Below are 72,089 nucleotides of genomic sequence, written 5' to 3'. Positions count from 1 at the left end.
TTGTAACACAGTTCAGAGGCATGTAGCCTCCACATCTCTTCTCAAAGATAAACTACCATTTCCCGAGTTAGTTTATTTCCATTCTGTATGTAAGCATATTTCATTTCTTTGATATTAATGAAATGAAGTTTTATTTATGTTGCATATTATTGTTTATGTTTATATCTGTATTTTGTTGTGTTCTTGTATAACTTTGGATCAATGGTATCAGAGTGGTTTTCTCTTTCTCTATTTTTCTTTGCATGTCCCCAACGAGGTCAGGGTATAAGGAGTTAGGGCTTGAACTAGTTGAACCTTTGCAAGACCAGCCTCGCAAACCCTAATGACCTCCCATGGCGGAAGAAAAGAAAGACGAGGGAGCATGATATCCTTTCAAAATATTGCTCGAGGAATCCCTCGAGCAAAAGAGGAACACAATGATGGATAACTTTGCCTGGATCCTTCAGCGACTACCCACAGGCGACGTATCTTCATCCAACAGCCACTCCCTTCAAGGTACAATTCAACTTTGACATTCCCATATTTTAAGGCTAGATAGATGTAGACGTCGTAGATAGATGGTTGAATCTGTTGGAATGATATTTTTTAGTTCATGACATTTCCAATCGGGAAAATATTACTTTTGCACTCCTCAAAGCCGCCCCCCATGTCAAGGACTAGTGGGAAACCTATTGTGAACAAAAGGAGGAGAGTGAACCCTCACTATTTTCAGTCGCGCCCACTTGAAATTCTTTTTAAGATTCCATCTAGGAACAATATTATCCTGGCAGGAGATATGAAGATAAATACATAAAATGGACCATGCTGCAACAGGGAAGGGACTAAGACGTGTCAGAGTTCACAAATATTTTTCATACCCTTCGCACGAAGTTGGGTATAAAGTATTCTTAGCGACATTTGGCACTCAAGTACCGCAACTGTCTACACAAGTACATCTAGGACGAGATGGAGTTCATGGACATCTCCTTGCTTGGCACCCTCTGATGTTATGTTGTCAAGATCGTGCAAAAATTTAAACAGAAGAAGCGAGACTTCAGATTTGCAAATCTGAAGTAAGGGAAAGGCACCCCAAAACCACAGAACAAAGGGCAAAGCCAAGGCGGAGCTACCTAGGACAACCCGCCGAAGCTGCAAGCAAAGAACAACACCAAGAAGAAAAAGAAGGACACATGAAAATGGTGTGAGTTCCATAAGATCCCCACTAACAACATAAGTGAGTGTCGAGCTAAGTAGACACTGGTGGCCGAGCTGAAAGCTTCTAAATCAGATGCATGTTCCAAATCTGAGTCAAAACCTAACAAGGGGAACAACAAAGGGAAGCAAATTATTGATGCAGAGCCCAGTGCCATCGTTTCCACCACCAAGATCTAGAATATTGGGCGTGAAGATCCAGAGGAGGGAGAACAACTCTTCCACGCACATATGTGGTTGAAGGGTTCTCTGTTGCAGTTCATTTTTGACAGCAGAATCCAAAAGAACCTCATTTCAACAAAGTTTCTGAATCGTTTGGGCCTACCGACAACACCAGACTCGTAGTTGTACACCATCGAGTGGCTTCACCAAGGACAAGATCTCTGCGTCAACCAATGATTTTGCCTTCCCTATAGCATCAAGTCCTTCACATATGAGGTACTATGTGATGTTTCTCCTCTTGAAGTGTGTGATGTATTATTAGTCCAATCGTACTTGTGGAAGCGTCATGTTGTGTATGAGTCTAAGCCTCACACTGCTATTATTTCTCTGGGCAATAATTTATACAGGATACTAGTGGTAGCATTGTCTATCGCCATCTCTTCGATCTCTGCAAAACTATGCAGTAAGATCATTTCCCATACCATGAAATTTATCTTCCTTATGATTCACCCTCAGGTAAAGTAGAATATTGTGGCCACATCGATGACCTCTAGACAAGGCCCCTTCGCATGACAACAACAGATGGACAAGGTTGTGGAGGAGTACAGGAACATCTTCACCTCAACCACAAGGGTACCCCTACACTGTAAGGTCAAGCACTCCATCGATCTCACCCCCGGCGCGCTGCTACCCAACGAGCTGATCTATCAATGCTCTATTCTAGAGAATGATGAAATCAAGAAGCAGATTCGGGAGCTATTGCAAAAAGCCACATCATGCAAAGTTCATCACCCTGTGGGAGCCCGATCGTGTTGGTACATAAGAAAGACGAGACTTGGAGACTCTGTATTGACTATCGTGCGCTGAATAAGATCATTTTCTGGAATAGGTATCCAATACCACAAATTGATGACCTTCTAGACCAGCTCAAGGGGACCAAATATTTCAATAAGATTGACTTGAAGTTCGGTTATCACCAGGTACCAATTGAACCCTCTGATGTGTGGAAGTTTGCCTTCAAATCCAAGGAGGGCCTTTTTGAATGGTTGGTCATGCCTTTCGGGTTAACAAATTCCCCCACAACCTTCATGAGGCTGATGGACGACATCTTGCGGCCCTTCACCAACTCACTCGTGGTAGTGTAGTTGGACGATATCGTGATCTTCAACCAGAGTTGGGAAGAGCACCTCCACCATATTCGATGGGTCCTTCAAACCCTGTGACAACACAAATTGTGTGCCAATTTGGAGAAGTGCACTTTGTTATGACTCGGGTTCAATATATGGGGTACATCATTGATGAGCAGGGTGTGCATGTGGACCCATCCAAGATACAAGTTTTTCAGGATTGGCCAGCCTCAACCACTCTAATAGAGCTCTGCATCTTTCAGGGTCTTTCCAATTTCTACCACGGGTTCGTGTTAGGGTTCTCTTATATCACTTGGCCTTTGAGTAAAGCCACGAAGGGTTGAGTGCAAGAAAATTTTCTTTTCGTCTGAATCCCAACATAAGGCATTTGTCGAGTTGAAGCATCAGCTTTTCTCTGCACCAATGCTCACATTACTAGACCTTCAATAACCATTTGAGATTGAGACAGATGCCTCCGACTATGCTATTGGTGCAGGTCTTACTCAGCAAGGGCATCCAATAGCACATCACAGTGAGACACTTTTAGACACAGTCTGAAAATATCCCACCTATGACAAAGAGATGTATTCCATTCTGCAGGACTTATAAAACGGAAGCATTAAATTATGGGGAAGGAAACGGTCATCCACATAGACAACTAAACCCTGCAGTTTGTACAGACACAAGGAAAGTTGCAGAATGGTCGCCATAAAAAATGGACCACATACCTGCAACAGTTCCATTTAAAAATTAAGTACAAGAAGGGCGACACCAATAATATTGTTGATTGCCTCAACCGACCGTCGGTCTTGGCGCTGACCATTGTGCTCGACTTTTGAGGACACGAGACTTCGGGATGGCTACATATTTATAAAAGTGATCCGAAATTAGGTAACACATACCAATTGCTCCTCGAAGGCAAGTAAGTTCTTGGTTTTCACCTCCAGGGTGCATTGTTATGCCACATGGGACGCCTTTATGTTCCTGCAAGTGAGTGTGCCAATATGATTTAGGAGACGCACTATAGTCGAGCCATTAGACATTTAGGAGTAGAGAAAATAGTGGTAGTGGTGCAGAAGTATTTTTGTTGGTTGAACCTTCACTAGGATGTTGGGAAGTACATTAGATCCTACACTACCTGCGTCATTGCCAAACCAACCATCAAGAAACAACGCCTATATACTCCTAGTCAACCTTGGAAATCCATCTCCATGGATTACATGTTGGGTCTTCCTTTTATTAAGCATGGAAATCTTGTCTTTGAGGTTTTTGCGAGTTTCATTATTGCTTAGATTATCTTTCGGATCCATCGCATAAGGATTCTTTTTCATCGACGTTTCGAGCCAGCAACGGTGGTTCATCTTCAGGATGTGAAAATATTGAAAGATTATTCTTATTTTTCTAATTATATATAGAGATGCTTAACCGACAGATATCATAAATTTAATTATTCTTTTTTACTTTTAGGTTTTATGATTATATTAATTATATTTGTTTTAATTTTCTAATTATATAATTAATTTAATTTAATTTAATTTTAATTAATTATTTCTATTTTAGTTATTTTAATTTAATTTTTTAATTAAAATAAGGAATAATTAAAAGATTAAATTAAAATAACTAAAATAAAAATAATTAATTAAAATTAAATTAAATTAAATTAATTATATAATTAGAAAATTAAAACAAATATAATTAATATAATCATAAAACCTAAAAGTAAAAAAGAATAATTAAATTTATGATATCTGTCGGCTAAGCATCTCTATATATAATTAGAAAAATAAGAACAGTCTTTCAATATTTTCACATCCTAAAGATGAACCACCGTTGCTGGTTCGAAACGTCGATGAAAAAGAATCCTTATGCGATGGATCCGGAAGATAATCTAAGCAGCAAGCATGGAAATGACTGCATTTTCGTGGTCATCGACATATTCTCTAAGATGGCCATTATGGTGGCCTGCAAGAAGAGTATCACAACATAAGGCAATGCTAAGCTCTTATTTGAGTGAGTGTGGGTACACTTTGGTGTCCCACGGTCCATTATCTCAGATCGCAACAACAAGTTCCTGAGTACATTTTAGTCAAGCCTTTGGTCGATGATGGATACCAAGCTCACTAAGTCTGTTTTCACTCACTACATTGTGGGTTTCAATTGGCTAAGGTTGCCCAAGAGCAGTGAACTTTGGAGCCTCTTTCCGAAGCCACATAAGCTATCAGAGCCAAATCATACCCTCTCCATTGCGTAGTGCTGGGAAATAGGTTTCCAACGGTATATGGAGGTCTAAAAATGGACTCTTGGAGCAGAAGTTAAGGCATTTTGAATTCCACCTTAGAAAAGCCAAGCAAACCCAAAAAATGACTAAGTGTGGAGGCAAATCGCATTCGGAGGTCCAAAGGGATGATCGCAATCGCATATTGGCGTCAGTGGGCCTAGGAAGGTTAGGAGAATTGTTGTTGGAAGGAACAATGATCCGCCAATTGTCGATATCGCATATCGGCAGTCAGCGAGTCCGGGCACAACTTTTATCGCATAATTGGCGTATCGCATTCCCAACAGTCCATTAGTTACGACATACTCCAAAACACGCGGGGGGGACGATACTGCGATATTAGGTTGCACTGCCACGGAGGGGCTGGAAAGTGTTAACACAAAAAATGGAAAAACCAAGGGTCGTGCCTTCCCTTTTTCTCTCCTCCATCGACGATTGGAAATTCGGTGGGTGTCGACTCAAAAAGACCTGCCAAAACCTTCAATTTGCAAAACCTGTGTTAAAAGTCCCGGGGAGACATGATTTTCAAATACAAAGGAATGCCCTACAAAACAAAGGCCCAATTGGCCTTTTTCTCTCTCCTCCAGGGGGCCACTTGGCAGCCTCTTATTAGTCCACCGAGCTGACATGGCAAATGATGTCACCAGTGATGTGGCGCGTACGGAGGATGACGTGGCAGGTGGACACGTGTCACTAGTTTTTGGCATTTTTAGGGGTCCTATGGGGTTATTTCTGGATGCCACGTGTCACCACTCATAGGGTGACACATGCCAATGATGACATCAGTAGGTTCATCGCAGTGACGATCAACGATCACGCAATGTAAAGCTTCTCTTCCATTGTGTTTCCTCCCTGGTTGTGATTGCGATAAGGAAAGGGACCCCCCAGATGCAATAGAATATGTGTTTTTTTTTATAGGGATTTCGCGTCCGAGATATGGGCCAGTGTGGTGCAAAGGGCAAACAATGGCATTTAAGGTTATAAAGGAAAAGGCTCCCCCACACAACAGTTGAGAGCCTTAGCGCTTGTCGGACTAAGCGCTTGGTCCATACCCTCGATTATATAAAGAAAGCCATATAAAAGGGACTGTGATGAAGAGGGCTAAGGGGAAATTGAAAAAAGCCTACTTTCACATGTTTCAAAGAAAAAAAACCCGCGCTTGTGTCATTTCATGAAATGCTTCTCACCTACCACATCAATGCACTGATAAGCCCAGTACAAAGTTTTAATGGGCAAATGAGTCGACAACTAGGGACCTTAATGGAGCATGGCGAAGCAAGGAGAGGTACCAGGGACTCATAAAGGTTAAAGGCTCATTAGGGAGCCTCGTCCCTCTACACTGCACGGGACTGCAACACCAAGCACTCATATATGACCCAACCCCCATTTCAACATATCAAGGCACCTCACTAGTAAAGGCAGAAGCGACGAGGTCAGTCGAGCAGCACAAAGGGCCATACCATGAACAAACTATAGGCTGAGGTCGATGCGATCACAAGATGGTGCAAAAAGACTTACATTTACTTGTCTCTCTGGTTATTGACTAAGTTCTATTATTATAACACGCCTTCCCTTCAAGGGGGCAATTATTTTTGTTGTAATATCTTTTTTGGGCCACAGAGCCATTCAGGACTAATATAGCTAGTTGATTTGAAAACTGAGTTTAGAGATAGATAGTTTTGTTATAATGTAGCTCCTTGCTCCCCTCTGATAAATAGGGGAAAGCAAGACTTAATTCAGGTTCAAAAGTTCTAGAGAAAACACTACATGTTATAATTTCAGACTGTATTTCCTTTGTAATACATACCTTTTCAGAATATCAAGGAAACAATGGTGATTCCCTCTTAAAAGGATTACAGTATGTGTTCCCATTTGTTGATTCCCTCTTCAAAGGATTACAGTATGTGTTCCCATTTGTCTAACTCATTTTATGCTCATGCTTCTTCCCTGAATTCATGTAATTATTGTTGCTAGATGCGTTTCAAGCTCCCTCATAGATTCATCAGTATCTATTTGTTAATGCAAATGCCTGTAGTTGTTTCACATATTCATTTGTCTGAACATTGTTTATGTATATGCCTATGAGGACTATTCAGATTAGACCTTTAAATCTGCAGCACATGAATCATAGCTTTCAGTTCTTCCTTCATTCATTATTTCTGCTTGTAACCCAAATAAGTATAGAAATCCTTACTGCCCCAAGCTCTGTGTGTTGAATATAGAAGTCTTGAAGCCTTATGCTCTATGTGATGAGTTACTCTTCTCCCTATCCTCTCTCGCCCACTTTTCAAAATATTATTAAGTTGTAAGACCTTGAAGCTTTTGGCCTCCACTATTTTTATGCTTATTTCTGAGATCTGAACTTGTGAAGAAATTTCAAAAATCTATGTTTCATTTCCTTGGATTAATGAACCAACCTATTTCCTATGTACATATGTATCTATAGATCATAAGTGTTGTCTCCATTTTCCTGTAAATCATTTGAGACACACCAATTTAGATGTGCCCAGGGACTGGTCTTGAAGCAATCCAAGGTTGTCTCTTGGAGATACAACAAAGTCTGTGACCTTCCACCCCTAAACTGATGGCCAAATAGAGGTCGTCAACAGGATGATCATGCACATTTTGCGCATGTACAAATCGAAGCATCCATGCACATGGGATGAAAGCCTCCCCTATGTCCAACACAATTACAACAAATCTCTCCATAACTCAACTGCTCACAGCTCCTTTCATATGGGATTAGGATTCTAGCCACTATGTCCCATTGACGTGGTCATACCATTTGCAGCTACTCAGGCAGATTCATCTCATGTCCAGGCCAAAGCTGACCGCTAATAACTTCATTGAGTGCATTCAACACATTCACTAACAGGTCCATGACATATTGGACAGAGCCAATGCTAAGAACAAGGAGTGTCATTATCAGCATCGGGTGACACACAAGTTCCAGGTGGGCGACAAAGTTTGGTTACATATAAAGAAAGAGAGCCTCACTGGGCCTCACCGCAAACTTTGCCCGCCTTGATATGGTTCATACACCATCACAAGGTTGTAGGGGACAATTGCTTCGAGCTCAACATTCGATCGTTGCGACCATACTTTCCCCCATTGTTGAACACATTCGATGTTGTTGAGCAACTGACACCGATAGATCTCAACCCCAGCTTCATCAAACATGCCACCACTAACAAGATCATGGACACATAGATCAATAACACTCACCAGTAAAGGATCCAACTCTATCGAGTCGTCAAACTAGGCCAACTCCTTCACTAAGGCAATTGGTTCACCAGGGACTAGGTTCAACAGAAATTTCCTCACCTCATGGAGGCTCTACACGCAATGGGGACCATTGCTTCCTAAGGGGGGAGGACTGATCCAGATGGATATCGGTGACCACCTACCTATTCAACCTAGACCTGCATTCGGTTTCATATTTTTCCTTGATTATAACAACATTTACTATTTTTAGAATTTTTTTGGGTCGTGGACTTCCAGAGTTGTTTTGATCCCCTAAACGACGTTTTTTGAGGTCCCCAAAAGGTCCTCAACCATATGTATATGACAAATCCTATAGTACTTAGAGAGATCTTTCTAACGAGGTATCATACATGCCAAACTAAGATCATATAACCAAGTTAAGACCCCGGGAATTTGGTTGCCCAATTAACCCCAATGGGGCCCACAAACACTTGGCGTTCCATCTCCTGGGGTTAGGGTTTTGGTTGTTTAGGGTTTTCCCTTATCATTCAATAATAAAAAGGCCCTTAAGCCTCTTTGTAACACAAATCATAGGCATGTAGTCGCCGCATCTCTTCTCAAAGATAAGCTACCATCACTTGAGCTAGTTTATTTCCATTCTGCATGTAAGCATATTTTAGTTATTTGATATTAATGAAATGAAGTTTCATTTTTGTTGCATCTCGGTGTTTATGTTTGTATCTGTATTCTGTTGCGTTCCTGTATAAGTCTAGATAAGTAGATTGGCTTCTGTGTTGGGTCAACAAGTTGTCAATAAAAGATAAAACCTTTTCATCCATTGTAAAATGCTCTTTAGCGTTGGATTTCTCACAAATTTCTAAAGTGAACCACATGCTATTTAATGTTGGGTTTTTTGAAGTGAATCATAGGCATATGTGGAACCAATCTAATATTAAGCCCTATATTAGTCCCATGCTAACCCTAAAACCCCGTATTAAGTTCTAGATATTGAGTGATTACATTTCTATTATTTTATTATTTTGTAGGCTAGAACCATTTATGATCCTATTTTGTTATAATTGTGCCCTTTATCTCCCATACATACATACATATATATATATATATATATATATATATATATATATATATATATATGAGGAGACTTGATCTTAGGATCATCAAATATTGTTTTATACATTGTATTTATTGTAAAAAGAGGTTCCCCCCTCGAAGAGGACTATAATTATTAGTTTCTTATCATTTTTAAGGTGCAAGGTTTATAACATTTGGTATCAAAGCATACGAACCTAGGGTTTTGTTGCTTCAAACAAGTCATCTTGGCATTTTCACTTTAACTTTTTTTGGGAGGTTTTAGATGGTGAAATTTGGATCATATTGAGGTGATATAATAGGGAACATCTAGTTCAAATTATGTAGTTTTATGCACTATACTTTCATAAAGATACTCTATGGAGGTTAGGGTTTGTGAAGGATCCCGAAATCAATTTCAAATTTGCTTGGTAATTTTTTCATAACTTCTTTTCTGGGAGTTTTTAGACTATGGAATATTCAAAGATATCACGAGACATATAAAGTACCTCTGATTAAAAAAAAAAAAAAATTGGAATTATATGTGAAGAATTGGACATGTGACACACTATAGAAGTTTGTTTGTGGGAAGAGGCCAAAAATCAACAAGTTTTGAGAAAGTTACCATAAATTTCACTTGGCACATCAAATTCTTGTCAAACCTATGGAATTGGAATTGTAGAGAAGACATATGAAAGTATTACAAACCAAAGTTCCAAATTTATAAGGGCTCAAGTCTTAGAGATATATCAAGAAAAAGGGAAACCATTAAGATATTTGTAGAAATCCCCACTGTAGATCACCTGATAATGCAATATACTAAAGAAAAATACTTGATCTACTTCTACAAACAAACTTGCGGAAGCTTTATCGATTTTGAGCAAGATCAAATGGAACACATATAACATAGAATGAGAAATCAATAACACATGAACACAGAAGAATACTCTGGGGAAAGCCTCAGCTAAAAACCCCGATCTCTGTATTATCATACAAGTGGAAATATGTCCGGATTACACAAAGCTTTAGCTCACAAGCTATCCAACTCTCAGTACAATCCCTCTGCTGCTCATAGACAGTCAAAGGCTTCTCACAAACCTTCTCCTCTGCCCTCCAAGCCTCCTATTTCCTTGCGCAGTTTCTCCTGGCGTCCAATGCTGCCACCTGTGTGAATTCACCACTCATACAACTCAGCAAACTCATAAGTAACTGCGCAATCCTGAAGGAGATAATTCCTTCTGCATGGATGAGTTTCCTATATAGGAGAAATCCTCCAACTGATAGTACATTGTCCCTTCCTCTGATCTCAACTGGGTCTCTGACTGAACTGACATGCATGAGTTATTTATGAGAGAATATTCAGTTATTTGAAGTGCAGTAATTACATGCATGCATGCATTAACTAACTGAACTCACAATCAGTTCCTCAAACTGTTGGAACTAATCTAACTGGACTTAACTCAATTAAGTCAGCTAACTAATTACAACTCAAAGTACAACTCATCCTGATCTCCTTAATCAAGGGATAACTTCCTCAATCAAAAGGGAAACTGTTGCATGTCTTCACATAGACTTCATGTTTGATTTTCTACAACTAATTAACTCAAGATGAATTAATTAATTATTTTACAAGCAGCTGCTAAGACCAAATTCAAATTTTAATTCTCAATTTTAGTTCAGGGACTAACTAAAATTGGAATCTATCCCGAAACGCTATTTTTTGCATTTCTATTTTATCATTCCTTGTTGCTATCTCCAACACTGGTACCTGAAATGTTATTTATAGCAATGCTATTTATAACATTTTTTGTTGCTATTTTCAACAATATTCTGCAAATTAAAGTTTTAAAGGTACATAACTTTTGATCAGAAGGTCCATTTTTTTTTGGTGACTGGAAATTGTGATAAAGAGGGGTACTATTATTATTTTGTCACATATCTCCAAAGAAAGATCCAAAAGATACTGCACTAATTAAACCTCATGAAGGCTTCTGTAGGACTTAAAAATAAAGCAAAGACTTGGAATTTAGGTTCTCCCAATTAGAGAAGAAAGTTAATGATGGATAGTTGTATGTTGAAAAATATGGATTTATTAGGTTCTTGAGAAAGATGGATGAAATGGAAAAGAAGATAGATGAAAACAAGGAAGATATATAAAAATCTACCGGGGACGAAATAAAAGGATTACAAACCATTTTATTAAAATATCTCCCTAAATGGGATGTGGAGATCCAAGGAAATCATGAACACAAGGAGAAGCATGGTGTTGAGAGTCAATCCCATATGATGAGTATTTTATCACAATTGGAGAGCAAAAATAGTGAACTATAGAACCATATTCATGATTTTCCAATCTAATATCCATATCATCAGGGCTTCAGGTTAGCACCAAGGAATACTACATTCCAGAGATCGATATGAGAAAGTTTGATGGTAATGATCCTATAACATGGATATTCTAGATGGACACCACTTTGATCTATACCAAGTGTCATCCTTACAAAGGTAAATGCGGCATCCAAGTTTTTATAATAAGACCAACATGTATGGTATGAATGGCTTTATGTTAGGTCCCTATAATATTAGTGATCCCCCCATTACTATTGTCGTTGTATCCCTTATTGTTATTATTGTGCCCCTATTGTCCCCATATTGTTATTATTGTGCCCCATAGAATCCCTCTATTGTTATTTTGTGCCTTCATATTATTATTGTTAGGTCGGCTTGGTTATATTGTGACCCTGTAGACTCCTATATATAGAAAGGAGGTTTTGTCATTTGAATCATCTAAGAATTGTTCATTTGTGTAATGTAAAGGAGGTTTCCCCCTCGAAGAGGCTTATTTCTAAGGCGTTGATCTATCTTTTCTATCTTTTTGTGAGCTGGTTTCATAACATTTGGTATCAGAGCTTTGGATTCTAGGGTTTCGCTGCTCTAAACAAGTCATCGTGCTATTTTCGCTATAACTTTTTTTTTCTGCGACATTTCAGAAGCTAAAAAAAAACCATTTGGACCGAAATAGTTCTAAACTTTGGGTCCAAATTTCAGAGCTTTTCTCGCTATATTTACGGAGATATGATCTAAGGAAGTTGGCGTTTTTGCAGACTCCCGAATTACGTTCCAAACAGGTGACCTGGGGAAAATCATCATAACTTTTGTTTTGAGCATCATATTGAAATCTTGTAAGAAGTTTCAGAAAGAGGATGGCCTCTAGTTTTTTGTGTATCAGTTTCAGGTACTAAGGTCGAAACAGTGACACATGGCACGTCGTACAAGTTCACTCTACTGAACTAGTCTATAATCAGGTCACCGTGGGAGATTTGGCATAACTCTTCCTTGGAGAATCCAATTTTGATCAGACTGGTGGCATTGGAAAGAGGACGCAGAGGGCTATTGCAGGTTATGATTTCAGAACTGGGAGATCCAAAATTACAGAGGTACATCAGATTCAATATCGAGCTCCTACAAGTGAAAAAATGTGTGTAATTTTTAAATTTTCGCATAAGCTTGGTTTGAAAAATTAGTTTGAAGGAATTCAAAGGGCATAGTGAAGCATTATTATCTGTAATTGATGCCCCGAAGAAAGAAAACGGAAACACCTAGTAAGCAACCTGAAAGCTCTAGCATGACTCATGAAGAAGAGGAAGAAATGCAACATGATATATCAATATTATGAAACCAAGTGCAACAAATTTCACTCGCACAAAAGGTAACAGAAAATAAGATGGATGGTTTAAAGGAAGACGTAGAAGCTAAGATAGATAGTTTAGAGAAAGGCGTAGAAGCTAAGATGAATGACTTGGAAGCTAAGATGGCCAGTGTGGAAACTAAGATGGACGGCATGGAAGCTAAGATGAATGGCATGGATGCTAAGATGAATGGCATGGACGATAAGATGGAAGAATTGAAGATAAATTTGAATAAGTTGGTACAAGAAATGGTCACTAATGGTGAAAGGGTAGTAAAGGAAACTCATGACGAGAACAAAATAAATGTTAATCATGATTTCATAGACTCTAATGTTGGATTGAAGACCCACCATGTTCCAAAAATCAATATGAGGAAGTTTGATGGCAAGGATCCCGGAACATGGATACTACAGATGGAGCAATTTTTCGATCTCCATAATGTGCAAAACACACAAAAGGTACGTATTGCAACTTTATATTTGGAACCAAATCAATTTATGGTATCAATGGCTTTGCTCTCGTAAACAAATTGTCACTTGGGCAATTTTTACCGAAGAAATGATAGCACATTATGAGGATACAAAAAGCAACACCTTTTTTAGCCAATTGATAAATCTCAAACAAAAGGGTTCAATGATGGAGCACATTGAGGACTTCCAAAAATTGAACATAAGGGTAAAAGATATTCCAAAGGAGCATAAGATTGATGTGTTCATAGGGACTTTAAAGGATAATATCCAACATGAGGTTCGCCTTTGGGAACCTGATTCATTGGAGAAGGAATTCAGGTTAGCAAGAAAAAATGGAAAGCAAAATGATGGCAACCAGGAAGCCTACCACTCACAACTATAAAGATGGAAGTGTTGCTGCCCCTAGCCTTCCACAACCTACAAGGTTGACACCACAACAATTGGAATAAAAAAGAGAAAAAGGGCTTTATTACAGTTGTGATAGCAAATACACTAAAGGTCATAAGTGTGCTGAGAAGAAATTATTCTACATAGATTGTGAAGAGGAGGAATAAAAGGGACAAGAAATGTCAAAAGAAGAGGATATACTCCAGGAACAAACCCTAGATAAAGAAGAAATGAATCCAACCATATCTTGTAATGCATTGGCTAGAATTACCACTCCTCAAACTATCAAGATAGAAGGACATATCAAGAAGAAAAAGGTAATAGTGTTGATTGATTCAGGAGTTACCCATAATTTTATTAATTGTAAGATAGCAAAGGAATTGAATTGATTCCTATATCCAGCACCAGAGTGTCAAGTGATGGTTGCTAGTGGAGGAACCATAAATTACTCTAGAAAGTGCCATAATATCAAGTTATCCATGGTAGAATATGTATTGAATAGCCCAATGCTTTCCATTCCAATGGGTGGTGTTGATGTTGTACTAGGAGTCCAATGGCTACAATCCTTGGGTACAATAGCTTTTAATTTTCAAGAACTTTTCATGAAATTTTCTGTGAAAGGAAAGGAAGTTGAATTAAGGGGTATTGCAGGGAAACCAAGAAAGATAATAAGCTCTAATGGTATGACAAAGCTTTGTAATTGCACAATTATGTTCACTAGAGGTTCCCACATCGAAATCATCTATTTCTCTAGATCTCCAAAAAGTCTTGGACAATCATTCCAAGGTATTTGAGACTCCCAAAGGTCTCCCACCTATTCGTGATTTGATCATGCTATTCATTTGATTCCAGGAAGTGTTCCTCCAAACATCAGGCCGTACAGATATCCTTATGCCCAAAAGAGTGAAATTGAATGTATGGTTGCAGAAATGCTAGAGGCTGGTATAATTCAACCTAGTCAAAGTTCTTTCTCTGCTCCAGTAGTATTAGTTCACAAGAAGGATGGATCATGGCGCATGTGTCTAGATTATAGGGAGCTCAACAAGCTCACTATTAAAGATAAATTTCCCATTCCTGTCACTGATGAATTATTGGATGAATTGCATGGATCAATTTACTTCACCAAGTTGGACCTTCGTTCAGGATATCATCAAATCAAAATGAAGACCGAAGACATTCCAAAAACAACATTTAGAGCTCATGAGGGTCATTATGAATTTTTGGTCATGCCTTTTGCCCTTACTAATGCACCTTCTACATTTCAAGGTTTGATGAATTCCATTTTCAAACCCTTCCTTAGAAAATTTGTGTTAGTATTTTTTGATGATATACTAATCTACAACAAGTCTTGGAAGGATCACGTCCAATATGTTGACATGGTGCTCAAACTATTGGAGGAGAAACAATTATATGCAAAAATCTCCAAATGTTTCTTTGGAGTACAAGAGGTGGAATATCTGGGTCATATTGTATCTCATGAAGGTGTTAAGGCAGACCCTAGCAAAATTAAAACCATGAAGGAATGGAAAATTCCCACATCCATAAAGGATCTACGAGGATTTCTCGGGTTGACAGGGTATTATCGCAAGTTTGTTAAGAATTATGGGAGAATCGCAGCACCTCTAACAACATTATTGAAGAAAGATGCATTTTCATGGAGTCTAGAAGCAACAAAGGCCTTTGAACATCTTAAAGAGACAATGTGCCAAGCACCAGTCTTAACTACACCGGACTTCACAAAAACCTTTATTGTGGAATGTGATGCCTTAGGAAATGGAATCAGTGTTGTTTTAATGCAAGAAGAAAGACCCATTGCTTTCGAAAGTTGTCCAATCAAAGGAAAGTATTTACACAAAGCTATTTATGAGAAGGAAATGTTGGCAATACTACATGCACTTAAGAAATGGCGACCCTACCCAATGGGAAGACACTTCAAGGTAAAAACAGATCTGATAGTCTTAAATACTTTTTAGAACAAAGATTATCTTCAGAAGAGCAGCAAAAATGGGTCAAAAGATGTTGGGTTATGACTTTGAAATCATCTATAAAAAAGGGAAGCAAAATGTTGTGGCAGATGCACTCTCAAGAAAGGATGAGGATGTGGAAGCATTTCTTTGTGCCATTTCTATTATCCAACCAAATTGGATAAACAAAACAAGGGATGAATGGAAGAATGATGAGGAAATGTGGGCACTCATTCAAAAGATACAACAAGATCCCAGTACATTTGATACATTTATCTGGAAAAATGATTTGTTATGGTACAAGGATCGGGTATACCTATGTAAGAATTCCCAACTCAAACAAAAAATTCTTAGGGAATTGCACACCTCTCCTTTGGGAGGGCACTCAGGATTTCTAAAAACCTACCACAGGGTTAAGAAGGATTTTTTTTAGGATGGCCTTAAATCGGATATTCAAAAGTTTGTGGCAGAATGTTTGGTTTGCCAACAAAATAAAGTTGAAACAATTAAGACTCCAGGACTATTACAACCTATATACATTCCAAGCCAACGTTGGGACGAGGTTTCAATGGATTTTATCACAGGTTTACCCAAGTTCGAAGGAAAGAGTGTTATCACGGTGGTAGTGGACAAACTTACCAAGTATGCACACTTTTGTGCATTATCTCATCCATTTAAAGCGAGTACAGTTTCTACTGCATTTATAGAAACAATTCAAAAGCTACATGGAAACCAAAAGATTATTGTAAGTGACAGAGATCCCATTTTCACTGGAAATTTTTGGACATAATTATTTTCTTGTCTTGGTACTTAGTTAGCTCATAGCTCATCTTATCATCCTCAATCTGATGGGAAAACTGAGATAGTAAACAAATGTTTGGAAGGATATCTTCGTTGCTTTATATCTGATAAATAGACACAATGGGTCAAATGGTTGTCTCTAGCTAAATGGTAGTATAACACTTCCTTCCATACTGCAACAAAAATGACCCCATTTATGGCACTTTATGGATATCATCCACCATCTATCACATCATATTTAAGAGAAAATTCTAAGGTTCAAGCAATGGAAGATCACATCGAGCATCATCAACAAGTTCTCCAACTCTTAAAGGATAACCTCACCTTGGCATATAATAGAATGAAACAACAGGAAAATCAACATCGCAATGAAAGAAGTTTTGGTGTAGGTGATTGGGTATTCCTACGACTACAATCATATAAACAAATGTCCCTCAAGCAAGCTAAAAAGGATAACAAATTATCACCAAAGTATTATGGTCTGTACAAGGTGTTGCAAAAGATAGGTACTATGGCATACAAATTGGAGCTTGCTGCAGCTTGTCGAGTGCACCCAGTTTTCCATGTTTCATGCTTAAAGAAGGTTATAGGTGACAAGCTTCCAGTTCAGACAATATTGCCAGAACTTGATGAGGAAGGAAAAATCATATTGGAACCTGAAGCAGTCAAAGAAACAAGAACTCAACAACTACGAAATAGATCAATTTCAGAGTATCTCATCAAGTGGAAGAACTTACCCATTGAAGATTCCACATGGGAGGATGATAATTTTATACAAAAGCATCCAGAACTACTCAAGCGTTGAGGACAACACTTTTTTGAAGGAGAGGGGCATGTTAGGTCCCTATAATATTAGTGATCCCCCCATTACTATTGTCGTTGTATCCATTATTGTTATTATTGTGCCCCTATTGTCCCCATATTGTTATTATTGTGCCCCATAGAATCCCTCTATTCTTATTTTTGTGCCTTCATATTATTATTGTTAGGTCATCTTGGTTATATTGTGACCCCGTAGACTCCTATATATAGAAGGGAGGTTTTGTCATTTGAATCAACTAAGAATTGTTCATTTGTGTAATGTAAAGGAGGTTGTCCCCTCGACAAGGCTTATTTCTAAGGCGTTGATCTATCTTTTCTATCTTTTAGTGAGCTGGTTTCATAACACTTTATGAAAGGAAAAACAATTTTCTTATATCTTGGTCCATTTTTAGAGAGGATTTGATATGACATTATGGGGATATTAATAGAAATACATTCTTTAGTCAATTGGAAAATAGGTCCAATTACAAAGCACATTCAACAATTTCAAAAGTTGAGTTATAGGGTAAAGAACATTTCATAAAATAATTTGTTAGACCTATCTATGGAAACTTGAAAGGAAAGCTTCTAATATGAGGTGCATATCTTTGAACCTAAATGATCTGAAATGGGGACCTAAAGGCTTCTTGTCAAGCTTACAAGAACCTCTCCCACTCCAAAGCTTATATATTTCCAAGACCTTATGATTAACTAATTGTGGAATTAAAAAGTGCTTGAAAATAGGTGTATGCTTGTGTTTGTTTTTAAACTGTGTATGTGCTTTAAGTTGATTTGCTTAAACTGATATAAAAACATATAAAAGTGAAACAGTGCAGCAAATAAGCATCACACATAACAACAATATAATATGGAGTTCACCCAAACCTCTTGGGCTACGTCTCCTTGAGCTCTAGTCAACTCAACCAGGCTCTCTGGGATTATGGCATAAATTCTTTTACAAGCTCCACGCTCAACTCCATTGGTTTACAACTGAACCTATGGGTTTAGAATACCATCTTATCTCGCTGGCTATCCTTACTTTGCAGACAGATCTAGGCTTCTTTGGACTAGACTCCTTCAATCAACGCTCTAAGCTATCTTGCTCTAGCTTTCACCAACTCCCTAAGAGTTCTTTCACTATCTCTGGAACTCCTTCTTCTATCTTCAACACGCTCTAGGCACCAGCGACAGCTAGATCATTTGATCTCTTTATTGTTCTCTCGGCTCCGGCTCTGGCTCTGGCTCTTGGCTCTTACGAGCTTCTGGTTTCGCTAGACCTCCAAGCGATTCCAAACTTCCTGTTTTCATCTCCCTCTGTCAATTGTGCTCTCTGGCTCTTTGAAAGGCATCCTTTGACTCTGCGGCTTCCATAGTCGTTCCTCTGTCCCTTTGACAATGAGGAATCATTCTTTTTCCCGTCTCTGCCTCTTCATGCTTCAAAACGCATCCCTGTTACAGAAATGCCCACCTGTAGCATGGCACAAGGAATGATGGTTGTTTCTAATAGAAAATGAACCGGCGGCCTCTTTCCGAACGAAATAACGCATTTCTGGCTCGTAACGGAAATACATAGGAAAAACACTATCAGGTGTAAAAACCGGACTTCAAATAGAATGCAACCGCATCTATAAACCTATCAGGTCCACCATTCCATAGCAAATCACAATCGCATGGCGTATTGGCCAAAAAAACCCAATACAGGGGAAATACACAGAAATCCTGTAATTCCGAATTTCAAAACTTATGAAATCGCGCTTATAAACTCCATCGGGTCCGCCCCTTTATCGCTTATTGCAGTCGCAGTGGCCCTCGGGGTCTTCCCTTCGACTATGCCGACTTTTGATCCACTGATCGCCGATATCACACATTGCATATCACATTCGCGAGGGTCTATGTCCCTGCGCCTCCGATCATCGATTGCCACGATCGTTCCGATCGTCGATTCAATCGCAACCGTACATTCCTGCCCAGATCCAACGACTGTCAATGAAGCGCTCATCGCACAGCCACATAATCACATTTGTAACGGCCCGGGGGTTCTTTCCATATACCATGGACTGTGCCAAACCAATCCGCCGATCTGATCCCGCTTTATCGCAATCGACCCTGCCTGGGTCCTGATATCACATGAAGCCTACCTCTGATGCGATAAGTCGGAGATCGCTGATCAGGGGTTCTTAAGACCTTTGGTCTAAGTCCGCCCTTTGAACCTTCTGATGCAATTTTTCCTTAAAGAACCTTTTAGGCCACTTTTATAGGAAATTGCCTCCTTTTCAAAGGACAATGGGCAATCTTCTTTCTGCGATAACTTCTGCATCCGAAGTCCATTTTAGCCCATTCAAATTGCATTAGATTCAGATTGAAAAGTTCTATGCAATGGGACTATTTTTAAAAGCATCCTTTGACTTTCATTTTTGAGTGAAAAGTCATTTAGGATCATTTTCTGATCACTAAATCCCTAAATCATGCTTTCAATATAGCGAGGAAAGTTGAAAGAAAAAATATGGTCACCAACAACTATAAATAACATTCTCCCTTTACTAACCTCGCACAACCAACAAGGTTGAGGTCTTGGAAGATGGATGAACTAAGAGTGAAAGGACTATGCTTTAATTATGACAAAAAATATAGTAAGAGGCATAAATGTGATGAGAATAAATTATTCTACATAGACATTGAAGAGGAAGAAGATCAAGAATTGGAACCATCACAAGAGCTAGAGCTAAAATAGACTACTCCAATAATATCTTGTCATGCATTAGCCAACAACAATACTTCACAAACCCTCACGATAAAAGGATATATCAAAAATAAAAAGGTAACAATGTTGATGGATTCTAGTTGTGTCCATCACTTCATATATTACAAATTAGCAAAAATTTTCTATTGTTTCATATATTTAGCACTAGAGTTCCAAGTAATTATTGTAGATGGATGTGCCATAAAATGTTCAGGGAAGTGCCATAGTATTAATTTCAATATAGGGGAGTATTTATTGGATGGACCCATGATTGCAATACGAATGGGTGGTTTTGATGTTGTACTAGGGGTCCAATGATTACAATCATTAGGCATAGTGACCTTTAATTTTTAAGATCTCTTCATAATATTTGCCTTAGAATTAAGGAAATTGAGCTTAGAGGTATCCAAGGGAAACCCTCTAAAGTGATAAGCTCTAATGGAATGATAAAACTACTCAAAAATGGGCACTAGGGTGTAATCACACAATTGTGTTTACTAAATATTCAAACATCAATATCATCTATGTTAGGGGATCTCCATAAAGTTGTCAACAACCATTCAAAGGTATTTGGATTAATGCCTAAGGGTATTCCACCTACTCAATATCATGACTATGCCATTTATTTGAAGTGTACCAAAGATAATGAAGAAGGGAAAATCATACTAGAAGCATAAATAATCCTTGAAACAAGGATGAAGCAACTAAGTAATCCAACAATTGTAGAGTACCTCATTAAACAAAAGAACCTATCAATGGAAGAGATGACATGGGAAGATGATTTATTCATGCAAAATAACTGAGAGTTAGTCAAGTGTTGAGGACAACACTTTTTTGAAGCATAGGGGTATTTTAAGTCATATATAAGCCCCATGTTAACCCTAAAACCCCTCTCTAACCATTCGCATCTAACCATGTCTAACCATTCACATAAAGATCCATTAAAGGTTATAATCACATGCTAAAGTTTACATTCAACACAACATGTAAGACAAGGAAGCTAACTATGCTCATACATTTCATTAACTCCTTCCAACAATAGGATCTTTACATGATAGACATACCTATTAGGCATTCCACCAAACACAAAGGCTCAAATTGGACTCAAAAGACTAACATACACCACAAGGCTTAAAATGCTCCCAAAAACTCATCCCAACTCTCTTCATAACATCCCTTTTATAGGGTGTGTATTGTAGGACCACTTTACCCCCCAATTGATTGGTTACCAAAATAATTACAATAATCTACAATTACAATAGTCCTCAAAATATTCCTTATACCTCTAGCATAATGTCTCTAGATCTTGTGTGTGGTGTTCATGCACAATGTCAACCCTTTGCACGCAACCCTATTCTTCCACTCTTATCACTTACGTATATCTTCAACACTTATTAAAACTTAGCCCTACCCTGGTGCCAACAATTTTCCCTGTGATACCATCCTTAAAATGAGAGGAAGTGTTTGGCAGGTTTCCATAAGGATATATTACTCGGGGGAAAAAAAGAGAAGGTTGGGAGTAGATTTCCACTCCTACTAGATACTTATCGGCTTTAGGTTGTTAAATTGTTTCAAAGTATATATAGGAAGGTTTCTCTCAAAACATATTACATATGGAAAAAAGAGAGTTTGAGATAGACTTCCATTACTACCAAAGGTTTTTTAATTTTTTGTTGTTGTTAACTTATTTAAGATCATATGTCATGAATATTCCCTTAAAACATATTTAATGGAAAAAGAAAAAAAATAGGGAAAAAAAATTACACTCATACAAAATGACTATAAATATTTAATTACACCAAAGGTGTTTCCTCTACTGGGTTGGGATGGGAAAACACAGTTCATCCCAACCAATCCTGGAGCTCTATTTTCCTCATCCTCTATCCAATCATTTTTTACCATGCGATTGGTGTCATCAAACTAGGTTCACCTCAGGTTCCAGTCTTCGCTTGTGATAATACTTTGCCAGTTCATCTCCCTTCACATTTTGGACCTCACATCCCTCTATTTGGAAGGTCGATACCTGCGGGCTTGGGAAGATCTGAACAACTTGGAAGAGCTACGCCTCAGCTTCAACTGGTTTGTTTGCACCGTTCTGGTGGAGCTTAGGTATCTAGTGAAGCTCAAGGTCTTGGATTTATCACAAAACTTTTGCCTTGACCTGACCCCAATCCCTGTCGAGCTAGGGAATCTTGACAACTTATAGAAGCTCTATCTCTACTCATCATACTTCACGGGTCAAATCACAGGCTCACTAGGAAACACACAGGTGCTAATGCTTTTGGACATGTCTTAAAATAACTTAACAAGTTCCATCCCGCCAAAGCTCATGAGGCTCCACCGACTAGTTTCCCTGCATTTATATGACAATAATTATCCAGCAAAATCCTTTCCACTGTCTAGAACCTGACGACGCTAGAGAAATTGGATTCAAGCATGAATGGTCTCACAGGCTTCATCCCCTATGGGATACTAGAGCTCTTGAATCTACAAGTTATTTTGTTCTACTGGAATAAATTAACAGGACCAGTGCCACCAGACATGCCTCTTGCATGGCATATTTCATGCCAGATCGTGATTTCTCACCCAGTCATGAACACCACATGCCTCATGCATGCCATATGTCACACCTGAATATACTCCAACTACCAAAATTGCAATGCAACAAACAAAATATTTATAAAGAACTGATTCATATAAAAATCTCTTTCACATAACATAGAGCAATAGCATAAATAACTTCATAAAAAAGATCACTTTCAAAGTTGAAGAGAAGGAAAACTTTGGACAACTTTCGACAAAAATAAAAAATTGGAGCTCATTCGGATAGATGGAAATTTCAAAACCCACTTTTCCCAAATATTAAATTCATTGTAGAGCAAAACAAGAATCAAAAATCCTTTATCGCAATTAATCTAACATGTTAACAAAGAAGAAAGCCCAACAGAAAACATGAACTCCATTATGAAAACAACTAATACCCCTTGCAGATGACCAAAGTCATGCCTACCCTTCAATAACCCGTAAATAAATATATTCACATGTTAAGGGGTAATTGCAACTAGCGTCACACCCGTTGTCGATGGTCTCTCATACAAAATGTGTAGTACCTCCAAAAAAGCACAATATCTAATATAAATAGACGAACAATCTCACATGAAATTTAAACTAGCCATTTTCATATTGCAGTGATCACCAAAAAATCACTGGAACTACAAACTAGCAAACTACATCCAAAATGTTTCACACAACATAACTGACCCCACAACAAATATTGCTTGCCCATGTGTTGAACCTAAAAATCTCAAAAATCAAACTTGTTTGACATTTTGTTGGAAAGAACATACACAAAAATGCATAAACTACGAGAATAAAATTAAAGCTCATACCATGTTCTCAAACAAAGCCTTGTTGGCTTCTTCAGCAAAATCCAATTTCCTCTTATCAATAACACAACAATATACATAAACTCACATAAAAAAGTTGAAGTGCATCTCTTCCTCACCTTGAAAAACCAATTTGTGGCATCTTGGGAGGCAACATTCAGAGCACTAATCTGGCCCAAAAGACATGCACTCAAAAGCAACACGTTAATCATATACACAAACATCAAAAAGGGAGAAAAAATGCAAAAGAGACATGAATTCAAGCATGTACTTACCCTGCCCACTTTGATAAAACCATCAACCACCCGGTTGAGAAGAGGATGGCCCAAGTCCACCAGAACATCCACGTTTGGACCATTAAACTTGACACTACCTCTTCGCTTCTCCATCGCTATAACCTTTTTCTTCAAGTCGGTGGATTATTCTAATAACCTGCAATGCATAACACAATTACTCAAATGATAATTTTTGGATACCACAATACAAACAACTCACTGCATCAACATAAAACCCTAAAGGAATTCATGGTAATCATACCTTTGATCTGTTAAAATTCACAAGGAAGGATGAATATCAAGTAGCACAATGTGTATGTGTGAGGTAGATTGTAACCGAAGCTTTCCAAGAGTGAACATGAGATGAGAGGTGACGCAGTGCAGGGATAAAACGACACGTATTAGTAACATGGAAATCAATTTGAACCACATTGCACACGTGCAATGAGTGACAAAGTAGTCACTGATAGGAAGAAAAAATAATAAGATTATAAAGATATAATATGGTTTTTATTATAATTAAAAAATGTAAGTTGTGTAACTTTCGTTAACATTAGTTTTTTACAAATGCTTTAATCTCTTTAGTCTCTTTGATTTGTGTTATGTTTTTATTTGTTATCTTTAATTATTCTATTTGTTTGGTGATGAGGAAAAGGGGGAATTCACAATGCTTTAAAATCTCTCTGATTTGGGCTGTAATTTGTTGTGTTTTGTTTTGATGGTTTCTATAGAGAGATTTGTGTTGTGTTTTGATTAGTTTCAACTCTAAAATTAAGATGACCAAGTAAACTTAAAATGAATTTTGTTAAACATAGTCATGGCAGACGGGAAATATGAAATATAATACTTAAATGCATTATTATTCATAATGATACATATTTATAATACATTGGATTGACCCTTGGTTTCATATTCCAAGTGGTCTCTTGCACTCCCTTTGACTATTCAGCTTCCACACTAACCCTTAGAGGATTAGGTGTCCAACATTCCCCCCCTTAATCCGAAGGGGTGTGTATGAGTCCAAGAAGAGAGCTGAAATACAAAATGTGCAAAATTGCATGGCAACACTAGGCTAAATATGCTCTCTAAAATGTTGACATAAGGGGGTGGTTTAAGGATGACCACCAACATTGGAACGCTTAGTGTAGTTCCCAGAACTCATCCAAATCTAGAAATAAGTTGAAATTTTCTGCTAAAGGAAGTGCTCCTAATGCTTTGAAGAGGGAGACCTTCAACCTGGAAAAGGGAGGTCTACAACCTGCGGTGGTTTAACGATGACCACCAACTCTAGAATGCTTAATGTAATTCCTGGAACTCTTTCAATACTTGCAAGAAGCCGAAGTCTTCTCCTAGAGGAAGTGTCCCCAATTCTTCGAAGAGGGAGAAGCTCAACCTGAAAAGGGAGGTCTCAACCTTACATAGATGGTTTAAGGCTAACCACCAACCAAAGGAATGCTCAAGGGCATCTCTGTCTCTAGCTACAACTCTGAATCTGGTATGGCAGGTTGTGGCTCAACCTCACTTGATGTGGCTTTGAAGTTTGTATATGACCATCATATCCCCCCTTGTCAGATACAATGTGAGAAGATGAAGATATCTCAACTGCAAGATTTTTCAGTATTTGAGAACAAATCTTGTTGTATGAGCAAAATATCTTCTTGGTTGTTGAAGCCCATTGCCAAGAAGCGATCCATCCAAGATGAATCTTTGTTCTTGCAAGAGGCTTGTTTTTGAAGCATCTGTGTGAAGAATGAGTACGTTGACCACAATGATTGCACAGATGAAGATCAAAACAATGATCTTTCATATGGCCAGCTCAGTCACAATGTTGGCATATAACATTCTATTGTTGTTGTTGTGGAAGAGGAGCAGAATCTGGAACAACTGAAGGTGAACTGTCATGAAGGAATCCAACACTTTGAAACTAGATGGGCTTTGAGTAATTTGGAATATGAAAGGACACATCATTGTCATATCCAAGACTAGTTCTATGCTTGTTATGGAAAAGTTCTTCCCAAGGTATAATGATGGGCTTGGGAAGTGCAGAAAGAACTTCCGCATCTGCATGTAACACTGCTACATCATTGGGCACTGGATCTGAATGAATTGTAACATTATTGATTTGTTGTTTATGGGAGTCTGTTTTGATGTTCTAAATAGAAACAAGTTCAGAATGATGACTCCACTGTTGTAATTCCTCTTGCTGAAGTTGAGACTCCAACTGCAAAAATTCTATATTTTATTTTGCATTTTGCAAGCAAGATTGAATGTATGTGAGAATGAATTTGTCAATCATAATTGTATTTTCCACACTAGAATGTATTAGATTATTTAGTAACTCAAATACTCCCTAAAGTCTGTCCATTTTATTAACAAATCAAACTCTGTAAATGCACCTATTTTACTTAAATTAGAAGTTGCTCCAATTTCAATTTGCACCAAAGTCTCGGCTCAAGGGGGCAGAAATCATACAACAGTATGCAAATGTCTTCAAAATAACTCAAAAAAAAATGTTTCTCTCGATCTAAGGAATATTGGCTGTCAATCTGAAGATATATGAATAGAAACTTCAAGCCTCACGAAATGATGATTTACCTAAGCCTCCAATTTCGAGGAGCAAAAGATGAAACCACAGTTTACCAATAGAAACTTCAACCTTGATGAAACTATTGTTTACCCAAGCCCCTAATTTCGAGGAGAAAAACCACTTACGCTATTGCCACAATACTTCTTCCTCTTTATAGGTATCATACATGTCCAGGTTCTACAATTCACATATGCAATTTTGTTAAACAGCCACCATTTATCATATCATCTCTTTCTATCTTGTCGCAAACAAATCAAATTTTAGGGCCGGAAAAGCAGAGACACCATACAAGAATGAATTGGAGCAAGACATATACAAGCTACATATCTATTATGCAACCGTGGTTATCAAGCAGGGGAGCTTGCGGTCTTGAAAATTTCTATAGGGGCGATGGTGGCCTTGTTTGGAAGAATGGAAATGGGGCTTTGAAGGGAGTGCTTGGAACCATTCACATTGTTGATGGGTTCATTGTCGATTTAACAGATAAGGTCCACCAGCTTCCTTGTTGCATCAAGTACAATGGCCAGTGCTATGTTTTTGATTACTTCAAACTAGAATCATGACACCATCCCACGATACCGTCGGCTAATCATGCTCTCTATGTTCAACAAATAATGGACGATACCTGTGAAATTCTTACAATAGTCGTAGCTCGAGTTCCATTCATAACTTTCTCGCTTGTTTGCCTCTTGCAAGAGAATTATTCTCTAACGCTTCTTTTTTTGAAGTGCGAGTGTCATTGGGAAAACTAGTGTCCATTCAGAGCTGCTAGTCCCAGTAAGACGGGTAGCTATCTTAGAAACAAACAATTTAAAGTCACTTGTGTTTTCCTTTATGAGAGATAGATGAGAGAGAAGCAGAGAGTACCAACCTCAGTCTTTCGCTTGGCTCCTTTCTTGTTTCCTCTCTCCCTTGATAGAGCTTTCGCTACTCCTTCCTCACTTGTCCCTCTTCAAAGAACACCTGTAGAGTCAAAGCAGCAAAGTACCATCAAAGCATAGAGATCTATAACCATAAACAATATAGGATCAGATATATATTAACCATACAAATGCATACACAAATACAAGATTCAGAGATATACAAACATATGGAGGAAAACTCAAATAGCTTTATTGATAGAAGTAGTAGAAGAGAGGATTACAACCAAGCTGTCTGATCCAGCGCCATCCTCCCAACATGTAAGCCCTCTTCACCTCATGAAAAGCTAGATCACCCAACAATACAATGTTTCACAGAGAAACCAACAGCACTTCCTTACAAAATACAAAGTTCCAGCCTTTCGATCTCTAGGATGAGGGATCCATATATAGATATTTGTAGGTGGGTGAGTTAGCTTCTGGGATTTTGATTAGTGTCATTTCACTGATAGTTCTTGGTTCCACTTGGAGATTTCATGATCTCTTACTCATCCCTGGGCGAATTCAGAGAGGCAAGTGTCACAAGGGAAGTTTCTAGAAGATTCCCTGGGTTTCCACTTAGCAAGCTGCCTCTGCCATTTGTCTACTCTCGCTCATCACACCCTACAGAAGGGCTTTTCAGTATGCATCGTACTCTTTGTGTGCTGCAAGTGAGATGCATCGCACCCTTAGCATGGAGCAGTCTGTATGGTCCAGTTTTGACCAGTTCTGAGCAGTTTTTCAGGGAGAACTTCTGGGAAATGATGTAATCCGCTAACCTTGTTCCTTTAGGCATGAAACAACACTTTTAGGGGTTTAGAAGCCCTTGGTTTATGGACATATGTGTTTGGGGTTGCAGTGCCCAAATATGTCTATAACAGTTGCCCCCTAAAGCATGAGGTCGTAAATCTTATGATGTCGGGTGAAATGCTTTATCATGAGGATCCGAGGTTTTTCAAATTGGAAGGTGACCTGTAATAAGATAAAATACAATATATTATCTTCATAATATTTTCATGATCTAGCTGAGGCGGGAATTCCCATGCTCATCTTTATAAATTCATTTTCATGTACATAGGACAGACAACCGTCTGTGTGGCAGACTGGTGATTCTGGTAGAGCCATCATCCCTTGGCTTGGATGATTATCTGTGCAGCTATGATGTACATTTGATGTCTTTATTTTCCTGAATATATCACAGCCCGGATGGATGAAACTAGATCCGGGGTCTTCAAACTCGTTCAATCTTCGCCCGAAGTACAATTCGATCCATGTGAAAAGATGTTATGGTGTCGAACATGGAAAGACATCGCCTGATTACCAGCCAATAATGTAAGTTGTTAACAAGCGCGAGAGGAATCACCGATAATGATGATGACCCTCAAGGTACTGCAGTACAATTCACGTGGTGTGAATACATGAGTCCATGTCAAACACCACGCAAAATCTTTCAGTCGAAGGCCATTGATGTAAACTTGTCGTCGGAAGTGAGAAACTTGCCATTGAGGCATGCAAGCTTCAAAGTACTGAAAGGGTTGTTCCTAAGTCAACTTCTTGGATAATGAGCTGATGTCAACAAGAAGTGACCCGTCGTAGGAGGGCCTTAGTGAATCCCACATCTACGACACTAAATGGAGCAAATGATTTTGTGGAGGTGAAAACGATCTGATGATACAAGGTTCAGGGTGGCGGTCATGAAAGAATGAAGCGTGAAGGTATTGCAGCGGATGAGATGTTAGCTGGGTTGGTGAATTCTCTGAGCAACTTCTCTTGAACATTTCGGCGACACTGAAATGGATTGGTAGCGTAAACCCTAAAAATGGATGGTACGGAGGACCAATGGTGATATGACATGGTGAACAGAATAACCCAACCCGACTCAATCATGGTGATGGAGTGAAAGTGTCATGTTCAAGAGCGACCTGCTACCAATGAAGTTCTTCAAGTTTTCTTCCCAAATTTTTCCCAGTCATTGCTGACCAGTACCTCTTTATTTTTGTCAAGCTTGAGGAGGATAACATACGTTTGTTCTATAATTTTCCCTTCGGGCAAACTTGTCGCTATGTTTTAGCGAGCCTAGCGACAGTGAAACTCACTCTTGTCTGTAATGGACAAGTTTGTCGCTATTGTTTTAACGAGTTTAACGACAAAGATAACTCGATCCTTTTCAATTTTAGAGAGTCTGAAAGGAGATGGAAAGGAAACTCCAGTAATCCTTTTTCGTAGTATAATCCCTTAAGTCCAAAAAAGTATAAAATAATACGAAAGTGATGACTTTTCCGATCACTTTAACGAGCCGAAAAAGACAAGTGCTCGATCTTTTTGTGTAATGATCCCTCAAGTCCAAAAAGATTAAAATCTAGAGGAGGGGTGCACTTCCAATCACTTTAACGAGCTGGAGAGGCCAATTGCTTGGAAATCTTTTTATATTTTACGATTCTAAAAAGAGCTTAAAGGAAGTCCTCTTTGAGGAACAAGTGATATTTTCGGGTAGCAGCTAGTTCCAAGTAAGGTTTGGAACTTTTCAATCACGGCAGTGTAAAGAAGGTGGCTAACAGAATCACTCGTCGTAGCTGTTCCTCAAAAGGGTAAACAATCAAGTGGAGGCGTATGATCGGCTAAAAAGTGGAGGTGATGGTAAGAACACGACCAAGGCTCAAAAGCTGATAGCAATGCGATCACAAAGGTTATTTACGAAAGATGGGTTCATTTTTTAATGAGCTTAAACTCTGGGCGAACATATGCTCATAGCTAGGTTCATTCTTTAATGAGCTTGAACTTTGCGGAAACATTGCTCGTGCCAGTCGTATAATAAGGATGTCTCTCATTAGTAGGTTCATTTTTTAGGGAGCTTGCCCCATGCGCAACTTTGCTCCGGAGCCTTTCATATGCAAGCTAGGAACGACCAACCACTATCCTAGGGGTTAAAGAAGGTAGGATAGTTTCTCGGTGGGAAACATCTCCTTTACTTTGCCATTTCGTTGGTCCCGACAAAGGTGAATGGTTGACCAGACCAATCACCTAACTTAAGCAGTTGAAGTTAGTAAAAACTATGGGGTTAGAGTTATGTTGGTTGCTTTTCACTTGTATGCAAAAGGTTTGCATGCCCCCAGGTATAAAGAGAAGTAGAGTTTCCAGGTTACCATATGGAAGTTCTCGCATTAGCAAGGTTGTTCCGTCCGCATTTGCAGACAAAACACTTCCTTGGCTCTGTCCATCGAAATAGACAAAGATGAAAGGGCTGAATCCACTTCCAATCACATAACGTTTGACAAGGGAATCCTTTTCTAGTCTAATCCCATTTTCATAAACGGACGGTGTTGGCATTATGATTCAAGTGTTGTCCTTGATGACAACTCACTCAGAGGTATGATACAAGTGTTGTCCTTGATGGCAACTCAGATCATAGTGCAGCAGGTCAAGAGAGATGTATACGCAGGTTGACCGTGATGAAAATGCGTATACACACGGGTTAGCGGAGCAAAAGGTGCGTACACGTACACACGCAGGTTCACAGAAGGAAAGGCGCGTACATGTCAGAAACCATGGTTTTGGTCCGTGGTATTTGGTCCATGGTATTTTGGTATTGGTCCATGGTATTTGGTCCGAAGTGTCGACCCCTAGTATTGGGTCCAAGGTATTGGTTCTACATGGTTTTGGACCATGGTATTGAGATAAGTCTAAACCTATATAAGGAGAAGATCATTAGGCCAAGAGGAGCATGTCTGCAAGTGATGAAGATGTGATGAAGTGTGAGATCCAGATGCTGGTTATGGGTTGGTGATGCCTTGATTGATCTAAACCAAGGATGCACTCATGTGGAGGAGGATGAACGATGGATCGGGATCTTAAGGCTTGGAATGTTTATCATTATATGGTTTGATTATGGATAGACTAGATCTATTGACGCATGTTTTATTGTATGAAGTTATGATCTGGGTATGACTGATGTCAGGAACAGTTGCAAAATTATGAGTAAATATTTGCAGATTTGTACGCGGGTTGGCTTTGGTAAAAGCGCGTATGTACGTCGGTTTGGTTCATCGTAGTAGCGTATACATTATGAGATATGATCTGGTTATTGTTGCAGATTTCTGTTGTCTGTTCTGTGTTCTGGTGATTGTGTTGTTGACAGGGTTTCAGTGTTTCAGTATTGGGTGATTCAGAGATTGGTGATTCAGATTATGATGTTGTGCTTCAGGAGTATCCAATATGAAAATTAATGAAACGTGGTCCCTGGAGGAAGAAAGAAGATCTTAGGTCGGCGCTTACGTACTGGTAAACATATCAGCCAGTACAAGAGCCAAGGGGTTGGAGCTCCCTTCCAGTAGCAGCTAGAAAACGAGTGAAGGCTGGAGCCTTCAGTAGGCCGGCGCCTACATACTAGTAAATGAATCGACTAGTACAAGAGCTAAGAAGGTTGCAGCCTTCTGCAGGTAGAAGCCTGCGTACTGGTATAAGACTGCACTAGTACTATTGTAAAAAGAAGTTTCTTATTAAAGGAAGATAGAGACAAATTGAAGCAGGTGGTTTTCACCCACATTGGGTTTCCACCTTATATCATGGTGTTCATGTGTGCTTCTTGTGTGTGATGATCTGTTCTGTTTTACTGCACCTGTTTACTGTTCATATGGTTAATAATGTTCTAATGCATTCACTGAAGATGAACTAACTAAATCATAAGTTTACTGGATGTACGCTAGTTGCATTTAACACAGTTGCGTATATACGCGGATATCCTTAACTGAAGTAGCGTATATGAATCTGAGTATAAAAATGAAAAATTATATTATGTGCTAATACTGATTCCCCCCCCCCCCTCTCAGTATTATTTCCAACAATTGGTATCAAAGCAGGTCCTTTGTTAAAAGATTGATCGCTTGAAGGAGATCTGTAGAACAATGGGAAAGAAAGCGCGACAAAAGAAGAAGGCAACTCAAAGGAACAATGACAGTCTGCCGTTGAGTGGAAGCAAGTATTCAGATCCTGAATCACCTCATATTGAAGATGGACAAGCAAATGAAGCATCATATAGAATCATAGATCAACAAGATCTACCTAGCAAAAGGGAGAGTGCCCTCAAAGAAGAAATTATCAGCTTAAAAGCTCAAATGGAATGTGCCTTCAGAGTTCGTCAAACGCTGCAGGAGCTTAATGAAGAACAAGAAAATGAGATTCTCAAACAAAGGCAACAAATGGAAGAAGGAATAAAGTCTGAGGAAACTTTGAAGAAGCAATGTCTGGAAAAGGAAGAACAACATCAGGTTGAGGTAAATATCTCGAAAGGTAAATTAGAAGAAAAAGATAAGCTATTACGATTTTAAGATAGTACTAAGATCTTGGATGATATTCTTAGTAGTCAAAGGTATCCTACTATCAAAACCGGTCTTGGTTTTCATGAATCTATTAAAGGTGAAGCTAGTTCACAAAGTAAGACAAGGAACTCTAATGCAAAATCTGAAATGCTCAACAAGGAGATGAGAGGACAATCCCATCAGCAACCAAGGAAAGAAATTCCTCAAAGAAAATCTTTTGCTCCTAACTGTGGAAATAATAGACGATTATTTCCTCCGATGAATAATGTTGAATGTTATGTATGTCATAATCGTGGACATGTTGCAACCAGATGCAGAAATAGAATGGTTCAAGACCATCACACAGAAAGATCATCACGTTCCTGGTACTTCAAGGGATATTGTTTTTCTTGCAATATGTTTAGTCACAAAGCTGTTGATTGCTACAGAAGGAATATGAAACATGTAAGATGTTATACATGTAACAAGCTTGGACACATAGCAGAGCAATGCAGAAAACTTCATCACAGTTGAAGATATGGAGGAAAAAGGAAGTACAGCCAGAAAAAGGTGGCATAGCAAAGTACACAGACATGACAGACTCAGAAGAAGCTGAAAATGTGGAACCTCTGTGTTCTAAATCTCATACGCCTGTTTCAAGAAGACAAGTCGTGTATATACGCGAGTTAGACGCTGCACAGTCGCGTATATGATGTTCTAAAGAAAAGCAGCAGTACAGAAGTCTGATATGGTTCAGTCAGTGTTTGATGATGGCATGGCACAGGCTCAGGGGGAGCATATACTTAAATAAATGCATTGTTGGCATTTTGATGAGAAGTCTTTGGTGATGATGCTTATGTAGCTAAATAATACATCTTGCTACTTATTGTTGGTTGGTCAGAAGAATGGTATTGCAGGTTACAGTTCTGGATGCTAATGACGGATGCTCATAGTACAGATCATATGGTGTATGATAGTTGTTGATAACTATCACGGACCTTGCATGTGCTCAGGGGGAGCATGTATGGATTGGAACATCTTGGCATGTACAAAGGGGGAGCTCAATCAGAGATTTCAGCAGGTACTCAAGGGGGAGTATGGACAGCAGATGGAGATCAAAGAAGAGAATATCTTGGTCCGCCCTTTGCCCTTGATGTCAAAGGGGGAGAGTGACTTGGTATGGTTGTTGCCATCAAGTCCAAAGGGGGGGATTGTTGGCATTATGATTCAAGTGTTGTCCTTGATGGCAACTCACTCAGAGGTATGATACAAGTGTTGTCCTTGATGGCAACTTAGATCATAGTGCAGTAGGTCAAGAGAGATGTATATGCACGTTGACCGTGATGAAAGTGCATATACACGCGGGTTAGCGGAGCAAAAGGTGTGTACACGTACACATGCAGGTTCACAGAAGGAAAGGCGCGTACATTTCTGAAACCATGGTTTTGGTCCTTGGTATTTGGTCCATGGTATTTGGTCCGAAGTGTCGACCCCTGGTATTGGGTCCAAGGTATTGGTTCTACATGGTTTTGGACCATGGTATTGAGATAAGCCTAAACCTATATAAGGAGAAGATCATTAGGCCAAGAGGAGCATGTCTGCAAGTGATGAAGATGTGATGAAGTGTCAGATCCAGATGCTGGTTATGGGTTGGTGATGCCTTGATTGATCTGAACCAAGGATGCACTCATGTGGAGGAGGATGAACGATGGATCGGGATCTTAAGGCTTGGAATGTTTATCATTATATGGTTTGATTATGGATAGACTAGATCTATTGACGCATGTTTTATTGTATGAAGTTATGATCTGGGTATGACTGATGTCAGGAACAGTTGCAAAGTTATGAGTAAATATTTGCAGATCTGTATGCGGGTTGGCTTTGGTAAAAGCATGTATGTACGCCATTTTGGTTCATCGTAGTAGTGTATACATTATGAGATATGATCTGGTTATTGTTGCAGAGTTCTGTTGTCTGTTCTGTGTTCTGGTGACTGTGTTGTTGACAGGGTTTCAATGTTTCAGTATTGGGTGATTCAGAGATTGGTGATTCAGATTATGATGTTGTGCTTCAGGAGTATCCAGTATGAAAATTAATGAAACGTGGTCCCTAGAGGAAGAAAGAAGATCGTAGGTCAGCGCTTATGTACTGGTAAACATATTAGCCAGTACAAGAGCCAGGGGGTTGGAGCTCCCTTCCAGTAGCAGCTGGAAAACGAGTGAAGGTTGGAGCCTTCAGTAGGCCGGCGCCTACGTACTAGTAAATGGATCGGCTAGTACAAGAGCTAAGAAGGTTGTAGCCTTCTGCAGGTAGAAGCCTGCGTACTGGTATAAAACTGCACCAGTACTATTGTAAAAAGAAGTTTCTTATTAAAGGAAGATAGAGACAAATTGCAGCAGGTGGTTTTCACCCACATTGGGTTTCCACCTTATATCATGGTGTTCATGTGTGCTTCTTGTGTGTGATGATCTATTCTGTTTTACTGCACCTGTTTACTGTTCATATGGTTAATAATGTTCTGATGCATTCACTGAAGATGAACTAACTGAATCATAAGTTTACTGGATGTACGCTAGTTGCATTTAACACAGTTGCGTATATACGCGGATATCCTTAACTGAAGTAGCATATATGAATCTAAGTATAAAAATGAAAAGGTATATGATGTGCTAATACTGATTCACCCCCCCATCAGTATTATTTCCAATAGACGAGTGTGTCAGACTAGTCATATATCCTACGCGGAAACCTACCTTATACTTGGGGTTTTCCTGTCGAAGCAGACTAGGGTGCATGCCTCCTAGGTTTAGTCACATTCACCGAATCACTCGCGCTCATCAGGTGGACGGACTGGATATTGATGAGACATTCCTTGTGCAAAAAGACCAGTTAGGGATGGCATTTGACTAGTAGCTGTGTTTGAACCGGGGAATGAAAGCTGGTCTACGAGCTGGACCACTCTGCCTTCATGCGGGAAACACATCACTCGAAAGAGTGAGGAAAAAATAGCTCCTATGCTATAAATGTAGTCACGCCCAAGGAGTATATTGTAATCTAATGGCCCTTGGACTACCATCACGTTCAGATAAACGGTTTTCCTTCTCAAAGTTATAGGCAATTTGGAAGTATCCCTGACGGTCGACTGGTTCCTTTGTTGAAGCCTGACAGATTTCAAATCTCAGGTAGAAGCGATGGCAAACCAAGTGCTTTCCAAGGAGTTGAGGAAAGGATACTCACGGAAGCCCCTTCATCTATGATAGTACTAACCATGATGATTCTGTAAGCTTGTACTATGATTCAAAATGGTACATTAGATGGTAGGTGGGGTCTCCCTAGTAGATTCCAATCGAAGGAAATGACTAGATTGCTTGGAGGAGGGACCGAATAAACAGCCAGATGAATCTCTGATGAACTTCCTCCTTGCGGCAAAGGAACGGATATATTGCCCCCATGTTCATCTAATTCTGTGTTAACAAAAATAATTTGAACAGTGTCATTCTCATTTTCTTTGGTGACTGTATCATCCGAAGGTGGACCTTTTGAAGACAAGACTGGGTTGACTGCCGTCTCGACCTATTGACTTTGGTCCGGTGTGGACTCAGAGGGTTTATCTTCAATGATAGGTACTTCGACCGACAACAAAGGTGTGTCAGTCGGATTTTCAAATAGAGATGGACTCGGCAAGAGTTTCTTGTATCTAGGAGGAAGTTGTTGCAATGAAGTAGGACGGTTATCCAAGACTCTTTTAGCTTTGTCCTGTAACGGACAACGGTGGAGGGCATGATTGCCTTCACACAGTCTACAAGGAAATTTAGATCTTCCTTTATGTCCATTGACTTCGCTTTCACTAGTTGATGGTGTACTCTCAACATGATCATCAGAGGTTGAAGACATCGGATTGTGCAAACGGGGAGACCAGTCCCTTAGGATCCGCGGGATATAGGGACAATCTCGATGGTAGTGGTCTCCCTTGCAAATGACACATGGAGATTTAGGTTTGGATGGTGCAGTGTGTGGATTTTCGCCAGACGATGCACGATTTCCCCCTTTCGCCATTGGCTTCTTCTTCTTCTTATCCTTCCCTTTCTTCTTCTTCTCAGTTACTTGGTTTTTAGTGTTACTAGCTTCACCAAGTGAAGAGGAAGAAGGAGAGGGAGAAAGAAAAGAAGTAGAAGGTGGGGGAGAAACTCTAGTATCATCTGGTTGCTGATTTGATTGCTCAGGAATTACAGTGTTTTGAATGACAGAGGTCGAGAAAAGCCATACTGGCAGGCCAATTATGAGTCCTGGAAGGGACAATGTAGCCATGTGTGGAGCACCAACATCTCCCTAAGAAGAGAAAGGACTAGGATTCCCCCCAAGAGGAAATCCTTGATTGGTGGACTACATTTTCTCAACCTAAGACCAACGAGGGAATAGTGATGTTATTCCGATTAAAATAAATTTTATGATGCTTTGACACAACTTGCTTTTTCAATGTTTAAGAGTCGAGAAAAAGCTAAAGGTGACTCTAGTCGCCTTCGATTTTTAATGAGCCCGAAGTGACAAGTGCTTAGATGGACCTTTTCTTTTAAGGAGTTTGAAAAGGAACGAAAGTGACTACTCTGGAAATCTAGATAGAGGGATTACCAAACCAATCGCAAAACTGTAGAATACTTTTTATGTACGACAGTCAATCTTCCCGAATGTTGTGTTTAGTGCATTGCGATTGATAGGGCGGCAGACACGGCTTCCTAAGGATAAAGGATATAGCCTATTGTGGTCTCCCAATATATACTCGACCAGTACGTGGGAGCACAAGTCCGTACTGGCACTTGTCATATCAAAGAGGAGGAATGACCCAACCTACGATGAAAATGATAGTTACCAGGCTTTACGACGCTGGAATACGTCTCTAGCCTAGACTTCTAGATGTTGTGCGTTAGGTTCCAAAGAGTTTTTATGTTCATTGAGGTTTATTTTACAGTTGATCTTTCTTAAGAAGTTTGCCTTTAAGGTTCACCGCATGATGTAGATATACAATTCCTAAATATGCAATCTAAGATGATAAACAGTCGTTTACTTTCTTTTTGCAATGAAAATCCTAGCTACTAAGGAAAGAGAAGTACAATTCTTTCAACATAGAGCAGAGAGCACACACTAAGATGCACTATCCTAAATCAATTTCCGCATGCAGTCTAAATGCAAATGCACATGCATGTATTTGTTTTTCAGTTTCCTTAATGTATGAATGACAAAAAGAAAACTAAGTACAGATCTGAACTATCTTTCCTCAAAGCGACATTTTAGCAATTTATTTTCAAAAACGAAAGGAAGACTATGACAACACTTTCAATTTCATCTTAAAAATTGCTTTCAACACTTCAAAGAATTGATGATTCAAATCAAATACAATAGCAAAAGTGTAATCGACTATCTAAAAGAGGAAGACTTTACGACACTCTTTTCTTTGACTGAAAACGACACTTGCGACACTTTCAAATCAAAAGACAACAGTTCGATTAAGATACTTTTTGCAAAGGAGGATTGTAAATGACGAAAAATACATTAAAAAACATTCACAATTCCTTATCAATGGAGGCTGAATATTGTAAAGGAAGCGAGTTTCAACAGTGATATACTGATCATAGACAACAAAACTATTGAATAAAGCTGAAGACAATGAAGAAAAAACCAAAATTTGGAGGCAGAAATAATCTCACTCAATCATCGCACCTGTAACACAGGGAAACAAGGATGCATCTCACCTGCAACACATGGGAGGTGCGATGTGTTAGAGTCGGTCTTGTAGCCCTCCATCAGCGATCAAAGCTCTTTGCATTTGCATAAGTAGGTGTCTCATCAGTGTCAATTTTTGCATCCCATTAGGCATGCCATAACCCTGATGGAGGAGCTGGTGTCTTTGTCCCCCTCTTGGCATTGCTGGATCAAGTCATTTCAGTCCTTAGTCACTTTCAAGCTTGTCTTGTCTTGTCTTGAGGTCAAATTCCTAGGTCTAGGGTTTTGGTCAAGATGGTTTACAAGGTCATGTCTCTGAAGGTCAATAAGTGCTCAGCAAGCCAGAGGGATGATTTTAAAGGTGTTTCTTCTCAAACTTCTATCTTGTACAGTAAATTTTCACCTTGGATTTAAAAACCCTGTTTTTAAAGCCAAGGTCATTTTTCAAATTTTTGTAAAAAGTGATGAAATTTCAAAAAGCTTCCAAGGACAGCATGTAACCCTGGCTCCCTTGCCAAGATCCCTCAGATGATATCCCTGCAAAAAGTATCGAGCAAAAGCATTAAATGAGTCAATTTCAGGATAAAGGAAACCAAAATGGTCAATTTTATAAAGTGTCTAAGAAAAACATTATATAGTGGGTTTGGGCATGAAATTATTTCAAATCAAGGTTATAAAAGCCCAATCTCCCTCCATTCACCCTCATTGTGCATCTAACTCACTTGCAAGAGAGATTGGGCGAGTGTTTGAGCGAATTTGAGAGCTGGACAGGCGCGCGACCCGTCAGACCAGGCGCGCGACCCGTCAGAGGCGCGCGACCCGTCAGCAGCCTTCCAGCAGTGCATTTCTTTAACGGGCGCGACCCGTTGGGTGAGGCGCGCGACCCGTCAGCGCTCTCCTTACCAAATCACCTGCAAATTCATCCAAGGAGCCAACAAAATTGCTAATTTGCCTAAGGTAGGCCCTCCAACTTATAAATTGTTGTTTGTTATGGTTAAAGACATCATGAATACATGTTTCAAAGATCTCATTGTGCAAGAGAAAAAGCTCTATATGGCTGTGGTTTAAATTGTAAAATATGCCTAGGGTTTTATGTTGTTTTGAGGTTTTTCCCTTGTAAATCATTTTTCCCATTTTCCATTTCATTTTCCTTGTCTTCCTATGTAAATTTCCCTTTTAAATTTGTAAAGAAAAACTAAACCCTACCCCTCTTCCCTAAAAAATGAAAAATCAAGCCCTAACCCTACCTCACATTATACCCATGTAAACAATGTATATAATGATGCATATGCAATGATTTTTGCAATGTTTTTCCCTTAAATCCCTGTTTTATATATTTATTCCCATTTTCCCTTTAAAAGTGTCCCTCCCCTAACATTCCCTTCATGCTCCTTGTCCCCCTTGAAACAGCATACAAATCAGCATTTTACAAGGCAGAAACAGCAGTACATTTTGGCCACTCTGCTCCTTAAACAATGTCAGAAACCGAAACCTATGAGCAGAGTGATGACCAGGCATCAGCTTCAGAGATTGAGCTACAGAGGAGGCCTCATAAGGGTGGAAAGGGTGGTCATCATAGGCGAGAGGAGCCCACCTCTTTGACAGATTTACAAGCTTGTCCTATGGCAGTCTCATGTTTCCAGTACATGTCTTGCTATGAGTTTTGTGAGAGGATCTCTCGGATTCAGCACCACAGAGAGTTGGCTCGCCTGTTTGTTTTACACTTGCATGATGGACATGTCAACCTTGCTGGGGTGGACTTTACATTGACACCCGAGGTGATTTCACAGGCCACAGGGATACCTAATGTCGGAGAGGTATGGAATAAGCGCAAGGTGTTGGACAGTGTTCATTTTGAGCCTTTCGTTAGACCAGCACTCATGAGACACTTGACAGGAGTGTTTCCCTTCAGATTTCTCAGGAGTGAGTATGCTCCCATGATGAGGCTCATCATGCTCTATTTTACCTGTGAGGGCAGATTTTCACAGGTATATTCATACCATATTCGCCTCTTGATGCACTTCACCCGAGTGAGGATGATGAACATCCCTGTTTTCTTCTATCAGAACATTGAGAGGATGGTGTCCATGATGCAGAGGAAGAGCCCGGCACAGCAGTACAGGAGCCTTTACCATTATGGTTTGATTCAGCTAGTGGTATTACATCAGTTGGCTCAGCAGGGCATCTCATGGGAGGAGTTCATCTCTCGTGAGCTTTTCACAGCACCACCACCACCACATCCTGAGGTTATTCACGAGGAGGGAGGACCATCACAGTAGCATGACATCCCCGTCACTAGACATGTTAGCTCCTCACCTTTGGTTACTTATCAGAGAGGCCAAAGGGCCTTATTTGCAGCAGCTCGGCGAGTACTTTCTCCACAGCATGTGGAAGGGGTCTCGCCTTCTTCATCGGCTCAGCGAGTGTTATCTCCACATCAGGTGGAAGGGGCCTCGCTTTCTTCAGCAGCACAGGTACCAGGGAGGGGCAAACAGCCCAAGATTGATGAGGGACCATCAGGTGTTCCGGATATAGAGCTTATTGATCTTGATGTCAATTCTCCTAGCCGAGATTCAAAGGAGATCATTCAGCACCTTAGAGCTGAAAATGATGCCTTGCAGAGGAGATTAGAGGGGGCACAATGGACAATCTCATACCTGGAGCAGCGCAACAAGCAGTTGGAGGATGAACAAGCTCTTGATGAGTTGTGGAGGATTCGTAGTGACCGCAATTTGGACCGGAGAAGACCCGGTGATCTATTGCCCGCTGAGCGAGAGTCCATGCTCATCCGGGTCAATGCACACTTGGAGAGACTGTTGGCTAGGGCCAACCAAGAGAAAAAATTGTTGAGGAACATGAAGAACCATTATTAGGCAAGGATGCACGTGTGCAAGGCAAAGATGAAGATGTTCCAAAGGCGGTTGGCCAAGGCACAAAAAAGGAGAAAGAGGCCCGATCCCCTCCATATCTTGGCCGAGGCTTCACTGAAGGACCAAGGCACTAAATAGCCTAGCCACAGCACAAATCCCAAAAAATTTTGAGCATTTTGGGTAAATTTTGGTTTTTTCAGGCAATTACAGGTTTTCTCCATTAACGGGTCTCACCCCCCGCGCGACCCTTCATCCTGGCAACTCCATTTTGCAAAAACTCAGCATTTCCAGATTTGTCATGAGAAGTTACATATGCTCATCAATGGACTTGAGATTTTATGAAGTTTTGGGCCTCCAGAAAGTCAAAAAACAAGCAAAAAATGACTTTCTGCCACATTTTTGAGACACAGAAAGCAGTCTTGGGAGATTGCAATTTTGGAGGGGAAAATGACCACCAAATTCAGAAATTCCAGTTGGGTTGGAAAGTAGACTCACAGACCTTTCCAACAAGCCTACTCGTGCTCAATTTGGCCACCTGGAAGTGCCCCAAATGTGGTCTCAAAGGCGCGCGACCCGTCAGGCAAACTTCTCCAAATTTCAGTGTACAGCTCAGAAAAACGCAGTTTGACCCTGTTTGACTTTTTGGGGTGTATTATTATCCTATTTGATGTAATTAATGTATTTTTATGACACTTTTACTCTTATGTACCTCTTCTAGAAGATTCATTCATGAAAAAGGTGAAAATTAAATGAATGAATTGGTTTCCTAGCTTATAGAGGCAAGTTGTTTTGACTGCCTAGTTTGTAGTGCTTAGTTTAGAAGTGGTTGAAACAGCTCCTAGGATAGTGAGCTCGACCCATGGAGGCAGGGAAAGAGGTTAGATGATCTATATTATGTACTTTCTTGCTCATTTTCATGGTTGGACTCTTGAGGGAGAAGCTATCATTGTATTATTCACTGTATCTCTGCAATTTTTGGCTAAGGAAGACCAGGGTTTTGCAGTCTTTTTTGGGATTCTTGTGGTTACATGTATTGATGGTGTGTTTCTCTATGTACCTGTAAGTGTGTTATGTGAATCATTTCCTTTCTTTTCCTTCTGCACATTAAGCAAACGAAGTGTTAAAGTAAGAATTCATGATTGTCATGCTCTGCTTTTAAGTTTGTTTAATTTCAATGTTTTCTACTATTTAAGGAGAATTCAAAGTTAATGTTTGCTCTCCTTAGCTCCTCACCTATCATTCCTGACCATCCACCTCAATCAAAGGCATCAATATTGTCTCCTACCTCGCCCCAAAGAACCCCCTGCAGAAACTGTGTCCAATCCCCGCACCCAAAATTGCCATCCCCTCAATTTGCCACCGAAAACCCTAAAAACCCCAAATCAACCTTTTTGATCAGTTTACTAGCCTAAAATCAGTGTTACCCTATTGGTCATCTCATCCATTGAAGATCTCACCGAGATAGACCGGAGAGAGCCCTCTCCCGCCCCGTAGGGCTAGCTACGAGGCGAAGTGGTTTGATCTTGCCTTGAGGTTTACCTTTCTCAGCCTGAGGTGAAATTTCAAGCGCTAACACGATGCATCTAGGTTGCCAATGAGAGACAGTGCGATGGTCCAGGGATGAGACTGAGCTTGGTTTTCACTCACAGTTTGCAGCTAAGTTCAGGGCTTTAGGCTGAGCTAATGATAGATAATAAACACAAAGTACAAGGGCTGATCTAATGAGGTTACTTGAGCTACCACCAGGGCACTTAGGATGTTTGCAATTCAGTTGTTCAGTTCATAAACAAACCCGGAGATGGACTGAAGCAGCATTGATCTACTTTGCACTTGCATAGCAAATGCAGTTCGAAGGCTAGCTGGCTTAACTTCAGGCTCCGTCTATAGTTTATAAAGAAAACAAATAGAAACAAACAAACAAACTATTCGCTCCCCAGTGGAGTCGCCATTTTGTTATCACGAAAACTAGTGTCCATTCAGAGCTGCTAGTCCCACTAAGACGGGTAGTTATCTTAGAAACAAACAATTTAAAGTCACTTGTGTTTTCCTTTATGAAAGATAGATGAGAGAGAAGCAGAGAGTACCAACCTCAGTCTTTCACTTGGCTCCTTGCTTGTTTCCTCTCTCTCTTGATAGAGCTTTCGCTACTCCTTCCTCACTTGTCCCACTTCAAAGAACACCTGTACAGTCAAAGCAACAAAATACCATCAAAGCATAGAGATCTATAACCATAAACAATATAGGATCAGATATATATTAACCATACAAATGCATACACAAATACAAGATTCAGAGATATACAAGCATATGGAGGAAAACTCAAATAGCTTTATTGATAGAAGTAGTAGAAGAGAGGACTACAACCAAGCTATCTGATCCAACGCCATCCTCCTAGCATGAAAGCCCTCTTCACCTCATGAAAAGCTAGATCACCCAACAATACAATGTTTCACAGAGAAACCAACAGCACTTCCTTACAAAATACAAAGTTCCAGCCTTTGGATCTCTAGGATGAGGGATCCATATATAGATATTTGCAAGTGGGTGAGTCAGCTTCTGGGATTTTGATTAGTGTCATTTCACTGATAGTTCTTGGTTCCACTTGGAGATTTCATGATCTCTTACTCATCCCTGGGCGAATTCAGAGAGGCAAGTGTCACAGGGGAAGTTTCTAGAAGATTCCCTGGGTTTCCATTTAGCAAACTGCCTCTGCCATTTGTCTACTCTCGCTCATCGCACCCTACAAAAGGGATTTTCAGTATGCATCGCACCCTTTGTGTGCTGCAAGTGAGATGCATCACACCCTTAGCATGGAGCAGTATGTATGGTCCAGTTTTGACTAGTTCTGAGCAGTTTTTCAGGGAGAACTTCTGGGAAATGATGTAATCAGTTGACCTTGTTCCTTTAGGGCATGAAACAACACTTTTAGGGGTTTAGAAGCCCTTGGTTTATGGACATATGTGATTGGGGTTGCAGTGCCCAAATATGTCTATAACAGCGAACAAGGTGGAATCTCGGGTTTGTCTTAAAATCTTAGGTTAGCACCCACGATGTAAAATATAGCATTGATGGTCACATAACAACCAGATGGATATATACAACATGCACAATATGTAGGCACCGCTAGATGTGGCTCATTGAAATGCTTCCTTAACGTGGGCAACTAACAACCTAAGTGAATGCTACACTATGATAGAGCTTGGTCGTTTTTGTGATGGAAGTAAGCGACGAACTCAACATCAAGAAAATTTTCAAATTTAACGTACATATGAATAGTGATGCCAAGAAAATTCAACGCACATATGAAAGAGATAAAGAAATGCACGACAATCATCAAATTTTAAGACACCTCCAGGAGTTCAATCTCAATGCATTATAACTTCAATGTTGCATAAATATGAACCAACGCATCCCATCATACATGGATCAACGTATGCCATCATACACCATACATGAGCCAACATATATGCAGATTTCATGCCAGCATATAATATGGACTAAAACAGGTCAGACCAACGAACGTTACAATAATGTATAGATATGAAGTTCAATGCATATATAACTTCAATGCAAGATTTTAATTAACTCAAGCAAAATTAAACCATTCAACTCAGTTCTATGACCTTCACCATAGTCCAGGGCATATTTAATGAGCAGCCACTGCAACACACTATTCAATGCATATATTTCACTGTTCAATGCTCATAAATGGTTGATATTAAATGCACATACCATGATTTAATCGACCCATATGACATACATCTCTTAACGATCTCTTCTTTAAACTAATGGATTCAACGTTGTGTGTTAATTGATAGGAATTATGCATGGAGACTGTGCACAAGGGCGTTCCAAACATTCAAATTTTGACCAATGTGTAATGGGTGTTTGTGCAGTTAATGGCAGGCTGATGGTTCAAATCCTTAGATAATGTAGGTGAACATTGGCAACAAAAAGGTACACAGAGGAGAGGCAACGGATTTATGACAGACAGTAAATTAATAGAACGTTGCAGACAGTGGACAAAAACAGGATGTAATGCACAAGCTGGGGAGAAGGTAGATGGGTCAGGTTTCAAACTAGAGGAGCACCTAGGTGGAGCAGAGTAACGTTATTTCTATAGTTGACTGACCAAATAGAGAAATGATAGACGAATTTTGGAAAGAATGCACCACTAACAAGCTCTGAAAACGCCCAAGCCTAATCTACACTCTGATACCATGTTAAACATAGTCATGGTAGACAGGAAATATGAAAGATAATCCTTGAATGCATTATTATTCACAATGATACATATTTATAATATATTGGAGTGACCCTTGGTTTCATATTCCAAGTGGTCTCTTGGACTCCCTTTGACTGTTTAGCTTCCACACTAACCCTTAGAGGATTAGGTGTCCAACAAAATTTTATATATGTATATAAATAAAGACATTCACCTATTTGAAAAAAAGGCAATTATTTGGAAAAATGCCTAAAAATGGTTTGACTTTTTGACACTAAAGTTAGAATCTCTCTAATTTATTTGTTTTTTACACTAAGTTAAAATGAATTTATAAGTAAGGAAACTACTTGGAAAAATGCCTAAAAAATTGTTCAACTTTTTGACACTCAAATTAAAATCTCTTTGATTTGTTTTTGACACTAAATATGAATCTATACATGTTAAGAAATCAACTATTTGAAGAAATGGAAACAATTTTTTTTTGTAAGTTAGGTAGGACCTTTCTATTCATTATTTGTCAAAAAAGGGCAAGTTACAACCAACATCTAACTGGTTAGGTGGCCTCAACCTGCCTCAGAGGGAAACTATGTTTGTTGGCCACCTAACGACATGATAAGCCATCTAAAGGAAAAATATTATAAGTCTGTCAAGCCAAGCTAAATAAGTCTAAGTGTCCTTATACTTTCTAGATTATAGATAACTGTAAACATGCTGAAAAGTGTGAATTTGTTGCATACAAGAAAATCCAAAACAAGGGGTAAAACATCAAACTACTCATCATCAACCGAATCAACAAGGGTAGGATCCTTCACATTTGAACCTCGAAGCTCAGTTTGCAGAATGCACATAATATGTTGTTTGATGCGACTAAGGTAGCCATTTTGCATTTGGATTTGAAATTGAATCTATTGGAAATCCTTACTGTAATCCGGGAACTTCTGAGAAGACAAAGGCGAGCCAAAAGGGATATGCTCCAAAGCTTTAACCAAGAGGTTCTTCATCATCCAATACAAATGAAAAGTCTGTTTATATTGAGAATATCTTCCCTGAGAGTGTCCTGGGTCAGGCACGAGAGTCTGTCAATCATCCAAATCAATATCCAGTATACCAACTTTCCGGTTAAGCTCATCTTCCCACTCTGCTATAAGCTGGTGGACCTGGGTAGAGCTGCCCTCATGATAGGCAGTGACAACTTTATTAATTATGCGAGGGGTTGACTTATGACCACGGGTCTTACTTGTTGAAGCGTTGGGCTTACAAAACTTAGAGGAGTCTTTAGGTTGCTTACCACGACTGCGAGAACCCCCAGTGGTCTTGCCCTTCCCAGAGGTAGCACATGCCATGGTTCAAGAGTGATTGAAAGCACTGGGGTCAACTGTCTTAAACCCTGTTAGTTGACCTGAGGATATCCTATACCTAGGAGCAATATGCTTCTAGGGGTCGCACTGGACCAGGGAACCTACCAAAGTAACCACATGTGAGGGCCAAAAACCGATACATAAAATGATTCTTTCTCTTATTGCAGACTAGAAAATAGAAATAAAAATAGTTCAAGAGCCAAGAAACATGAATTCGACTTTGCCCTGAATGGCTGAGGGTATAAGTATAAACCGAACCACACACATATCGTAACCTTGAAGGCTCAGGGCCTAAACCACAAATATTCAGAAGATAAACAAATCGAGTGCATCCGAGATAGAAACAAGAAAAAGACCAGGAATGACCCATATGGCTTCCCAACAAATGCCCATATGCGATGTTATGAAACCAGCTCAAGAAAAAGATATAAAAGATAGATCAACGCCTTAAAATTCAGCCTCTTCGAGGGGGCAACCTCCTTTACATTACATAAATGAACAATTCTTGGATGATACAAATGAAAAGACCTCCTTTCTATATATAGGAGTCTAAGGGGTCATAACATAATCAGAGCCGACATAACAATAATAATGTAAGGGCACAACAATAACAATAGTGGGCTTCTATGGGGCACAATAGTAACAATATGGGCACTACATGGGTACATCAATATAATAACTGGGTTATACTAATAACAATAAGGGGTTACACTAGTAGTATAGGGGCCTAACATGCCCCTCTCCTTCAAAAAGCGTTGTCCTCAACGCTTGAGTAGTTCTTTATGCTTCTCTATAAAATTATTGTCCTCCCATGTGGAATATTCAGCGGGTAAGTTCTTCCACTTAATGAGATACTCTGAAATTGATCGATTTTGTAGCTGTCGGGTTCTTGTTTATGTGACTGCTCCAGGTTCCAATATGATTTTTCCTTCCTCTTCATTTTTTGGCAATATTGTTTGAATTGGGATCTTTTGCAACTTTTGAATAAGTGGCCATACTTCTTCGTACTTATTCCATTCATCCCTTGCTTCGTTTATCCAATCTGGTTGGATAATATAAATAGCACAAAACAATGCTTCCACATCCTCATCCTTGAAGAGTCTTCCCATTCGGTAAGGTCGCCATTTTTTTAGTGCATGTAGTATTGCCAACATTTCCTTCTCATAAATAGCTTGCTTAAGATGTAGCAGTAAAAACACCCAATCACCTACATCAAAACATTTTTCACTACGATGTTGATCCACCTGTTGTTTCGTTTGATTTTGCACGAAAGTGGCGTTATCCTTTAAAAGTTGGAGAACTTGTTGTTGATGTTCGATGTGATCTTTCACTGCTTGAACCTTTTTCTTCTTGATATGTCCTTCTATCTCTAGAGTTTGAGGAGTGGTAATTTCTTCCACTTTACAAGATATGGTCGGATTCATTTCTTGATGCTCGATGTGATCTTTCACTTCTTGAACATTTTTCTTCTTGATACGTCCTTTTATCTTGATAGTTTGAGGAGTGGCAATTTCGAACAATGAATTACAAGATATGGTTGGATTCATTTCTTCTTTCTTGATGTGATCTTTCACTTCTTGCAGCTTTTTCTTCTTGATATGTCCTTCTATCTTGAGAGTTTGAGGAGTGGTAATTCTTGCCAATGCTTTACAAGATATGGTCTGATTCATTTCTTCTTTCTCTGGGGTGGAGTCCTGGCGTATATCTTCTTCTTTCGATGTTTCTTGATCCTTTTCTTCCTCCTCTTCATATTCTATGTTGTTGACACCTAATCCTCTGCGGTTGGGTGAACCTGGAATGTGAACAGTCATCAGAAGATGAACTGAGTAGTCACATTCTTGTATATAACAATAGCTACCTAATGTAATAAATCGAATTAGTTTTTCTGAGTTTTCTGCCAAACTGGAGTTACTCCTGGCCTGACATGGTATCAGAGCCAGCTCCCTGTTTACCCTTTATGTCTTTGTAACTCCTGATCTGCTCCAGTGCTCCTCTTTTTTGAGATAATGGTGCTGACAAAGACCTGAATGTTGTATGCGTTGTTCTTTTTTTATTTGAGATAGCGGTGTTTCAGAACGAGGCTATCGTGTGGTGCTCCTCTTTTTTGAGATAATGGTGCTGACAAAGACCTGAATAGCTGTATGCGGTGTTCTTTTTATTTGAGATAGCGGTGCTGAATTAATACCTGTTGTTGTGGCTTATATTAAAGCAGTGTTGAATTAATGCGTGGTTTATATGTGCGCTAAAGTTGTATATATATGTGCGTTGTGGTTACATTGACCAGCATTTGAGTTTTGGACGCCTGAAGATTGACCAACATATATATATATATATATATGACCATCTTGTTTGAATAAATTTTTTGAATGTGTTTTGGACGTTGTTTGAATAAGTTTTGAATGGTTTTTGGACGTTGTTTGAATAGTTTGTAGATATGGAATATGGTGGATATATTATATGAGGATCCTTGGAGGGATTTGAAGAAACAGTACATAAAAGTGTTTGAAATTTTTTTTGCCCTTTTGAGTACAATTTCACTGTATATCAGCAGAAGTATTTTTTACAGAATGCATTCAATCATCTCTATGGTAGGAATAGTTCTCACTGGCAAGGAGAACTATCCTGAATGGTCCTGGATGATAAAACACACCCTCATCTTCAATGAGTTGTGGAAGGGAGTGTGTGTCGGAGAAGGAGACAATGACCCAGTGCATCCTACATCAGACAAAGAGCTCGTCATTTGGGAAAACAAGAACAACAAATCCTATGCATTAATCGCAGCATCTGTAAATGAAGAGGTGAGTCGCCATATTTCATCATATTCAACTACCTTTGAAGCTTTACAAAAGCTGAAAGAACTCTATGACTCACATTCTGCACTTGAAGTTGTTCAGCTCATGATTAAACTCTTCACTCTTGAACTAAAAAATAATGATCCTCTTGCTCTTGCATCTAAAGAAAAGTCTATAATGCATGATATTAAATCCACTAAGGTTGAGTTGGATATCCCTCTTATTGCTTTTCTCAAGGCACTCTATCCTACCTACTCTAATTATCTTGAGTCTTTACAAGCAAATGGAAATCTTAAAGATATAACCTTTGACTCTCTTGTGAAAAAGTTTGCTGAAAGAGAGAAAGCCTTTGGAAAGAAGACAGCTCCTGAATCTTCTGAAGAGACTGTGTGCCTTGCTCATAAAGAAAAGCATCCTGCTCAAGATTCTACAAGAGGAAGAGGTGGAAGAAGAGGAAGAGGAAGATACTTCAGAGGCAGGGGGGGCAGACATTCTCAAGGAGAAAAGGCAGACTTACATTGCATTCGCTGCAAACGAAATGGATCACATGATGCTTCTACATGCAAGCTACCATGGGACAAAATTGAGCAGAAAAGAAACCAGCAGAAAGGTAAAACTGATGATACAGACAAAGGTAAAGCACCTGAATCCGCTCACTATATTGAGGCACAATGTAACATTGGAGTAAATGAAGATTTGTTTAATGCTTCACTTGCTTCTTTGAAAAATGATTGGTTGCTTGATTCAGGAGCAACCTGTCATATGACTCATAGAAAAGATTTTTTTGAAGATTTCACTGACAATGTTGATGGAGCAGTATACTTTGCAGATCAGTCAAAAATCAAGCCATCAAGGCTTGGCACAATCAGGCTTAAACTGCCTGGTCTTCCAAACTTTCTTCTGGATCATGTTCTATATCTCCCACAGCTCAAGAGAAACTTGTTGTCCTTGGTCCACATCCGCCAGCAAGGTCACTCCATTCATATGTTTGATGGCAAGCTTGAGGTAATAAAAGCATCTGACCACTCACTTGTCATGAGAGGAATAGAAGAAGAAAGGCTTCTCAAACTGCAAGGAACCTCTGCTCATGCACAACATTTCTCATATATTTCTCATCATGAAGAAGGTACACTTCCATCAAGTTTATTATGGCATGCTAGATTTGGACATTTAAACTATGGCAGTCTCCGCTTATTGAAGAAAAATGGTGTTGCTGGTTTGCCTACAATTCCTAGGAAACATAAGCAATGTGATGCTTGCATTCTAGGAAAGCATAGCAAATAGGCTTTTCATGATTCACATTCAAGAGCACATAGGAAGCTTGAACTCATTCATTCAGATTTATGTGGTCCAATGCATGTTCCTTCTGCAAATGGAAATAACTAGCATTTGCACCTAATGTTGCAAAGGAAACGCCGTAAGGCATAGTGTGTGGAAGAATATTGAAATGTGAATGGGCTTTTTTGAAAGCAAGGGTCGATGATAATGAGTTTGAATTGAGGAAGCCATGCCGAAAACCCTATTCAGGGGTTAAAGTGGCTATGAAATAGAATAAAAGTAGTCATAAATATCCATTGAACTTGTTTAGACACCTTAAAGATTGCCTAGTTGAAGGTGAAGTTAAACAAATGAATTCACGTGAACAACAACTAGGTATCCATATCGATATACAAGGCCACCAGACATGCTTTGAAACACGGGGATAAACAATGGGACCAGGTAAAACTTTCTATTTCCCTTTTCCTTTTAGTTTCATTGTTTAATATAGCCTCTCCTCTGGATATGTAGAGAAGTCTTATTCACTGAAATGCTATAAACCACCTTAACTCAGGGTTTCGGAATGCCAGACATGCTCTGAAACACGGGGATAAAGAATGGGACCAGGTAAAACTTTCTATTTCCCTTTTCCTTTTAGTTTCATTGTTTAATATAGCCTCTCCTCTGGATATGTAGAGAAGTCTTATTCACTGCAATGCTATAAACCACCTTAACTCAGGGTTTCGGAATGCCAGGGTCTTGGGCATTATGGGTTGCAACAGAGTTGTTTACAACGGTGGTCCCCTAATCCATAGTTTTTGTTGAATGTTGTTGAACAGATATACTTGGCAGATTATAATCATGACAAGGCAGAGCAGTCTGTTCTGTGGACCTTAAGTGCAGATGTTGGAAATAGGTATCAATGTCTGAAGCCTATGAACAACATTAATTTGAATATGGATGCGAAAGCTGCAGATAGCCATGTTGGAGGAATACGTGATGGAAATGAACTCATCCTCTTTGAGTGGAAGAAACAGAGCAACTAGAAATGGAAGCTCCAGCCCATCTATTGTAAGCAATCTAACAATAACAAGTTGTCTTTCAAGCTCTTTATTGAAATTAGCATCATTTCTGTAAGTTTATCAATAGAAAGGACGGAGGGTTCATGCTACTTGAAATTTTATCATTTCTGACATTTTCTGTAAGTTTTTCTGGCATCATTTTCCACATTCTTTTGTTTGCAGGTTTGGGTGTTCATCATAAGTTTGCTTGGCCTTGCACCTCTTGCTGAACGTATAGCCTTTGTCACCGAGTAAGTGAAAAATTGCATGGTATATGTATATAGGTTATGTGTAATCTATACCTTGTACTACAATTGTTTATACACTTGGAATGGTCACTGCAGTGCAGTGACTTCATAAAATATTATGTTTGTTGGTTTTACAATCTGATGTTTTGTTGTAAATTGCTGCAGACAAATTGCATTCTACACTGGACCAACAAGTGAGATTCTTATATGTATATGGACTATGTACTCATATTTGTGGATACAAGATATCAGCTAATTGATATATATGAGAAAGTGTTTGACATTTCAAAGTAACTGATGCAAATATATTGTTAATTAATTCTCCTATAGTTGGCGGGCTGCTCAACGCCACATGTGGAAATGCAACAGAGATGCTCATTGCAGTGTTCGCACTTTACCATGGCAAGACCAATGTGGTCAAGTATTCTCTACTAGGCTCTGTGCTTTCCAACTTACTTTTTGTGCTTGGCACATCTCTCTTTTGTGGAGGAATTGCCAACATGAAAAAAGAACAACGGTTTGACAAGGCATGTGATATATTTTTAGTTTTTCTTTAACAACCTAGGCCACCAAAACAAGTCCGACCTGCTCATGATATTCATTCATTAGGGCCTAACCATGGGTGTTTTATTGCTACATGACGTAGGTTATTTCTGGAATCGACTCCAGTCTTCTCATGATGGCTTCACTGTGTCTCATGCACCCTTGGCCCTTCAACAATCTATGGCATATAGTGAAGAAGCTGTATCAACATTACAACTGTCTAGAGTCAGTAGCATCATCATGCTGATAGCTTATGCTGCATATTTGTTCTTCCAATTAAGGACACAGACAATTGTTTGAAGAAGGCCCAGAAACAAAGGAGCTTTTTCTCTGAATCCTCAGCAGCAAGAATTCTTTGTCTTGGGTGGTTCCACTCCATCCCCATCTCCATATACATCCATAATATTAACTCTGTTGAGAGACAATTGAGACTTATAGGAATCTGAATTCAGCATTTTCTTGCTCACATTAGTGTAAATCTCCTTGACCACAATTTGGAATGCAGGCAATACATTTGTATTATCCAGAGCCAATTCATAGTCAAATGAATCCATGCATGATTGACTACAAGCAATGGCTTATCTAATCATGATTCAGTGTTTGAAGGCTGCCAAATTTGACTCAGAGGAAGAGGTAAGTGACGCTCCAATGGTAATTGGGGATCTCCTTCTAGATTTGCATGACACTGGCTTGAAGCTTGCAGCTCTGGATGAATCTATGTCAAATGGCAAAATTTTGTATTGTCTCAGATCGAAACTAGAATGTGTCTTGGAAAGGAGAGGCAAAAATGGTGATTTTTGGCACTCTAAATTTCTCGATTTCTTAGTGGCATTGTCTGATAGACGGCGTATCGTGTTGAAAAGTGGCTTCACTGCAACACTGCAGAATTTTCTGGGAATGCTGATGTACACAAGTTGCAACTGGAGGCAATTGTATCACTTGCAGAACTGAAACAGGGACTCTCTGTATGTGTTTGTAAATGTTCTGTATGTTTTTGGTAGTGTGTTCTATAGAAGGGCCATTCCTCTGATCACTCTTGTATGGGTAACCATTGTTGTGATGAAAGGTGCACATATTGCTCTCTTGAATCACACCAAGGAAATGAATTGGAGGAATGCCGAAACTTGGCAGGTCATGATGGGAGTCATGATTGCAAAAAGAAAAATCATACATGTATGAAGCTCTGTTCTTTATTTGATAAATCATCTAATTGTAACAAATTTTGTTGCTTGAAGGTTGGCCATGAAGGTTACAAATTGCTACAAATTGGAAAATGCCTACAAATTGTTCATTCTAATAAAATGAAAAGTTATTTGCAGGTGGGATGTTGTCTTTTAACAAGTAGACTTCCAAGGATTGCCAAACTAAAGTCCCCATATGGATTATTAAGCAATGATGCATTTGAGATTAGGACAAATTCTATATCAGCATATTATTATACAACCTTAACTAATGCATTGACTAGCTTTTCCACTAGGCAATCAACTAGTGTAACGGATTTCACTTCGAGTGGATCTTTTCCAATATAATTGACTACAAGCAATGGCTTATCTAATCATTTGACTATGAATTCTCATGGTGAATCTAATACAAAAATTCCATCTATAAGGGACATTTGTCTTCTCCAATGGTTGACTAAGACATTGAAGTTGTCGATGTTAATGTAGGTACGATAAATGACTCAAGAAAGACTTGATAGAAATAGTGTGTTAGTGTTGCTTTCATGGCATGTATCCTAAAGGAATTGATCTCAATAGACATTCAGATGCACAAGTTTAATCTAAATGGGAGAATGATATGACTAAAGAGTGCAATTCCTTTGATGAAAAATAAAAGTTGACTTAGTTCCCCAGGCATAAAGAAAGAATGTGATGAAATGTCTAATGGTCTACAAGACTAAATTTACCATCTGCATAAAGAAAGAATGTGATGAAATGTCTAATGGTCTACAAGACTAAATTTACCATCTACAAATGTTATTGAGAAACATAAATTTACTTGTGACAAAAATCTTCTCTCAACAAGATCATATTCATATTGACTACATTGAAATCTTTGCACCTATTGCAAATATGAACTCTTGTCTACTTATTCTTTCACACATTATTCATTCTGTATAAGAGTTATAACATACATCCTACTAAAGAAATCCTTTTACACTTTGAAGCAAGCCTCCATAGTGTGGTATAAGAAGATTAATTGATTATTAGTTTTGGTTTCAAGCATCATGAATTTGATTGTAGTGTTTATATTTTGCAAATGATGATACTTACATGTTGGTGACTTAATCATAAATGTGCAAGCGATAATACTTACATGTTGGTGACTTAATCATAAATTGAAGTAGTGTCAACCTAATTTTGGGTTTGAAAAAACAATAAATAGAGATATTTAGAATTACAAACCTGAGTGTGTTGTATTTTTCCTTATGGAAGCCAAGTTTTGCAAATGGATAACAATATATTTATTTACCTAAATATAAATCGCCATTCATTAAACATTTTTAGGATGGAATAATATAAACCATTTTTGGCACCATATAAATCAAGAGAGACATTGACTGAGTGTGCCTTTGAAAATTGATTGAGTGTGCCTTTGAAAATTAATGGTACTCTCTACAAGAAGACTACTGGAGCCTCATTTACTTGATTCATAGCAGATTTGATATATTATTTGATGTTAGTGTGGTCTACAAATCCATGTAGGATATGAAAGAGAGCTGCTTAGAGGCCACAAAAAGGATTGTTTATGAAAGATACATATTAGCACAGTATGAAGTACTGCATTGAGAATATGAAACTAGTCAGTTACTTTGGTCTTGTAAGAAGCAGGCAGAACTATTGACCACTAAAATTGAATATAAGGGTGCATTTAATGTTGACAAAATCAATGAATCCACATAATGGATGAGGTTAGCTTCTCGTTTGAGCAATAGATTCCAATGTGTTATGCAATACAAAATCTTCTTGTTCATAGTAAAATAGTGTATGTGGAGTCTTCATGCCCATTATTTGACAAAATAAAGATATTGTGAATCTTCTTGTTCATAGTAAAATAGTGTATGTGGAGGCTTCATGCCCATTATTTGACAAAATAAAGATATTGTGAATCTTATTTATTGCAAGATAAGTGATCACATCATTAATATTTTTGCAGAGTCATTAAAAAAAGACAAGTTTACGAAACTTTGAACTATGTTTTGGATTTAAAAAATTGCAATCATGGTAGAGTGTACATAAGACAATTTCACCTCTAAAAAGTTTCAGATAGTTGTGTTGACAAATGAGCTTTGAAACATCAATTTCATCATACAATTTGACCTTTTATGGATATTGTTGATTCACAATGGAAGGTCAAATTACTAATTGGTTAGATTCGTCCAAGATCCCCAAGTTATGCAAGTCGAAGTATCTAAGATAGGTCCCCAAGCTTTGCAAGTCAAAGTATCTAAGATAGGTCCCCAAGCATTGCAAATCAAAGTATCTGAGATGAAGATCCAAATGCATTTAAGATGATTAACGTTGATTGTTTTTCCTATTTTAGATGAGTTACTTTTAATTTTAAGCCATATATAAATCATACCGATTGTCTTATCATTAAAATTATTTAGTTATCCATTTTATGTCAGGCAATGCTTACTTGTACTTCAACACTGTAAAGATATCTTTGAACACAACATTTTCTTGAAATTCATTATTCTTCGTTCCTGTAAGTCCACGGCTCTCTAACAACCATTACCATTGACTTGAGTACATTTAAAGAACATTGTGATATACTTAAAACCCTAGTTTTAAAAATAAGACATAAATTCCTTGAGAATTCACTTTCTAATAAGACATAAATTCCTTGAGAATTCACTTTCTTTAGATCCTTTGAAAGCTCATTTACCATAGGAGTTCACAATTTATTGTTAACTATCCTCGGCTGCACTTGGAGATGATACAGCGCATAGCAACCTCCCGTGAAATAACAACAGAAATCTTATAAATCAGACAGAGCAAATCAACATTGCCACGAAATACCTGAAGTATCATCATCGCGGTTACTTCATAAAAAGTGCCAAACATAATACAAAGAAAAATAGCACAAACAAGCACCACACACATTTGTAATAAACTTTTATTATTATGGGCTGATAAAGAAACAGAGGATACAGAGCTATACAGAGGCCAACCCCCAGTCAAGTCGATCACAAACAATGAACTATGATCATCCAAAGGCCAACTCCATTGAATTTGTTGTACAATTATTTACATATTTTACATCATCAATACAACGGTATAAGAAGTGCAAGTGATCAGAAGTGCCAGTGGATTCAAATGATTTAAGAAAGAAGGGGGAAGCACTGTATTAGCTGATCCAGCGAAAACATACCACTGACCAGGAATCTCTAAACAGAAAGGTGGGGTGCAGTTCCTATTCGATGAAGGAAAGCAAAAAATACCAGAAATTTCTCCAAATTGTCACCTTGTGCTGTACCAATCTCCTACCAAATCACACTCCTTTCAAATTCAGATGTTCAGCAAGAAGTCCAGAATCCAACGCCTTCTCCATCAATATGCCCAATTCTTGCAGATAGACTTGGGATCGTGCCTTCTACTTTTCAAAGGAAACCTCCAGTGGCTAAAAGGAGTATTTTACTTCCTACAAGGCCAAGAAGTGCTAAGAATCTATGTCAAGCACTAGAATCTATGTTAACACTGTGATTCATCAATGGTCTTTACCTGTGTAGTTTGAAGAGTTGTCATTTTGTAGAACAAAGACTATTTATCAGCTTGTAATTTGTACAACTTGTATAGGCAATTCTAGATTAGGTGGATTTAGTTCCTTTCTCCTACCACCACTGTAATTAGTGCTGTCTTCTTTGAGATCTACCAATTTTGCACACTTCTCTATGATGAGGTCAATTTCGCAATTCCTGGGTCATCAAATGACAGGGCCATGTTCGGCCAGTGTGGTGAATAGTTCTCCATTGCTGGTCTTCTGTTCGATGATCAACAAATCATATTTGGCAAATCCCAGTGGTATTGTGCTTTCCAGATCCTAGCATTGCTGTACCCAATTTCTGTCTTTAGCAAGGTAATTGTCACAGTGGAAAACAGATGAACGACGATGGTTTTTAGAGAACCATCGTCCATACATACAACCTTCAAAGGCAATTACTTAATTCCATTGCAAGAGGCCCAAAACAATGTTGCACGAAGCGGGAGCGAAGCGGAAGCGTTTTTTGGAAGCGGGGACGCCGAAGCGTCATTTTCCAAAAATCTAGGAAGCGAAGCGTCCGCGGAAGCGTCTGCTATATATATATATTTTTTATATTTTTTTGCATTTATACTCAAAACAAACATCCCAAATACCAAATTAATTGTAGAAGACATGAAAACATGCATATTTTTGCATAAATCAAGATAGATATGGCATCCATGATTCCATTGTAGTTACTAGTATGTACAACAATCATCTATATTCTAGCTATTACAAACATACATCAAATTTTTAAGCATATTATAAAACATAAAACATTTAAGCATATTATAAAACATAAAACATAGAGCATATTATGATTTATCTAGCAAGTGAGCAACTGTCAACATTTGTCATGTCCAAAATTCAAATAATAATGTTTACAAAATATGTCACTTGGTCACCGCCAAGCCAAAAAGGTTCAAAATTCAAATTCACAAGTCTACAAGTCTAATGAGTAATCTATGACAAAAAGTAGTAGATTGTGAATATATCTACTAATCTCTCCTCCTTCCACCACGAATAGAACGTGGTGGCGGGCCTCCACGTGGTGGCAATGAAGAAGATGGTGCCTGTGGAAGTCGTGGCACTGAAACTGATGAAGAAGAACCCCCTGCTGTTGGTGTTGAACCATGGAACCTAGGAACCAAGGGACCAGATGGGGGTGGGGGTGGTGGCATATCAACACGGTCATCATCATCCTAGAATCGCTCAAAAAATTCATGCAAAAAAAAAAACACTAGTTAACAAAAAAATTAAAAACATGAATTAGAGAAATGCTTTATAAGGGGAAATTGGAAAATTCATACCACAATGGACATACCTGGATAAGAGCATCCTCTAATTGCTCTAGTCGCAACACTCCATCCTCCAAATTGGGCTCCTCTGGATTCTTGTCCGAAATCAACAAGTCTTTATTAGACTTTGCATCTTCACAGTAATGGGACAACAATCGCAAGTTGTAATGAACATAAACCAAGCTCTTTGCCCGGTCTAAATTCAACCTGTTCCTTTTAACACTGTGGATGAAAGAATAAGAGCTCCAACACCTCTCTGCAGAAGAAGTGTTTACCACCTGTGATAGCACCCGCAATGCCAAACTCTGTAGAAGTGGAGTACCCCCTCCATGCATGTTCCACCACTCAAGAGCAGAAAAAGTCTCTCGATCTTTAATTGCATGCATGCTCCCAAATGGACCAGTGTTGAGTGTATAGTTGCTCACCTGTCTCCGTACCAATGCAGCCTCCTCCTCATCAGGGATTAATTTACTCAATGCAGCCATATATTTTTTGTGAACCTCTTGATCTTGGTGTGGTTTTCTCCTACTCCCCCCCCCAGGTGCTGGTGTTGAAAGCCATGATGGATGATAGTATTTAGGTGTCAAAACATATGCTAATGCATGCAATGGAACATTTAGCATTTCCCATCGGTTTTCCACCTCTACACGAATATAATTGTACAAGGTGATATCTCTAGGCTCAACAATGTCTTTAATCTGCCCCAACATGCTATCCATTTGCTCATACACCTCCCCAATTACTGGTCGATCTGAATCTGCAAACTTGATCATGTAATAAATTGGTTTGGTGAATTGCAAAACATATTTAACCTGTCCCCAAAAGTAACTGTCAAGAATAGTGTCCTTGACTGCATTAGCACCATCTATGTCAGTGTTAATTTCATCCCATGTTTCAGCACACACCAGATTAGTTAAAGCTTGTCTCACCTTCACTAGCCGCCTAAAGGTGAGGTAATAACTAGAAAATCTTGTCTTTGCAATTTTAAGCAATTGCAACTTGGAGTAAGTGCCATAGAAGTAGTTTACCGTTGTATGCCCTGTGATGAATTTAATGAGCTGCTTCCCTCTCCTGTAAACCTCAGCAATCCACCCACATTCTTTGTGTTTCACAATATCATGCATCAAAAGGTTCAATGTGTGAACCAGGCACCCAGACCAAAAGATGTGTGGATGAGTACGCTCAATAATTTTTCCTGCTGCCTTACAATTTGCTGCATTATCTGTGATCACTTGAACCACATTATTCGGACCAACATCTTTGATTGATTTCAATAGGAGATCTGCAATGTTTTGTGCAGATGCAGTGATGGAGGAGGAGTCATGACATGCAATAAATACTGCACCACTAGAAGAAACACCAAGAACATTTATCAAATGTTGGTTTCTAATATTTGTCCACCCATCTGATACAATGGATACCCCAGAATCTACCCACTCATTTGTAAAACGTGTCAAAGCTCTTTGAACCTTAGCTTTTTCTCTTTCTAATAACATTGTTCTAGCTTTCTCATAGTTGGGGGCCTTGTATCCTTTTGGGGCTTCATTGATGGCCTTTACCATTTCATGCCAATAGGGAGAGCAAAGCACATTGAATGGTACACCGCAAGCACAAAGAAAACGGACTATCTTTCCATCCACATCATCCCTCCCAGCAACATTAAGGAAATCCCCTATTGTTCTTCTACCTCCAGAGCTTGCAGAAGTACCATGAGGAGATGAGCAACTACCAAATTTAGAGGTTGCACTTGATTCAGAATGAGTTATTTGTTTCTTGTTTTTTTGTTGTGCAGCCATCTCTATTTGGATGTATTTTCTTCTTTCTTCAGTTGAAATGTTTGGGCAAATTTGTACCCCCACAGAACCCTTTTTTTCATCACTGTCCAGCACCCCACAAAGATGCCTCCTCAGACGGGTATATGAACCACAATATGGTTTTCCTCCATGACAACCATGAGGGCACACAAATTTGTAAGATCCACCACCCTTTCCCCCATCAAGTTTGGTCACATAGTTCCACAAGGGTGTTGATGTAGCTTTCCCATCTTGTGTTTCAGTGTCCCCTTCAGGTTCATCCCCTTCCTCTTCAAACCCTTCCTCCTCATCATACATTGGGTCACTCCTATTAGGACCATCACCAATGTCCTCTTCTGTTTCTTCCCTTCTATTCCTCACCTTTGCCATCATTAAAACCAAGAGTGGAATGATACATAGAAGCCAAAAGAACACCATCTTGGAATATGGATATAGGTGGTGGAAAACCTGTAAATAAAGGAGCAAGTAGAAACAATGGGAAAGAGTAGGAGAGGGAGGAGAAAAATACAAAAAAATTGTCAAAAAAACAAGGGAGTTTGGGGTTTGAACTTACCTCTTTAGCTCTTGTAGATGAAGTCCTCCAAGCTCCTCCTCCTTCTCCTAGCTCCTCCTTCTTCACTCCTCCAAGCTCTCCTCTCTTCTCCTCTCCTTTCCTCTCTTCTCTTCTCCTCTCCTCTCTTCTCTTCTCCAACTCTCATAAACTCAAAGTGAGAAAATGAGGAATGAATGGGGGCTTTATTCTTTTCATTCCTCACCTTAACCTCACTCTAACCTCACCCTAACCCACCCCCTTAATGTTGAGTGAACATAACTTAAAAAAAAAATTAAAAAAAGAGTGTTTTTTTTTCCCTTGGGCGCACCCCTTTTCGCCGAAGCGTACGGAAGCGTGCGCGAAGCGGCCGCTTCCTGCTCCGAATCGCCGCGCTTCGGAGGCCCGAAGCGCCGTACGAAGCGCGCTTCGGAGGCATGGAAGCGGCGCTTCCGGCCGACGCTTCGGAAATTCCAGGAAGCGTCTTAAAATGCCGAAGCGCCGCTTCCGAATTCGGAAGCGCTGCTTCCGAGGAAGCTTCCTAGGCGCTTCCGTACGGGACGCGCTTCGGAGCTTCGATCCGGGGGGGGCGCTTCGTGCAACACTAGCCCAAAATACAACATCTAAGAATAGGATTTTATCAATCCAAGACTGTAGAGAAAACGCTTTGACTTTGATTTGAAGAGATCACCAAGGGAGAATCGGATGCCAGGTTCCCTTGGAGGAGATTTTGTATGCATACAGTCGTCTTTTACTTGCAAGATTGTTAGTCCAATTTCTTGGCGAACAACTTCTACTGTCTTGGCATCAACGAGGTTTCCAGCTGTATCAGTCACATAGAACACATCAGCTACCTTATCACCCCGCGTTGACACCTCTGCTTTTGTAACTGACATCCCATTTTCTCTAAATATGCGAGTCACCTCCGACAGAAGCCCAACACGGTCGTTGGTGCAGAGTTCCAGTCACATACCCTGAATTCATAAAATATCATCAACAAAACTCACACTAAGCTGACTAAAATTTAAAAAGGATGAAATTTGAATGCACCGGGAATCCCAAGTCTTAGGGTTTTGAATAATTTTCCACCATGGATTCGATCCTTGGACTCATACCTCTGATGTTCTTCGTCTAATGGCAGCCTCGAAACACTGAATCACACGCTGCTTCTCTGCTTCTGAATACACGGGGCAACCATCAGTATGCCTGATGTAGTACTCCTGTATCACAAAAGAGAAGAATGGAAATAAATACCCCAACTCTTCTTTAACCTAATTTAGATTCAATATTAATCCCATTAGGGATGTGATCTGAAACCACCTATACCTAGTTTAACAAAATCAAATTAGGAAATAAACATTTGAAAAAAAACAAAGATCCTATGAAAAATCAAGTCCCTTGTAGTTGCTGGAGCTATACCTGAAAAGTTTGTGGGCCTTGAGAGTCTATAGTGGCATGAAAGACAACATACTCCATATCTGTCAAGCTGCAAACAATATCAAAGAGAAGCTTAGGTCTGTCTTTACACTGAACAGTCACCACAGAATACCCCCTCTCCAAACAGTTGTCAACAGTCACAAGAGGCTTGGCGTTGTCGTTGTCGAAGTATCTAAGATAGGTCCCCAAGCTTTGCAAGTCAAAGTATCTAAGATAGGTCCCCAAGCTTTGCAAATCAAAGTATCTGAGATGAAGATCCAAATGCATTTAAGATGATTAACGTTGATTGTTTTCCTATTTTAGATGAGTTACTTTTAATTTTAAGCCATGTATAAATCATACCGATTGTCTTATCATTAAAATTATTTAGTTATCCATTTTATGTCAGGCAATGCTTACTTGTACTTCAACACTGTAAAGATATCTTTGAACACAACATTTTCTTGAAATTCATTATTCTTCGTTCCTGTAAGTCAACGGCTCTCTAACAACCATTACCATTGACTTGAGGACATTTAAAGGGCATTGTGATATACTTAAAACCCTAGTTTTAAAAATAAGACATAAATTCCTTGAGAATTCACTTTCTTTAGATCCTTTGAAAGCTCATTTTCCATAGGAGTTCACGATTTGTTGTTAACTATCCTCGGCTGCACATGGAGATGATACAACGCATAGCAACCTCCCGTGAAATAACAACATAAATCTTATAAATCAGACAGCGCAAATCAACATTGCCACGAAATACTTGAAGTACCATCATCGTGGTTACTTCATAAAAAGTGCCAAACATAATACAAAGAACAATAGCACAAACAAGCACCACACACATTTGTAATAAACTTTTATTATTATGGGCTGATAAAGAAACAGAGGATACAGAGCTATACAGAGGCCAACCCCCAGTCAAGTCGATCACAAACAATGAACTATGATCATCTAGAGGCCAACTCCATTGAATTTGCTATACAATTATTTACATATTTTACATCATCAATACAACGGTATAAGAAGTGCAAGTGATCAGAAGTGCCAGTGGATTCAAATGATTTAAGAAAGAAGGGGGAAGCACTGTATTAGCTGATCCAGCGAAAACATACCACTGACCAGGAATCTCTAAACAGAAAGGTGGGGTGCAGTTCCTATTCGATGAAGGAAAGCAAAAAATACCAGCAATTGCCCCAAATTGTCACCTCGTGCTGTACCAATCTCCTACCAAATCACACACCTTTCAAATTCAGATGTTCAGCAAGAAGTCCAGAATCCAACGCCTTCTCCTTCAGTCTGCCCAATTCTTGCAGATAGACTTGGGATCGTGACTTCTACTTTTCAAAGGAAACCTCCAGTGGCTAAAAGGAGTATTTTACTTCCTACAAGGCCAAGAAGTGCTAAGAATCTATGTCAAGCACTAGAATCTATGTTAACACTGTGATTCATCAATGGTCTTTACCTGTGTAGTTTGAAGAGTTGTCATTTTGTAGAACAAAGACTATTTATCAGCTTGTAATTTGTACAACTTGTATAAGCAATTCTAGATTAGGTGGATTTAGTTCCTTTCTCCTACCACCACTGTAATTAGTGCTGTCTTCTTTCAGATCTACCAATTTTGCACACTTCTCTATGATGAGGTCAATTTCGCAATTCCTGGGTCATCAAATGACAGGGCCATGTTCGGCCAGTGTGGTGAATAGTTCTCCATTGCTGGTCTTCTGTTCGATGATCAAAAAACCATATTTGGCAAATCCCAGTGGTATTGTGCTTTCTAGATCCTGGCATTGTTGTACCCAATTTATGTCTTTAGCAAGGTAATTGTCACAGTGTAAAACAGATGAACGAGGATGGTTTTTAGAGAAACATACAACCTTCAAAGGCAATTACTTAATTCCATTGCAAGAGGCCCAAAATACAACATCTAAGAATAGGATTTTATCAATCCAAGACTGTAGAGAAAACGCTCTGACTTTGATTTGAAGAGATCACCAAGGGAGAATCGGATGGCAGGTTCCCTTGGAGGAGATTTTGTATGCATACAGTCGTCTTTTACTTGCAAGATTGTATAAAAGATTGTTAGTCCAATTTCTTGGCGAACAGCTTCTACTGTCTTGGCATCAACGGGGTTTCCAGCTGTATCAGTCACATAGAACACATCAGCTACCTTATCACCCCGCGTTGACACCTCTGCTTTTGTAACTGACATCCCATTTTCTCTAAATATGCGAGTCACCTCCGACAGAAGCCCAACACGGTCGTTGGTGCAGAGTTCCAGTCGCATACCTTGAATTCATAAAATATCATCAACAAAACTCACACTAAGTTGACTAAAATTTAAAAAGGATCAAATTTGAATGCATTGGGAATCCCAAGTCTTAGGGTTTTGAATAAATTTCCACCATGGATTCGATCCTTGGACTCATACCTCTCATGTTCTTCGTCTAATGGCAACCTCCAAACACTGAATCACACGCTGCTTCTCTACTTCTGAATACACGGGGCAACCATCAGTATGCCTAATGTAGTACTCCTGTATCACAAAAGAGAAGAATGGAAATAAATACCCCAACTCTTCTTTAACCTAATTTAGATTCAATATTAATCCCATTAGGGATGTGATCTGAAACCACCTATACCTGGTTTAACAAAATCAAATTAGGAAATAAACATTTGAAAAAAAACAAAGATCCTATGAAAAATCAAGTCCCTTGTAGTTGCTGGAGCTACACCTGAAAAGTTTGTGGGCCTTGAGAGTCTATAGTGGCATGAAAGACAACATACTCCATATCTGTCAAGCTGCAAACAATATCAAAGAGAAGCTTAGGTCTGTCTTTACACTGAACAGTCACCACAGAATACCCCCTCTCCAAACAGTTGTCAACAGTCACAAGAGGCTTGGCGTTGTCGTTGTCCTTGAGAGAAAGAGATGCCCTGTCTCCAGTTCCATCGAGTTTATCATAGTCACGGTCAGCAAACATCAATTGATAAAGCCGCCTTTCTGTGTGAGTGAATCCCATTGACACCACCGTTTTAGCTTCTCTGTGTTAATTCAATTGCCGTATGTTCAGTGGCTGCATCTAGACCTACTGGTTTTCCAAACAAAGGCACTACGCAAGGGTTTGTTGCCAACCTCTGCAATACAACGCATGGATGATTCAGAGGGATATTGCATGGATGATTCAGAGGGATCCAGAGCGGCATGGAGGGATCCAGGGGAGGCAAGTCCTGAGGGATCCAGGGGAGGCAAGTCCTAACGCCCGCCTGGAGAACACCACTGGAGAAACCCTACCTCTGGAATGGTGATTGGCACCCCGCGCTCTTCATTACCTGGACCGCCTCAGTGACATTTTTGATCGACGATTCCAGTGTTTGTAATCGTATAACATCTAATCGTACGGCATCAAAGGAGGACACGTAGGCAAAAATGGGTGCATTTCAGAGGGAAACGCCTTACGGCGTAAAAATAAAAACAAGCAGTACTGAAAAGAATTATTATTTAGCTCAGACATTGAAAACCACAAAATGAACCTACAGAAGTTCTCTACCCTGCACGGTGTAACTTCAACAGGACATACTCTTTTTTGATAGCGGTTTGAATATTCTACTTTTCTTCTTGCTTTACTTGATGGTCTAAATATACAGATGTATGTCGACACAGGCTAGAATATGCTGGTTGAACATCTAAGAACAAACAAAACATTACCAGAATTAGCACAAAATTTATATGTATCCTGGTCTGGTTTAAAGCTTCATTTTGAAGTATGTTGGCTGAATTGTTCGGATTTAAAACTCTGATATGCACCTTTGTGCTGCAGATTTTGCATCATATGTAAATTCTATACTGATAAATATATCGCTTTTTTCATCTGAAAAAAAAAGGTGTATGGCGTCATAGAACACGGTTATCCTTAAACCAGTTTATCTATCAACGAGAAATTTGTTCTATAAGGATTCTATAGCTTGACTTCATGCGCTAGCTACAGCTTTAGAAGTTGGAGTTTTGGGTTGTAGCAGACATTACAAGTTGGGGTTTTGGGTTGCAGCATACATTGATGGACTTCTGTTAAATAAATATGTTACTTGGGTTGCAACATGCATTAGAAGTTGGGATTTTGGGTTGCAGCAAACATTGCTGTACTTCTTTTAAATAAACAAGTCATTGCAATCTAAACAAAAACTGGCGGACAAATTCGTGTCTTCAACGTATTGTTGAGTGTTTCAAAGAACAGAAAATGGTTGGTGAAAGCAGCAGTAAATGTTGATTTTTCCCAAAATGTATTTAAACGCAACAAGAAATACTACCTACAGTGGATTTTTCTGCACTTAGTTAGGTGACCTCACATTCGATCTGAAAAAAAAAAACATTGAGTGGAGGAAACCTGTAACGGAAGTTTATTACCTGATTTTGCTAATATCAAAACATCCAAAAAGTTGTTCGTATGAATATGCCACAAATCCACCGCGCACACGGGCATATTAACCATGTAAATCAGGCTGCAGGTCGGCATGTGAAAACCATAAGATAATAGGAGCCGGTTGTTTATTATCAAATTCTATTTGAAAGCATCTGCTTTAGACCAGGTTTAACATACTCCATATCTGTCAAGCTGCAAACAATATCAAAGAGAAGCTTAGGTCTGTCTTTACACTGAACAGTCACCACAGAATACCCCCTCTCCAAACAGTTGTCAACAGTCACAAGAGGCTTGGCGTTGTCGTTGTCCTTGAGAGAAAGAGATGCCCTGTCTCCAGTTCCATCGAGTTTATCATAGTCACGGTCAGCAAACATCAATTGATAAAGCCGCCTTTCTGTGTGAGTGAATCCCATTGACACCACCGTTTTAGCTTCTCTGTGTTAATTCAATTGTCGTATGTTCAGCGGCTGCATCTAGACCTACTGGTTTTCCAAACAAAGGCACTACGCAAGGGTTTGTTGCCAACCTCTGCAATACAACGCATGGATGATTCAGAGGAATATTGCATGGATGATTCAGAGGGATCCAGAGCGGCGTGGAGGGATCCAGGGGAGGCAAGTCATTACCTGGACGTAATGAACCGCTTCAGTGACATTTTTGATCGACGGTTCCAGTGTTTGCAATCGTCTAACATCTAATCGTACGGCGTCAAAGGAGGACACGTAGGCAAAAATGGGGATGGATTCCAGAGGGAAACGCCTTACGGCGTAAATATATCATGACATTTATTGATGATTACACCAGAATGTGTTGGGTTTATTTATTGAAGAACAAATCTGATGCTTTTCAAACATTCAAGAATTTTCAAAAATGGATTGAAAATGATGCACAATCTCATATTGGGTCTATTCGCACTAATAATGGAAAAGAATATACATCAAATGAATTTGAAATCTATCTTCGCCAACATGGGATCAAACATCAAGCAACTGTGCCTTAAAATCCCCAACAGAATGGTGTAGCTGAAAGAATGAATAGAACAATCTTGAATATGGTACGATCCATGCTTTTCTTCAAAAATGTAAAGATAATGTTTTGGCCTGATGTTGTTCTATGTGCTACATATATAAAGAATAGATGTCCATCTAATGCTATAAGAAACAAGACTCATTATGAATTGTGGTATGGACATGTTCCTTCGGTAAAACATCTCAGGATCTTTGGTTCCACCTGTTATGCTTTGATACCAAAGGTACATAGAAACAAACTTGGTGCTAGAAGTCGTAAGTGTATCTTCCTGGGGTATTCAAACACCTCTAAAGCATACCGCCTCTATGATGAAGTAAATAAACAGTTTGTTGTATCTAGAGATGTCATTTTTCTTAAATATCCAAATCTGACAATGTTGTTGAGCGGCAACTTGATCGCTTGGATAGATTCGCAAAAACGAAATCATTTCAAGAATTTGATAATCAGATTCCACATCTTGAAGGGGGGATTCCTATACTAGAACAACATGTGGAATCTTCTTCTGAAGAACAATCTCCTCTGCATGAAACTCCAACAAGGGATGATGCTTTAAGTGATGTAATTGATAGAATTGGGAGACTCAATCTTGATTCAGTCCCAAATCAATCAACAGAGCAGCCTGGACCATCTCAGAAAGGTCCCCCAAAGTGGCTGACAAAGACACTTGAAAGTGTTCATCCTGATGAAATTTGAAAAACAGGAACCAGAAATTCAAACCGACAAGATGGAGGTGATGTAGATGACTCTAATTCACCTGTTGATATGGATGTTACTTATGATTTTGAATTGAACTTGTCTACAGATTTTGAACCAACTTCCTTCAAAGAAGCTGCTTCTCATGATGAATGGAAAGAAGCGATGAAAAAGGAGTATGATTCCCTCATAAAGAATGGCACTTGGAAGCTGGTTGATCCTCCATTTGGAACCAAACCAATTGGCTGCAAGTGGGTCTACAAGAACAAATACAAAGCTGATGGCTCACTTGACAAGCACAAAGTTAGGCTTGTGGCAAAAGGTTTTGCACAGAAGGAAGGGGTCGATTATGAGGAAACTTTTGCCCCCACAGCAAAATGGGCCACCATCCGAACACTCTTTGCACTAGCAGCTCAGAACAGTTGGAAAGTCCATCAAATGGATGTAAAAACTGCATTCTTGAATGGAGATCTAAAAGAGAATGTTTTTATGTCCCAGCCTGAAGGATTTGTTGTGAAAGGACATGAACAAAAAGTATGCAAACTTGTGAAGTCCTTGTATGGCCTCAAACAAGCACCGCGAGCCTGGTATGAAAAACTAACTGAGCATCTTCTGAAACTCAACTTCAATCATTTTGATCTTGATGATGCAACTTTATTTGTCAAGAAAGTTGGCAAAACAGTTGTATATCTTGTGGTATATGTAGATGATCTTTTAATGACAAGGAACAATGAAAGCTACATTGCATCCATAAAGAAGGAATTAGGGAAAAGTTTTGAAATGACTGATTTGGGCTATGTTCATTACTATCTTGGCATTGAAGTAACTCAACATCCAAAATCCATATTTCTTTCTCAAAAGAAATACATTGGAGATTTGTTAAACAGATTTGGCATGACAGAGTGCAATCCTCTTTCTACTCCAATGGAACAAAACTTAAAGCTCACATCTATTGAAGGAAAGGAATTTGAGGATGCAACAAAGTATAGACAGCTTGTAGGAAGTCTCATCTACCTCACTACTACCAGACCAGACATTTCATTTGCTGTTGGAATCCTCTCCAGGTTTATGCAAAAGCCTTGTGAGGGACATTGGTCTGCTGCAAAAAGAGTTCTAAGGTACTTGAAGGGAACTCAAGACCTTGGAATCAAGTATACACAGGTGGACGACTTCAACTTGATTGGATACTCTGATTCAGACTTCGATGGAGACAAAGAAACTGGGGTATCTACTTCAGGATATGCTATGAGTCTTGGATCAGGAGCTGTCTCTTGGAGATCACGCAAACAATTAGTTCCAGCAGATTCCACAACAGAAGCAGAATACGTGGCAGCAGCTGAAGCAACGAAAGAAATTGTGTGGCTCAGGAAAATTCTTGAAGATTTGCAGGTAAAACAAGTACAATCAACTCCACTCATGATTGACAACACCTCTGCAATAAAGTTGGCCAAGAATCCAAAGTTCCATGTTCGTACAAAGCACATCAATACTAAATATCATCTGATCCGACATCATGTTGAGGCCAAAGCAATCCATCTCCGTCATTGTTCCACAAATGAGCAAATTGCAGACATTTTCACCAAAGCGCTTGGAAGAGAAAAGCTTGAAAGATTCAGAATGATGCTTGGACTCACCAACATCCCTTCAGATTAAGGGGGGGGAATGTTGACACCTAATCCTCTGCGGTTGGGTGAACCTGGAATGTGAACAGTCATCAGAAGATGAACTGAGCAATCACATTCTTGTATATAACAATAGCTACCTAATGTAATAAATCGAATCAGTTTTTCTGAGTTTTCTGCCAAACTAGGGTTACTCCTGGCCTAACATATGTAAAATAATTTCTTCTCAGCACACTTATGACCTTTAGTGCATTTGCTATCACAATTGTAACAAAGCCCTTTTTCTCTTTTTTCTTCCAATTGTTGTGGTATAACCCTTGTAGGTTGTGGAAGGCTAGGAGAAACAACACTTCCATCTTTATAGTTGTGAGGGGTACGCTTCCTGGTTTCCATAATTTTGCTTTCCACTATGTCACAAAGCCCTTTTACTCTTTCTAATTGCTGTGGTGTTGCTCTAAAGAAGGTGTTGCTCTTTGTATCCTCATAATGTGCTATCATTTCCTCCGTGAAAATTGACCACATAACAAGTTGTTTACAAGAACAAAGCCCTTCGTACCATAAAAATTGATCTGGTTCTAAATATGAAGATGCAATACATACCTTTTGTAATAGTTGTACACCATGTAGATCAAAATATTGCTCCATCTGAAGTATCCAATTTACCGGATCCTTGACATCAAACTTCCTCATTTTGCTTTTTCTTGATTTTAGGAGCTCGACCTTGAAACGACTGTAACTCTGTACTTTCGGATCTTTAAGTTCTGAAATTGTGACCTATAGTAGCCCTCTGTGTCCTCTTTCCAATGCCACCAGTATGATCCAAATTGGATTCTCTAAGAAAGAGTTATGCACAATCTCTCAAGATGACCTGATTATAGACCTTTCCAGAAGAGCTAAATTGTATGAAGTGCCACGTGTCACTCTTTCAACCTTTGGATTTGAAATATGCACATGAGAAACTAAAGTCCGTCCTCTTTCTATACCTTCTTATGAAATTTCAATCTGATCCCCAGAGAGAAAGTTATGACGATTTTCCCCAGGTCACCTGTTTGGAATGTAATTCAGGAGTCTGCAAAAAGACCAACTTCCTCATATCATATCTCCGCAAATATAGCACGAAAAGCTCTGAAATTCAGACCCGGGGTTCAGCGCGATCACTTCTCAAATGGGTTTTTTTTTGCAACTTCTGAAACGTTGCAGAAAAAAAAGTTATAGCGAAAATGCCACGATGACCTGTTTGGAGCAGCAAAACCCTAGAATCCAAAGCTTTGATACCAAATGTTATGAAACCAGCTCAAGAAAAAGATATAAAAGATAGATCAACGCCTTAAAATTCAGCCTCTTCGAGGGGGCAACCTCCTTTACATTACATAAATGAACAATTCTTGGATGATACAAATGAAAAGACCTCCTTTCTATATATAGGAGTCTAAGGGGTCATAACATAATCAGAGCCGACATAACAATAATAATGTAAGGGCACAATAATAACAATAGTGGGCTTCTATGGGGCACAATAGTAACAATATGGGCACTACATGGGTACATAAATATAATAAGTGGGTTATACTAATAACAATAAGGGGTTACACTAGTAGTATAGGGGCCTAACACGCGACAACAAAATTCCAAAGAACACAGACACGGGAGTATAGAAAACAAGAGAACCCTCACACAATTCTGCAACTTCTGTATAAGAATCCAGGTAGTGATCCTTTCGAACCATCCAATTCAAGACATAGCCATTATTCTGGGAGACCAATAGACATATATAACGAGCCATTGAAACAAGGATACAGAGTTTGAGACTCAAAACATATCCGAGAAAGGTGGCCTGAACCAACTGTAATTGAACCGATGCCTGATGAAGGACCTTAAAGGACGCCTCCCCTAAGCTGTCGTGTTGCTCGGACCAAAGAAAATTCAAACAAGATCTGCAAACATGAAATTTACGAAACTTACCAGCGAAAAAGTTGAAAACATTCACCTCTATTATGATGCTGCCACCTTCTGGAGTGGCATTAAATGAGGCCATGAGCGAGGCCACCGCTCCATGTGCCTTGTGCATGTGGGGAGTAGGGGAGGACCTCCTTGGGATCTTCATA

General features: G+C 39.2%; 3 protein-coding genes, 1 long non-coding RNA gene and 2 pseudogenes across 5 annotated transcripts; 1 reads left to right on the top strand and 5 right to left on the bottom strand.

Moving 5' to 3' along the window:
* The first annotated feature begins 50,876 nt into the window (after positions 1–50,876).
* On the top strand, positions 50,877–53,589 carry LOC149222339 (vacuolar cation/proton exchanger 1-like). Its single transcript, XM_089383081.1, has 5 exons — positions 50,877–51,188; positions 51,401–51,632; positions 51,806–51,873; positions 52,036–52,064; positions 52,201–53,589. Exons 2-5 carry the CDS (start codon positions 51,522–51,524, stop codon positions 52,425–52,427), a joined length of 435 nt encoding a protein of 144 aa, XP_089239207.1. The 5' UTR covers positions 50,877–51,188; positions 51,401–51,521; the 3' UTR covers positions 52,428–53,589.
* Positions 53,590–57,912: 4,323 nt separating this feature from the next.
* On the bottom strand, positions 57,913–59,269 carry LOC149222338 (uncharacterized). Its single transcript, XM_089383080.1, has 2 exons — positions 58,481–59,269; positions 57,913–58,358 (listed from the first exon to the last, which is right to left on the bottom strand). Exons 1-2 carry the CDS (start codon positions 59,225–59,227, stop codon positions 58,155–58,157), a joined length of 951 nt encoding a protein of 316 aa, XP_089239206.1. The 5' UTR covers positions 59,228–59,269; the 3' UTR covers positions 57,913–58,154.
* A 2,277-nt stretch (positions 59,270–61,546) lies between these two features.
* On the bottom strand, positions 61,547–62,574 carry LOC149222337 (ACT domain-containing protein ACR4-like). The gene is made up of 3 exons (XM_089385380.1): positions 62,217–62,574; positions 61,913–62,017; positions 61,547–61,771 (listed from the first exon to the last, which is right to left on the bottom strand). The coding sequence occupies exons 1-3, from the start codon at positions 62,499–62,501 to the stop codon at positions 61,763–61,765; spliced, it is 399 nt and encodes a 132-aa protein (XP_089241506.1). The 5' UTR covers positions 62,502–62,574; the 3' UTR covers positions 61,547–61,762.
* Positions 62,575–63,185: 611 nt separating this feature from the next.
* On the bottom strand, positions 63,186–63,951 carry LOC149222336 (uncharacterized). Its single transcript, XR_016249424.1, has 2 exons — positions 63,685–63,951; positions 63,186–63,604 (listed from the first exon to the last, which is right to left on the bottom strand). It is a non-coding gene; the product is annotated as an uncharacterized LOC149222336 (long non-coding RNA).
* Positions 63,952–64,146: 195 nt separating this feature from the next.
* Positions 64,147–65,242, bottom strand: LOC149222335 (ACT domain-containing protein ACR4 pseudogene; annotated as a pseudogene).
* LOC149222334 (ACT domain-containing protein ACR3 pseudogene) lies at positions 64,949–67,205 on the bottom strand (annotated as a pseudogene). The gene is made up of 2 exons (XR_016249423.1): positions 66,625–67,205; positions 64,949–65,021 (listed from the first exon to the last, which is right to left on the bottom strand). The product of XR_016249423.1 is annotated as an ACT domain-containing protein ACR3 pseudogene (transcript).
* Between the last annotated feature and the right edge of the window lie 4,884 nt (positions 67,206–72,089).

This window comes from Pinus tabuliformis, chromosome Q, assembly GCF_031772625.1.
Source record: "Pinus tabuliformis cultivar Carrire ecotype Pingquan chromosome Q, CPIR1, whole genome shotgun sequence".
NCBI classification, from domain to species: domain Eukaryota; kingdom Viridiplantae; phylum Streptophyta; class Pinopsida; order Pinales; family Pinaceae; genus Pinus; species Pinus tabuliformis.
Note: the sequence above shows the minus strand (reverse complement) of the source record. Positions and strands in the feature narration are given on the sequence as shown.

Bases quoted from the DNA above. Each gene is read 5' to 3' on its own strand.
- LOC149222338 (XM_089383080.1), bottom strand. From the start codon at position 59,227: ATGATCAAGTTTGCAGATTCAGATCGACCAGTAATTGGGGAGGTGTAT. The intron at 58,359-58,480 runs GTATGTCCATTG...GAGCGATTCTAG, and splicing joins TAGAGGATGCTCTTATCCAG to GATGATGATGACCGTGTTGA.
- LOC149222337 (XM_089385380.1), bottom strand. From the start codon at position 62,501: ATGCATTTGGATCTTCATCTCAGATACTTTGATTTGCAAAGCTTGGGG. The intron at 62,018-62,216 runs GTATAGCTCCAG...TTTGTGATACAG, and splicing joins AAGGCCCACAAACTTTTCAG to GAGTACTACATCAGGCATAC.
- LOC149222339 (XM_089383081.1), top strand. From the start codon at position 51,522: ATGCGAAAGCTGCAGATAGCCATGTTGGAGGAATACGTGATGGAAATG. The intron at 51,633-51,805 runs GTAAGCAATCTA...TTTTGTTTGCAG, and splicing joins GAAGCTCCAGCCCATCTATT to GTTTGGGTGTTCATCATAAG. The intron at 52,065-52,200 runs GTGAGATTCTTA...ATTCTCCTATAG, and splicing joins ATTCTACACTGGACCAACAA to TTGGCGGGCTGCTCAACGCC.